At 32.6% G+C, this 72,089-nt stretch overlaps 5 protein-coding genes and 1 non-coding gene across 7 annotated transcripts; 3 read left to right on the forward strand and 3 right to left on the reverse strand.

The window, feature by feature from the left end:
* Positions 1-18,400: 18,400 nt before the first annotated feature.
* On the forward strand, positions 18,401-22,007 carry LOC110664652 (ACT domain-containing protein ACR4-like). 2 transcript variants are annotated; one of them, XM_058137008.1, is made up of 8 exons: positions 18,401-18,902; positions 19,380-19,452; positions 19,560-19,605; positions 19,759-19,873; positions 19,951-20,018; positions 20,148-20,738; positions 20,827-20,931; positions 21,349-22,007. In XM_058137008.1, the coding sequence occupies exons 1-8, from the start codon at positions 18,899-18,901 to the stop codon at positions 21,688-21,690; spliced, it is 1,344 nt and encodes a 447-aa protein (XP_057992991.1). In that variant the 5' UTR covers positions 18,401-18,898; the 3' UTR covers positions 21,691-22,007. The 2 variants fall into 2 exon arrangements, with proteins under 2 accessions (XP_057992991.1, XP_057992995.1); XM_058137012.1 differs by lacking the exon at positions 18,401-18,902 and adding an exon at positions 18,918-19,143.
* Positions 22,008-28,249: 6,242 nt separating this feature from the next.
* On the forward strand, positions 28,250-28,356 carry LOC131178156 (small nucleolar RNA R71). Its single transcript, XR_009147285.1, has one exon. It is a non-coding gene; the product is annotated as a small nucleolar RNA R71 (small nucleolar RNA).
* An 8,046-nt stretch (positions 28,357-36,402) lies between these two features.
* LOC110664651 (uncharacterized) lies at positions 36,403-37,121 on the forward strand. Its single transcript, XM_021824428.2, has one exon. It carries the CDS (start codon positions 36,666-36,668, stop codon positions 36,978-36,980), a length of 315 nt encoding a protein of 104 aa, XP_021680120.1. The 5' UTR covers positions 36,403-36,665; the 3' UTR covers positions 36,981-37,121.
* A 59-nt stretch (positions 37,122-37,180) lies between these two features.
* LOC110664650 (pentatricopeptide repeat-containing protein At5g66520) lies at positions 37,181-39,023 on the reverse strand. Its single transcript, XM_021824427.2, has one exon. It carries the CDS (start codon positions 38,833-38,835, stop codon positions 37,525-37,527), a length of 1,311 nt encoding a protein of 436 aa, XP_021680119.2. The 5' UTR covers positions 38,836-39,023; the 3' UTR covers positions 37,181-37,524.
* A 913-nt stretch (positions 39,024-39,936) lies between these two features.
* LOC110664649 (cytochrome P450 CYP749A22) lies at positions 39,937-43,413 on the reverse strand. Its single transcript, XM_021824426.2, has 6 exons — positions 43,267-43,413; positions 41,822-42,605; positions 41,495-41,715; positions 41,187-41,419; positions 40,639-41,017; positions 39,937-40,526 (listed from the first exon to the last, which is right to left on the reverse strand). The coding sequence occupies exons 2-6, from the start codon at positions 42,087-42,089 to the stop codon at positions 40,098-40,100; spliced, it is 1,530 nt and encodes a 509-aa protein (XP_021680118.1). The 5' UTR covers positions 42,090-42,605; positions 43,267-43,413; the 3' UTR covers positions 39,937-40,097.
* Positions 43,414-58,041: 14,628 nt separating this feature from the next.
* Positions 58,042-60,287, reverse strand: LOC110664646 (cytochrome P450 CYP749A22). Its single transcript, XM_021824424.2, has 5 exons — positions 59,957-60,287; positions 59,629-59,852; positions 59,293-59,525; positions 58,830-59,208; positions 58,042-58,757 (listed from the first exon to the last, which is right to left on the reverse strand). Exons 1-5 carry the CDS (start codon positions 60,240-60,242, stop codon positions 58,323-58,325), a joined length of 1,557 nt encoding a protein of 518 aa, XP_021680116.2. The 5' UTR covers positions 60,243-60,287; the 3' UTR covers positions 58,042-58,322.
* Positions 60,288-72,089: the final 11,802 nt, after the last annotated feature.

Here is a 72,089-nt window from a genome sequence, read left to right on the forward strand (position 1 = left end):
AGAATAAAAAGAGATATTCAAAATCACTATGTGATTAACTAATAAGGTGTTAAAGAGTAGATAGTATAAATCTTACTTAGTTTTAAACTAATCCATACTTCATTTAATATGCATTTCCTTATAATTACTACAACCATGAAATTATTACTTTTATTTGTATATTATATCTTCATTGCATTATTGCACCACTAAGCAGAAATGCTTAGCGTGTTGGTTTTTTCACACGTAAGTACTAAAGATAAAGCCCAATATACATCAGATTGGGATTTTGGAGTTCGGATCTATACTAGTGTCCAGTGTGTCACCTCACTTCAGCAGTGCCTTTTGGTAGGGCCCACGAGCCATATTAGTGTATTTTTGTACATTGTAATTAATCTTAAGGTTGTAATATAAATTATGAATTTGTGTAATTAATTTGTACATAATGTAAATTAATAAATTTGTAAATTCCATGTATGATGTGGGTTTGAAATTTGATATGGAATAAGATGGATATGGTATGAATAAAGATTATCAATGATTTGATATTATGGAATGGATGAAAATGGGATTGAGATTATATATTAATTATTTTAAGTAGGTAATTGATACAACAGGATAAATCTTAATAAAATAGGGAGACTCTGTCAATTTCTTCGCTTAAAATATAGTGATATAAAATTAAATGGAATGAAAATTAATAATAGATAAAATAAGATAAGATAAGGTGCTTCGGCATAGAATGTAGCACTCCTTACTCGGCTACGCGGTAGATCGGATAAAGGGGTGTTACACTTGTGCTCCAGAATATAACATATTCCGCTATAACATATTTTCTAAAATTTTGGGTTGTGATCTTGATCCAAAGTGTGCAAAAACTATAGGATGTTCTTCATAGTTGATCTGCATTCAGGTGCATATAGGAATCTTCTTTAGGTGCTCTTGTTTCCTTTTAATTCCCTTACATTTTATGCCTATTTAACCATCTCTGCTCGGATATACATATGAAAGGGTGTTTGGATATGTAAAACCAGAATTCAATTTTACAGTAAGTGTGGCTCAATTAGCACTATGCATATCAGTAACAGAAGCAGCAATATGCATAGCCTGGATATATTAATGAGTTGATATATATATATATTCAATTAACTATTAATAAATAAATAAATAAATAAATATATATATATATATATATATATATAAGTAGATGTATCATGTTTAAGTTTCATTCCTTCATAAAACATATTAAATGACATGTAATTGTATATTATATGTAATTATATATTTTTATTTTATAGGCAAGTTAATTTTTAAATTTCAAAGATGGCACAACAAGAAACAACAAATGATCCTCTTGTGGAACCCTCTGATCCACCTCTAGATGCTTCAAGCCAAACCGAAGTCGATGAAGCAACTTCTAAAATGAAGAGGAAGGGCATGAAGCCAAGATCAGCTATTTGGGATCACTTTTCAAAGTTTGTTGATGGTAGTGGCATGCAAAAAGGCAAGTGCAATTAGAATTTTTCTGTGACCCCAAAAAAAAAATGGCACTACTGCACTTAGAAATCACATGTTTGCATGCATAAAGAACCTATATAGTATGACTACTAGGCAATCACAATTGTCTTTACAACCATCTTTTAGTACACAAGAGGGAGGGGGAAGTCATTGTGGCATGCTAAATACTTGGAATTTTAACCAAGAAAGGTCGAGGCAGAACCTGGCTAAAATGATAATTGTTGATGAGCTCCCATTTATGTTTGTCGAAGGGGAAGGGTTTAAGGAATTTATGGAAGTTACACAACTTAGGTTTCGTTGGAAAGTTTTAAGGGATTGTTATGACTTGTACATGGAAGAGAGGAAAAAATTGAAGAATTACTTTCAAAATTCTAATCAAATGGTTTGCATTACCACAGATAAATGGAATTCATTGCAAAGAATCAATTATATGCGTATCACTATACATTATGTTGATGATAATTGGACATTGCATAAAAAAATTCTTAATTTTTATCCAATTACTAGTCACAAGAGTGATGATATTGGCATGACAGTTGAGAGTTATTTACTAAATTGGGGAATTAAGAGCGTGTTTACAGTAACTGTTGATAATGCAAGTTCAAATGATGTTGCTATTGCCTATTGGAAAAAAAAATAGTTGGTTGGGGTTTTAGCATTTTAAATTGCAAGTACCTTCACATGAGATGCATTGCACACATAATTAACTTGGTTGTTATAGATGGATTGAAGGAAACTAATGTTTTAGTGAAAAGGGTTAAGGAAGCAGTGAGATTTATTAGGCAATCTCCTGCTAGGTTGCAAATGTTTAAATCATGTTGTGAGATGGAGGGGATTGAAAGTAAAGTTCTTTATGCTTGGACGTGTACACCAGGTGGAATTCCATATATTTGATGTTAAATGCTGCACAAAAGTTTGAAAATGCATTTGATAGATATGCTACTATAGATCCATGCTTTAAACTTGATCTTCAGTCAAGTGATGATTTGCCAGATAGTTTGGATTGGGAAAATGTTAGGAGACTTGTAGATTTTTTGGGCCACCTTTATGATCTTACCTTGAGAATATCAGGATCTCGATATGTCACTTCTAATATATTTTTTAATGAGATCAATTCAGTTGATTGTTTATTGTAAGAGTGGCAAGGGAGTAATGACATAGAATTGGCATGTATGGATGATAGGATGAAGGTGAAATTTGATAAATATTGGGGGGATCCTGATAAGATGAATAAAATAATTTATATTGCAGTGGTGGTTGATCCTCGATATAAGTTGGAATTTATGGAATTTGCTCGTTCAACTGTGTATGAGAAAGAAAAGGGTATGGAATTGACAAAGAAAATTAAATTGGCTATATATGAGTTGTTTGATGAATACAAGAAAACATATCAAGCTGAACATAGATGTGGTAGCAATGTAGCTGGGAATACAAGTGAAAACAATGAAAGTGAAGGAGCAAAAAAGAAATAAAGGTTGAATTTGGGGAATTAATTCTTGAAGCATAAAATAGAGAATGAAGAAGCTAATTGTAACACCCCAAAATTTTAGATTTTATTATTTTATGAGTATTTTTGGTATTTTAATTTTATTTAAATTTTAAGAAATTATTTGAGATTTTTCGGATTTTAAAAATCGGGTTCGATTTTCCGAAAATATAAATTTTGATGATTTTTAAAAATTAATTTAAAGACCACGTGGCAAAACTAAAGATATATTTGGAGTCTATAAATTTTTATGAGTTTTCTGAAATTTTTTTCGAAATTTTTGGACCTTGTTTTCGGTCCCGAGGCAGAGTAAAAATTCAAAATTTTGTATTTTGAATCGAACCGGCCGAATCGAACCGGACCAGATTGGACCGGTCGAATCGGACCGGCTCCCTCCCCTTTTTCTTCCTCCCGCGCGCGTCCGACCTCCTCCCCTTCTCTCTCTCTTTTCTCTCTCCTCCCTCCTCCCCTTGCCGCGCGCCACCTCCTGCCTCCCCACTCGCGGCGCCACTTCACCCTCCCCACGGCCGGCCATCACTCGTAACGGAAACGCCTGTATAACGAGCAATGGCCATGACGTGGACTTCCCGGCCAAAATTCGGCCGATCCGGCCACCAATTGGACCGGGTCTTGTGTCTAAAATCATCTACTCGTCGAGAGCTTTTCATAGACACCAAGAACGCCGAAATCCATTGAGCGGTTTGTCAAATTTTTACCCGGAAAGTTTTAGCCCATTTTGACTTTTGGGCTAGATTTCTAGCAAACCGTGAATCCCACGAGAAAACCGAGAGTACCAGAGCGCTCCACTCGTCGAGAGCTTCGCGGCGACATAAATTTCGAATTTTTTCGACACCGTTTTTCGGTACGTCCCACGGAATTTCGCAGTGTTTTTCCGAACATTAAATGAGTTTAGAAAATTCTGAAAAATTTATGTACTAACCCCCGTGTTGTGGGCTTCGTGTAGGTATCCTCAATTCGTGGAAATTCGACAGTTGACCGGGTCTGTGAATTTCCGCCGATGCACTGCTACTAAAAGTCTCCGAATTGGACCAAGTTTTGGCTACCCCCATTGTCATTGTCGACATCCCGAGCGTTCAAGTCGGAATCGGCAAAGGTAAACCCAAATCTTGCTTTTCGTAATTTTCTAGTGCTTAAATAGGGTTAAAAATCCATAAAATATTCGTGGTAGCTCAGAAAATTATGATTCTTTTTGCAATAGCCTAGTAATATTGCTAAGGACCGCGGGGCAAAGTTTTAGAATTTTTAGAGCTTGTTTGGGCAATTTTTGCAAAAATGATCAATTATAAGGACTAAATTGAAATTTTACATATTGTGATGAATGATTGATTTGATGGGCCCAAGAGGGGCTGTGTGATGTGATTGAGTTGTGGATATATGGATTGTGAATATAGAAGTGTGTTTTGAGCCCTTTTGTAGGTTGGGTAGGTCCTAGGTATAGGGGAGACTCTGCCGGATTTTCGGCACGACTTAGGACGTATTTGGTCTTTTCTTGATTGTATTGAGTCATTTATATTAAAAATTGTAATGTAATTGTCAGGTGAGCCGGGACAGCCTTCTTCCTCCGCCCAGCCGCTACAGTGACCGTTGTCAAGTCTGTGAGTAAAATATTAATTTTAATTGTAATTTCACTATTATTATATGTTCAAGCATGCCCATGCATCACTTATATGCATATATTTATGTAGTTAAACTCTAGGCACGATTTATGTTGCATTAATAACTGTTAAAGTGCCATGGATTTTGTTGTGGTAATTTGGAGCAGTGTGCGTGCGTTGGCGTGTGTGTGATGTGGTGTGGACTATGGATAGGACGGTAGTCACGCTTGAGTTCTTATTTGGGACCCGATCCTTGGGGTAGTCACGGCTTGAGTTCTTCTGGGACCCCGATTTGGTTTATTAGCGAAAGTCCGGCTTGAGTTCTTGGCACGAGTTGGATTTAAGAGAGTCAGATAGGGATCACTCCCATATATTATGATTGATACTACAGGTGTGTGAGTGCTCCAAATTACCTTTTGATGTTATGATGTGAAAATATTATTGATGTTGCATTTCACTCTCTGAGGTGCATTAGTTTTAGATAGTTATAGAGATTATGGTTAAAATTGATATTTTACTCTCTCGAGTCGAACGCTCACTCCTGCTCAATATTTTTCCGTGCCACGGAGGATATTTTGAGGTTAACCTGCTTCCTTTCATCGCAGGTTGTTTATCAATGTTTGTGTAATTTTATTAACTCCTAGAATTTCCGCATGCGTTAGAAATATTTAAATGATTCGGGTCTGTAATATAATTGTTATGTGGACCTGTAAAAATAATGATATGCCTGTTTGATGGATTGGATGAGGGAGCTGAGCTCCCATTTATTTTTATGCTGATGAGTATGTGGAGGGTGAGTTGAGCTCCCCAATTGATGATATATGTTGTTTACAGGTCGGGTGAGCCAAAACTCCCGCTGAAAGGTCCACTTTATGGCGGACTCCGTCCGGTTGATTTCTTGATATTGGGCCCAAATGGGCCTTAGAGTTGGATTAATGAATAGTTAGGCTTACTACGGGCCGGGGCCTGTGTCCTAGTCTTGGTCCGGCCCATAGGTTGGGTCGTGACAAATGTGGTATCGAGCTTAGGCTCGATTCTTAGGGAATGTTCATCTAAAGTGTTGGGAAGAGTCTACTAGGAGTCACATGCGGAAAAAATAAGGTCCACATTCGTCTTGCATTGTCATCTTTGCTTTTAGTTTCTGCTTCATATATTGTGTGTAAATATGAGTCTATAGAGCTGTGTAATGAGTAATTTTGAATTTTGTGGGCTAATACTGCTGAATTTCACGAAAATGTGTAGAAGGTGAGAGCGCCACGCACTGTAACTGGATGTGCTCGACGAGGTGTCAAGACAGATGAAGCGCCGCCAGGAGGCGGGGTAGGAGGCTCAGAGTCGCCAAGTAGAAGAGCAACTACCAACAGTCAGATCGTTTTTATGGCACAGGGTCCCATGGACCCCATGGCAGCTACTCTAGCTGGTTTGCAGAGGACCATTGATATGATGGCGCAGTATATGGTCCACCCTCCACAGCAGCAGCAGTCCACCGCACCAAGAGGGGAACCTTACAAACAGATCATCAATTTTAAGAAATTAGTGCCTGGTATTTATGATGTGTCAGACGATGCATATCGGTTTTTGGATTCCTGCAGACAGGCAGGAACAGAATTGCAGTTGACTGATAGAAGACTAATAGAGTGTATACAGCATGTCATGGGGCCTATGCCTAGACAATGGATGAATGACTACATATTACCTCGGATGGAGGGTTTGTCGTGGACTCAGTTTGTGGAACTGTTCATCAATCGGTTTGTGCCAGAAAGCTTTAGATCGAAGCGGTGGGCCTTTGAGGCCTTAAGATGAATGGCAGGTGTAGATGAATATGCTCTGCATTTCTGGAATTGAGCAGATATGCCCCTACAGCAGTAGCTACAGAAACTATGAAGGTGAAGAGATTCCTAAAAGGGCTTGACAGGAGGTATGCGAACCTGGCCATGATGTCTGATCAGTCTTTTGATGTGGTGGTTGATCGAGCTAGACAGATCGAGATTAGCTATGCTGTGGATGACAGCGGAAGAGCAAAGAAAAATAGAGCAGAGGGTTCTACCGGTGTTCCCTAAATGGGTACTCATGGTGGTGGCCAGAGTAATTATAGAGGAAAAAGTAGGAACAAGAAGAGTGGTTTTAGACACAAACCTCGAGGGTTCAGACCTGGATACGGATCCAGCAGTGGTCACAGTTCAGGGTACAGTAGTTCTGGGTCTGGTTCAGGATCCTCTTTGGCACCTTGTGCACAGTGTGGAAGAGGACATTCAGGACCTTGTTTGATGGGTTCAGGAGTATGCTTCTGGTGTGGCCAACCTGGTCACTTTGCTAGGGAATGCCCCGTGTTCAAGTGAGCCACGATGGGGTCACAGAGGTTACATGCAAATGTTCCTCGCCATTGTATCCGGTGCTTCAAAGCATGGCGCGATCGATTTAGTGGCCAGCAGTGAGGACAAGGGGACGTGGATTTGGAGGCGATCAGAGGTAGAAGTCGGTATCGTGGTTACGCCACTCGTAGGGTCAAGCTCTGGTTTTCACCCCGACCCACCAGATGCTCAAGCTTCAAATGCAGTTGTGGCAGGTATTCTTCTGGTCTGTTCCTATGAGGCTCGTGTTTTGATAGATCCGAGTGCTACGCACTCATTTGACTCCCCTGTGTTTGCCATGAGGTTGGGTAGAAACCCTACAACCTTAGAATATCCTTTGTCGGTAGCTACCCCACTTAGTGAAAACATAGATGTAGATATAGTTTTTCTGGGTAGCCCAGTGGTAGTGGATGGAAAGATCCTCCCAGCAGACTTGGTTCCTCTACCAGTAATGGATTTCGATGTAATCTTGGGGATGGATTGGTTGGCAACTCATTATGCCACTTTAGACTGCAGGAACAAAAAGGTGTATTTCCACATACCCGGTGTGGAAGAGTTTAGCTTTGATGGTGACAGGAGCATGGCTCCATATAACTTGGTGTCAGCAATTAGTGCTAGAAAAATGTTAAGGCGTGGATGCCAAGGGTATTTGGCATTGGTGAGAGATACATCTGTAGAAGGTGTCAACATGGAAAATGTTCCTGTTGTCAGAGAATTCATGGATGTCTTCCCTGAAGAGCTTCCAGGGTTGCCACCAGAAAGGGGAATAGAGTTCTGCATTGATGTTGTTCCGGGTACAAACCCCATACCAATGCCACCTTACAGGATGGCCCCAACAGAATTGAAAGAGTTAAAAGAGCAACTACAGGAGCTGTTGGACAAAGGTTTCATACGTCCGAGTACTTCACCCTGGGGTGCTCCTGTTCTATTTGTGAGAAAGAAGGATAGGTCATTGAGGTTGTGCATTGACTATAGACAGCTGAACAAGGTGACTGTGAAGAACAAGTATCCACTTCCTCGGATCGACGATCTGTTTGATCAGCTCTAAGGGGCTAGATTCTTTTCCAAGATAGACCTGTGATCAGGCTACCATCGATTGAGAATTAGGAATGAGGACGTGTCCAAAAGATTCGTGACAAGATATGGTCATTTTGAGTTCTTGTTGATGTCTTTTGGACTCACTTATGCACCAGCATACTTAATTGACTTGATGAACAGGGTGTTCAATCCATTTTTGGACCGTTTTGTCATAGTTTTCATAGATGACATTTTGGTATACTCATCGAGGAAGAACACGTGTGGCACTTGAGGATGGTGTTGCAGGACTTTGAGGAGCACCACTATATGCCAAATTTTCAAAATGTGATTTTGGCTAGAAAGCATCTCATTCTTGGGACACGTGGTTTCAAGAGAAGGTATTCAAGTGGATCCCAAGAAAATTGAAGCTGTAACTGATTGGCTTAGGCCTACAACAGTCACTGAGGTGCGAAGTTTTCTGGGTCTAGTTGGCTACTATAGGCGTTTTGTACAGGATTTTTCCAGGATAGCAGCTCCCCTAACTAAGTTAACCCGGAAGAATGTTCCATTCATTTGGACAGATGACTGTGAGGAGCGTTTACAAAAGCTTAAGGAGTGTCTAACCACTGCCCCTGTGTTGACACTGCCTATGAGTGGTGAAGGATATACCGTGTATTGTGACGCCTCCAGAGTTGGCTTAGGGTGTGTTTTGATGCAGAATGGAAATGTAGTGGCTTATGCTTCAAGACAGCTGAAGAGGCATGAGCAGAACTAACCCACCCATGATTTGGAAATAGCTACTGTAATCTTTGCACTAAAAATGGAGACACTACTGTATGGTGAAGTGTGCGAGATATACACCGACCACAAGAGTTTGAAGTACATCTTCCAACAGAGGGATTTAAACTTGAGACAGAGGAGATGGATGGAGCTTCTAAAAGACTATGATTGCACCATCCAGTACCACCCTGGGAAAGCTAATGTAGTAGCAGATGCTTTGAGCGTAAAATCTTCCGCGCTTGGCGCACATTTCACAGAGAAGAGACCGTTGATTCAGAAATACATGAGTTGATGGATCAAGGTTTAATCCTAGATCTTTCAGATGAGCGGGTATTGCTGGCTCATTTTTCAGTGAGGCCAGACTTGAGAGACAGAGTTAGAGTTTCCCAGCACAGAGATCAACAATTGATGAAGATCATAGAAAGAGTACAGCAGGGTGAAGGTGGTGAGTTTGGATTTGCCAATGATGGCGCCCTAGTGCAAGGTTCTAGGATATGTGTGCCCGATGTGGACAACCTCAGGAATGAAATCATGCAAGAGGCACACTATACACAGTACAGTGTCCACCCAGGTTCCACCAAAATGTACCATGATGTGAAAGATAGCTACTGGTGGAATGGCATGAAGAGAGACATAGCAGACTTTGTGTCCAAGTGCTTGACTTGTCAGAAGGTGAAGTTTGAACACGAGACCGCAAGGAAGCTGCAAGAGCTCCCTATCCTAATGGAAGTGGGAAATGATCACTATAGATTTTGTGACTGGGTTACCTCGTACCACGCGAGGATATGATTCGATATGGGTAATTGTGGACCGTCTAACCAAATCAGCTCACTTCTTGCCTGTGAAGACTACATATTCTGTGGCACAGTACGCCCGACTCTACATTCGAGAAATAGTCAGATTGCATGGAGTTCCAGCTTCCATAATATCTGACAGAGGGCCCCAGTTCACTTCTCGGTTTTGGAGAAAGTTGCAGGAGGCACTTGGCACACGCTGAACTTTAGTACGACCTTCCACCTCGCATGCACGGACAAATTGAAGGACAATCCAAACACTAGAAGACATGCTTCGCATGAGTGTTTTGGATTTTGGAGGTCAATGGGATGATCAGCTAGCTTTGGTGGAGTTTGCCTACAACAACAGTTACCATTCCAGCATAGGGATGGCACCCTATGAGGCACTATATGGAAGAAAGTGCAGGTCTCCTCTGTGTTGGACGGAAATGGGAGAAGCGAAGGTGCATGATGTAGACCTAGTGCAGTACACTTCACAGATGGTTCCCTTAATCGAGAGCGATTGGCTTGACTTTTCAAGAGGCGTAAGAGTTATGCGGACCCAGACGGAGGGATGTGGAGTTTGCAGTAAGCGACTATGTATTCCTGAAGGTTTCTCCAATGAAGGGAGTCATGAGATTTGGAAAGAAGGGCAAGTTGGCACCTCGGTATATTGGACCTTTTGAGGTTACTGATAGAGTTGGAGCAGTTGCCTACCGATTGGAGCTACCACCCAACCTTTCTCACGTTCATCCCGTGTTTCACATCTCCATGCTCAGGAAATACATTCCCGATCCTTCTCATTTACTACATAGGATGTAATAGAACTAAAGTAGAACTTGACATTTGAGGAGCAACCTGTAGCCATAGTGGACTACCAAGTGAGACAGCTAAGATCAAAACAGATCCCTATGGTTAAGGTTTTGTGGAGGAGCCAGTCAGTGGAATAGTGCACCTGGGAGTCAAAACGGAACATGCGTAGCAAGTACCCTTATCAGTTCAATGTATAATCATGTGCTTTTATTCTGCCTTGTGTAAAAAAATTCGAGGACGAATTTTCTGTAAGGGGGGAAGAATGTAACACCCCAAAATTTTAGATTTTATTATTTTATGAGTATTTTTGGTATTTTAATTTTATTTAAATTTTAAGAAATTATTTGAGATTTTTCGGATTTTAAAAATCGGGTTCGATTTTCTGAAAATATAAACTTTGATGATTTTAAAAATTAATTTAAAGACCACGTGGCAAAACTAAAAATATATTTGGAGTCTACGAATTTTTCTGAGTTTTCTAGAATTTTTTCGAAATTTTTGGACCTCGTTTTCGGTCCCAAGGCAGAGTAAAATTCAAAATTTTGTATTTCGAATCGAACCGGACCGGATCGGACCAGACCGGCTCCCTACCCTTTTTCTTCCTCCTGCGCGCGTCCGACCTCCTCCCCTTCTCTCTATCTTTTCTCTCTCCTCCCTCCTCCCCTTGCCGCGCCGCCACCTCCTCTGCCTTCCCACCACGCCGGCGCCCACTTGACCCTCCCCACGGTACGCCATCACCGAACGCGAAACGGCCAAGCAACGCGCAGAGTGCGCGCGACGCCTGGACTTCCGGGCCAAAATCCGGCCGATCCGGCCACCAATTGGACCGGGTCTTGTGTCTAAAATCATCTACTCGTCGAGAGCTTTCCATAGACACCAAGAACGCCGAAATCCATCGAGCGGTTTGTCCAATTTTTATCCAGGAAGTTTTAGCCCATTTTGACTTTTGGGCTAGATTTCTAGCAAACCGTGAATCCCACGAGAAAACCGAGAGTACTAGAGCGCTCTACTCGTCGAGAGCTTCGCGGCGACATAAATTTCAAATTTTTCCGACACCATTTTTCGGTGGGTCCCACGAAACTTCGCAGTGTTTTTCCGAGCATTAAATGAGCTTAGAAAATTCTGAAAAATTTATGTACTAACCCCCGTGTTGTGGGCTTCGTGTAGGTATCCTCAATTTGCGGAAATTCGACAGTTGACCGAGTCTGTGAATTTCCTACGATGCACTACATCGGAAAAGTCTCCGAATTGAACCAAGTTTTGGCTACCCCAATTGTCGGACATCCCAGCGCTGCCTCAAGTCGAATCGCAAAGGTAAACCCGAACCTTGCTTTTTGTAATTTTCTAGTGCTTAAATAGGGTTAAAAATCCATGAAATATTCGTGGTAGCTCAGAAAATTATGATTCTTTTTGCAATAGCCTAGTAATATTGCTAAGGACCGTGGGGCAGAGTTTTAGAATTTTTAGAGCTTGTTTGGGCAATTTTTGCAAAAATGATCAATTATAAGGACTAAATTGAAATTTTACATATTGTGATGAATGATTGATTTGATGGGCCCAGGAGGGGCTGTGTGATGTGATTGAGTTGTGGATATATGGATTGTGAATATAGAAGTGTGTTTTGAGCCCTTTTGCAGGTTGGGTAGATCCTAGGTATAGGGGAGACTCTGCCGGATTTTTGGCACGACTTAGGACGTATTTGGTCTTTTCTTGATTGTATTGAGTCATTTATATTAAAAATTGTAATGTAATTGTCAGGTGAGCCGGGACAGCCTTCTTTCTCCGCCCAATTGCCACAGTGACCGTTGTCAAGTCTGTGAGTAAAATATTAATTTTAATTGTAATTTCACTATTATTATATGTTCAAGCATGCCCATGCATCACTTATATGCATATATTTATGTAGTTAAACTCTAGGCACGATTTATGTTGCATTGATAACTGTTAAAGTACCATGAATTTTGTTGTGGTAATTTGGAGCAGTGTGCGTGCGTTGGCGTGTGTGTGATGTGGTGTGGACTATGGATAGGACGGGTAGTCACGGCTTGAGTTCTTCGCTGGGACCCGATCCTTCGGGGGGTAGTCACGGCTTGAGTTCTTCGCTGGGACCCCCGATTTGGTTTATTAAGCGAAAGTTTGGCTTGAGTTCTTCGCTGGCACCAGGTTGGATTTAAGAGAGTCAGATAGGGATCAGCTCCCATATATTATGATTGATACTACAGGGTGTGTGAGTGCTCCAAATTACCTTTTTGATGTTATGATGTGAAAATATTGTTGATGTTGCATTTCACTCTACAGGGTGCATTAGTTTTAGATAGTTATAGAGATTATGGTTAAAATTGATATTTTACTCTCTGAGTCGAACGCTCACTCCTGTTCAATATTTTTCCAGGCCACAGGAGGATATTTTTGAGGTTAACCTGCTTCCTTTCATCGCAGGTTGTTTATCAATGTTTGTGTAATTTTATTAACTCCTAGAATTTCCGCATGCGTTAGAAATATTTAAATGATTCGGGTCTGTAATATAATTGTTATGTGGACCTGTAAAAATAATGATATGCCTGTTTGATGGATTGGATGAGGGAGCTGAGCTCCCATTTATTTTTATGCTGATGAGTATGTGGAGGGTGAGCTGAGCTCCCCAATTGATGATATATTTTGTTTACAGGTCGGGTGAGCCAAAAACTCCCCGTTGAAAGGTCCACTTTATGGCCGGACTCCGTCCGGTTGATTTCTTGATATTGGGCCCAAATAGGCCTTAGAGTTGGATTAATGAATAGTTAGACTTACTACGGGCCTCGGGGGCTTTAGGCTGGCCCAGGTCCTAGTGCTGGTCCGGCCCATAGGTTGGGTCGTGACACTAATAGCAAGTCTGACTTAGATTGCTATTTGAATGAGGGCATTAAAGTGGTGGATGAAAAATAAGAATTTGACATATTAAAGTGGTGGCAACTTAATTCTGCTAGGTTTCCCATCCTTTCAATTATGGTAAGAGATATATTGGCAATGCCTATATCTACAGTTGCTTCGGAATCAGCCTTTAGTATCGGAGGTAGGTAGAATACTTATCCTTTTAGGAGTTCTTTAACTCCTAAAATTGTTGAAGCCTTAATATGTGTACAAGATTGGTTGCGGAAGTCCCATTGCCGCAAATCTATTGAAGAGTAAATTGCTGACCTTGAAAGGTTTGAAGAGGGTATGTGTTAATCTCAATTAACTTGCTTTTATTTGTTTCTAATTTATTTGCTAAATTATTATTTATTTATTTTTCAGCATTTTCACTTTGTGAAATAAGTAACACCAACAATAACACTGTGAACCTGGATAGTTGATATTACAGGTAAATACTGCTATAACTGTTTAGAGTTATTATTGTTTATTTTGTTAATTTTTTTTTTTTACCAATTCTAATCCTTTTCATGTTTGCATATCCATCAACTGGTATTTGAAGCATTCAGGCTTGCTAGTTGGAGACAAAGTGGTGGAACTATTGTAATATTTTAATTTGTAATTATATGACTTTTTATATTGGACACTTGCTTATTTGCTTTTATGTTTGCTGAATTTTATGAAGTTTGTTTAATGTAGACTGTATAAGGACTTTTATTTTATTGGTTTGGATGACTTTCATTTTATGTATTTAGATTGTCAAGGACTTATTCATTTGCTTTACGATGAATTTTTTTTTTTCAAATTGTTTTATTTTTATAGGGATTTTGAGTACTATATATTTAATTTTATTGATTAATGTGAAATCAGGTCTGAATAGGGTAAAAATCAAATCAAAAAAGTAAAAATCAAGTTTAAGTAAGGTGAAATCAGGTCCAAAACATAAGCCCATTTAGAGCCCATATCGATTGAACAGAACCGAATTGAACCGAAATTGTTCAGTTTAATTTAGTTCGGTTTGTTATGTATTTCAGTTCGGTTTGATTCAAAATATTATGTAATTTGGTCTATTCGATTTTTTCGATTTGGTTCGATTTAATTTAAACTGAATGCTCAGCCCTACAAATAAGCCCTAAAAATACAAATGGAAAGACGTGGTTAGGTTGTGGGGGAAGAAGGGAAGTGAAGTGGGTATTAAAATTTCATAGAAATTGAGACAAGCCCTAAATCAGGGAACAGAGTGGGTTGCAGAGTTGCAGCAGATTAGATAGGAGGAGCTAGCACCATGTGCAAGAGGAAAATCAGCCCCCGCAACAACCGTAAGACACGCGTGTGTGCGCGCGCACCAAAACATTGACCCACATTACCCTGTTTTGGCCTGCCCATGTGCATGGTGAGGAGGAACACATTGTTAATCTTCTTTCATTTCTTTGTATAAATATTTTTGTTCAATAATAAAATTTTAACATTTTGAATACGTCTCTCTTTCTCTCTCTCTATATATATATGAGGAGATTATTAAATTATTGGTTTAATGAAAAATTTTAAATTTAATAAATATGATAAATTATTAATTTTACGGTGGCATGATTAATAATTAATTAATCTACCAACATAGTGATGAAAAAGATTTGAAATTTTAGGTGGGTAGTAGTCATGACTAGTGATGGAGTTGGCTTAGATATTACTCTATACAAGTGTAAATTTTGGTCCCGTTTCTTAGTGTAATTTCTACTCTTTAACGTACCAATATATGGGACTCTTACCATCTATATATTTATGTCAACTACGGCTACACAAAGCCAATTATTTAATTAATTCAACAACTATAGTTTTTCTTTTTTTTTTTTATAATACATGAATTAGAAAATTATTAACTTGACACCCATTAAATAAGTGATATGCCTTTAATAACTGAATCAAGCTAAATTAGGCGGTCACTCTTTTCTTAATTTACTTTTATATATATACATAAGTAGTAGGTTTTAAACCTTTTTTTAGTAAGAAAATTGGAGAAATAGGAATGTGAACCATAATTTATAAAGTGAGTGATATATTTTTAATTACTAAATAAAATAAGACTATCACAAATTTTTAAAGGATTGATTAAATTAATAAAAAATATATATTTTTTGGATATAAAAATATAAGGTGCAATTTTTCAAAAAGAGAATAAAAAAGGTAGAGCAATTAGTGGTTGGTTTTCAATCACAATCAATTATTTTAATTTCCATAAAAAGAAATGGTTATGCATTAATAATTAGATTTTGTCCCAATTTTGAGCAATAGTTAATTAATTAATTAATTAAATCAGCTCATTATTATTATTCCACATGTTTGTAATCGTCGTTTTCCTATTTCCTTTTATGTACCTAAAATTTCTGCTACAAAATACTATATCAAAAGCCAATTTAGACGACAACAAAACCCTAATACCTAAAAAAAATGCATGAAATAACAATGCAAACTATATATTATTCCTTATACTTTTTTATAATTGAGCCTTCTGAAGCTTAACAGGAGACCTCTAATTTTAAATATTATTTCAATATTATCGAGCTAAAGCCTCTTAATTATTCTTCGTAATTAAAAGTTTCACAAAACTACAAATTTTTATTTTACCTATTAAATATTTCAAATTTTATTTTTACATTCACTAAATATAAATTTATATGGTTAAAGGATGAAGTTACAAATAAAAACAAATAAAATATTTTTATAGCCATTTTAACAATACATAAGCAAAAATTATGATTTGAGAGTGAAAAATATGATAAAAACAATTAAAAAGTTGAAAATAATATCCATATTTTTGTTGCATTAACTTGTGTATGATAAATGGTTTAAAATTTTATTCAATAAATTAAAACTATAAAAAATAAATGGATGATAATGTAAATTGAATGTGCCATTGAACATTTCAGGGGTGTCATTTTATGTATTCAATAAAAAAAAATGCTACAAATTTAATTATTATTTTATCAAAGCTATTTTGGCATAGTTTTCATATTTTGAGATTAATTATATATCAAACATAGAGTGTATTTGATTTAACTTATAAATCGGTTAAATTTATTTATAAGTTGAAAGTCATAAATATATTAATATTTAATTTAATTTATAAATTAAAAAAATTATTTAAAATAAATTAAAAGTCATAAGTAAGATATCTTATGCTTTATATACTTATTTTTAAAACTACTATTTAACTAAGTAAGAGACTATATTATTTTAATAATTTTAAAAATATCAATACTATTCTCATTTTAATAATCCCAACACTAAATTATATATTATTTTTTAAAATTCGTTAAATTAATTTTTTAAGTATCTTTTAATCAAATATTTAAATTATTTAAAAGTTAATTTTAATTAATTTTATTAAATAATTAATTTTTAATTTTTAAATTAAATTATAAATTAAAAATATATATTTTAATTTAAAAATTAAAAAATAAGCGGCCAATATAACGCCCCATGATGCTAATAAATTTTTTTTTATCTATACTGAATTTATATAAATTTAATAAATAAAATATATAATAGAATTTACAAATTGATAAATTTTATATATTTATATATTAAATTTATAATTAATAATTTAATGTAATATATTTTTATATTATCTAATATATTAAGGATATTCAACGTAATCTTACTTAAGGCAGTCTTCTCTAGCTGTCGTGTAGAGGTTTGATTGGTACTCTATGAACAACATGATCTTTCAACACCTATACTATAATGTCTAAAAAAAATATTTAATATATAGGTTTAAATTAAATATTATAATAAACGTATAATTATTTTTATGGAATTTAAGCTTTGACCGATGTTGAAAAAGAAATAGGGAAAATGAAATTATTAAATTGATAAAGAAAAAAAATAAAAAAGGATCTTTTTGAACAATTTTTGAATATCTTTGAACGAAACTTTTAGACTGAGGGAATAAACTCTAATTATTATTATTATTATTATTATTATTATTATTATTATTATTATTATTATTTGATGTTGGATTATTTATACTTATTTACATAAATTCAAGATGCTTTTATTTTTTTTTTATTTTTGCTTCTTGCATTATTTTTTTTTAATTTAAGGTTTCATTTATTTTTACACAAAGCATTTAGAAAATAATCAATAGAAAATGCCTTTTTCTTTTCAAATAATGATTTTTTTTAAAATTTTAATAATTTTATTAAAATATAAAAATATTTATACATATATAATATAAACAAAACATTAATTTAATATTATAATTAAAATTTCATTTATTTAAAAAAAATTATTTATATATGAAAAATATTTTTTATGAAAAATATTTTTTAAAATAATATTTTTTATAAAAATATTTTTTATTATTTGATTGTAATATCACACTAATAATATATGTTTATATCATATGTAGAAATATTTTACATTTTAATAAAAATATTAAAGTCTAAAAAATAAAAATAACTTCTTTTATTAAAAAGATGAAGTGATTTTCTTTAAAAATAACTTAATTTTTTTTAATCAATAAAATATTTTTCCGTTAACTTATATTTTTAAATATCTCAAATTTTAAAAAATATAAAAAATATTTTTTATAAATAAATAAAATTTAAATAAAAATATTTTTTAATTATTTTTTATTAAATAAATAAAATTTTAATTGTAACAATTATGATTATATAAAAAATTAGCCTTCGATAAATTTAACACAAGAGTTCTCGATTATTTAATAAAAAAAAATTAATGGCAAGTTGACAACTTAAGCTTAGGTTCCTAAATAAAAAAAAAAATAATAATAAAAGGTAGCTAGAGCATCAATATTTAAATAATTTCTAAAATAAATTTTTATGATAATATTATTAAGAGTGTTTAAATCAAAGATGTTTATAATTTAAAATCATTACTTTAAAACCAAAATTTAAAAAGTCTTTAATTATATTAATATTTAATTGCTTATCAGTTACGACCAATCTTAAAAACCCTAAAATACCCATGGACCATAACTCAGACCCATAATGGTCCATCTCCACGAAGCTCGGAATATTATTACATTTTTACCATTTTCAGGCACATGGTTGAATTAATTTCCCCTATAATTAAAATTTTATTAATATATTATAATTTTTCTCCTATTTTTCCCGCAGCAGCGTGCTCTAGTATTTATACCCTTATACATACTAAAATGCGCAGGAACTAGTTAGCGCCCACAGGCTCTCCTCACCTCTCCTCTCCTCTCCTCTCCTCTCCTCGGTTTAGGAACTTTCTCTTTAAGTAGTGAATATATTAGTATTCTTGTACAGAAACTGGAGTGGGAAACAGAGCGGGGTAGAGAGAGAAAGAGGGTTTTATGGGTATTTGTCTTCTTGCTGAAGTTGCAGGTTTTTGGAGTATCGTGTCGGGGGTTGTCCCATTTCCATATAGAAGTGTGAATTTTTAGTTTTAGTGGGTTTGTTTCATTTTTTTTTTTTTTGGAAATAATTGAATATAATTATATAAAAATATTCTTGTTTCCTTTTGTGTGAGATAGAGAATGCTAAGAGATCTCTGGGGATACTCCTTTTCTTGTGTATGTTATATATATAGGTAGTTCAGTTCTTGTATGTGTACATATTATATACATACTCTGTATTGAGTTAATCAAGAGAGCTTGGGTTAGGAGATCCCAAATCATCAAGAACTGTAATGGGTAGGTGCTAAATTCTGTTCTCATTGAGTCTCGTTCTCTGTTTCTTTTCTGGATTTGAGTTTCTAGTACTGGTTACGGTGATTTTATTTGTTTGACTTTTCTCTTGGGCTTCTTTATTTATGGGTTTTTCCCATTCGACCTTTGTGATTTTCATTGAAACTTTTCCTTCTGTGCTCTGGTTTCTGTGCTTGATTTTACTCTCTCTCTCGCTGCTTTTGCTCGTGTTTCAATGGCGTTGTGGGTATGGTTTATTTTTTTTCCTCCTTTCTTTTAGGAATAAAATCTCTTTACCTGGTTGTTTGGAGATGTGTTTATACAGTCGTTAATGATTCAGTTATAATCGCTAGAATTTACTCTATGTTCTTTTTGGGTTTGGGTATCTGTTTTCTCATTGGTCATGTTTATTCCTTGTGTACCTCTACGTTTTTATTGGCTATTTTAATTCTCATAGCTTTTCATCTATTGTTCTTTCTACAGAGGTCAACTTGAGATTTTCACACGACATGGATGATGAATATGAGAAACTCTTTAGAAGATTGAATCCTCCCAGGTTTGCAATTTCTTTTCCTTTCCAATTCCATTGAAGGTTCCCTCAGTGTTTCAAACAAATCACTCGAGATTTACTCTTTCGTTTCTTCCCCTTATTTTTATTCTCAGGGTTGTGATTGATAATGAATCCTGCAAGAATGCAACAGTTGTAAGGGTATGCCTTGACTCTCTCTCTCTCTCTCTCTCTCTCTCTCTCTCTCTTCTCTGGGGTTTGTGGTTGTTCTCTTGACATTAATTGTTGGCTCCTATTTTCCTTTTTCTTTTATGCTTATTGACCCTTTTTTTGGTACTTGATTTTGTGATGCAGGTGGACAGTGCAAACAAACATGGAATACTTCTTGAAGTTGTACAAGTCCTTACTGATCTTAACCTTAACATAACTAAAGCTTACATATCTTCTGATGGTGGTTGGTTCATGGATGGTAAGATTTTTATTTTCTCTTCCTTCTAGCTTCTCTGTTTTTATTCCAAAATTGATTGAGTTTTTCTTTCTTGCCAGTTTTTAATGTTAGGGATCAAGATGGAAACAAGATTACTGATGAAGCAATCCTAGATTATATTCGAAAGGTGAGTTCTAAAGTTTGTAATTGATGCTATTTTCTTACCCTTCTTTTTCCTTCGTTTTTCACCCACCAGTCCATCACATTAGGACAGCACAGATCTTATTATTATTATTATTTTGGTTTTATATTGAAGTCTTTGGGGCCAGAGTCGTGCTTTATATCTTCTGTGAGATCTGTTGGGGTTAAACCATCTATGGACCATACTGCAATTGAGCTAACTGGAAGTGACAGGCCAGGGCTGCTGTCTGAAGTGAGTGCTGTGCTCACCCACCTAAAATGCAATGTGCTTAATGCAGAGGTCTGGACGCACAATACACGGGCTGCAGCTGTGATGCAAGTAACTGAGGAGGAAACTGGGTCTGCAATTACTGACCCAGAGAGGCTATCCAGGATTAAAGAACTTCTCTGTAATGTACTCAAGGGTAGTAACAAATCTAGGGGAGCTAAGACTGTGGTGTCTCATGGGGTCACCCATACTGAGAGAAGGCTTCACCAAATGATGTTTGCTGATAGGGATTATGAACGTTCTGACGATGAGGTCTTGGATGAGAATCAAAGGCCTAATGTGAGTGTGGTTAATTGGTATGACAAGGACTACTCGGTGGTAACCATAAGGAGCAAAGATAGGCCAAAACTTCTTTTTGATACAGTCTGCACTTTGACAGACATGGAATATGTAGTTTTTCATGCCAATATCGATGCTGAGGGGCAGGAGGCTTATCAGGTGTGACATTTATCTCCTATGTTAGTTGAAGGTGTCATGCGATTGATTATGAGTCTGAATTATAATTATTTTGTGGATGCTTTTTTAGGAATATTATATCAGACATATAGATGGATCCCCTGTGAAATCAGATGCTGAAAGACAGAGGGTTATACAATGTCTTGAAGCAGCTATTGAGAGAAGAGTATCTGAGGTGAGCGCTTTAACATATTTTTTGAGCAAGCGCTTATGTGCTTACAGCTTTACTCGGATAACGTATTTTTATCTTCTGCCAAGTGGTCATATTAAACATCGGCTTGCTTAAACCTTTCTGCTGAGAAACTACAGCTAACTCATGGTCCAATCATTCATAAGATTCTGTTTAGTTAGATATGCTCGTTTGTATGGGTAGATGACATTTCTAGATTCTGTTGGGAAATGTAAATTTTCACTTGTGCATTAATATGGGCTTTCATTTAACGAGTTCTTGATGCTCAATAATACGCTCATTAATAGCTGCAGAAAACAAATGCTCAAGACAAAAGCTTATGGAATATCTTGTCGTTTAGCTGTTCCTCTAGTGTTTGTCCTTTATTTTGATGATTGTATTTTTCCCACTTTTCTGATTCAGGGTTTGAAGCTAGAGCTATGCACAACTGACAGAATTGGGCTGCTATCTGATGTTACTCGCATCTTTCGAGAAAATAGCCTTACAGTGACCAGAGCAGAAGTGACAACTAGAGATGGCAAAGCTATCAATACATTTTATGTTCGTGATGCGTCAGGGTATCCTGTTGATGCTAAGACCATAGATTCCATCAGGCAAGTAATTGGCCAGACAATACTTAAGGTGAAGGGCAATCCTGATGAGCTGAAACCAGCATCTCAGGAATCACCCACTAGGTTTCTCTTTGGTGGTCTCTTCAAGTCAAGATCTTTTGTTAACTTTGGATTGGTTAGGTCCTATTCTTGAAAAGATTTTAGCTCACTCCCCCATGTACATTAAAACCCCTCATCCGCAAATTCTACTACAAAAACAAATCTCAGGCCTTTTAGCATATGTGAGACTTAAAAGTTTAGGAACAGCGCCATATGTCAAAATGAGGTAGTGAAAGCCATAGGGAGAAGTAGAAGCACTTGTATATTCGACCCTTTCCCTTTCATCAAGTTTCATTTGTTACCATTGGATCCAATCTAATGTTGGAGCCATGAAAAGGCAATAGAAGTTTACCATATTGAACTCAATTTCAACTTCTGTAAATAATTTTATTTTTATATGCTTCCAGCTAACATCCATGTTTCCATTTGACCATCTGACTATTATTTCGTTCAGTTTTCTTTGTACATGGTTTTCTGTAGATTCTTGAATTGTTTATTGTTGATTGAAAGACTATACATAATGTTTGACCCTAGTTTTGGATCTTTTGCCGCTAATTTGAATAATGGCTCTTAAGATACAAGGACTTTGAATGGAATAGGGCGGAAGAGGGTCAAATGCGAATTGGAAGTTGGAACCCATTTGGAAAAGGACCATTCCCTGATGTCATTGAATCTTTTTCTTTTTTCATTGGTGGCTGATGTTACCAAACTTGACAACAAACTCCCTCCATTTTTGGTTATTGAACAGGTGTTTGGTGGCTGCTAATGTGTTTGTAACCAAAACTTTTAAATTGTACCAAGATTTTAGATCTGAATATTTAACTCACTCTGATAGAGACTGCCAGATGGGTTTGGTTTGTGAGAGCTTCCTTCTTGTTTTTATAGGTGGAAAGTTAAGTGATACATTTCACATTTGGTAATGCTGAGATTTTTTCTATTAATTTGTCTTCCAATTAAGTACTCTTGACATATCAGGAAAGAAAATTAATTATACTATCCTATTCCCTCGGTTAAATAATTCAATATATATTATTGTTTCCATTAAGTTTTTGGTGCTTATTAGTACAGTAGCATCCTAAATACTCAATTGTATGAAATTTTAATTTAATGCAAATATTAGCTACGCAAAATGAATGTTATAAATTTTAAATTTAGCTCTAATTGTACTTGTAGTAAAATAAAAATCTATTATAATCATACTTTTTATTCAAATAACAGTTTATTCCATACTTATATGAGTTTAAGGCTTTATAGTCAAAAATGCTATTCTCTTTCCTCTCATACAAAAGAACCCATAAGATGCTATTTTTTTTATCTCGGAGGTTCATACCCATTAATTTCTTCCTTCTATGTTTGATGTAACGGTTCAGAAGTTCTTCACTCCTATTCTTGGTAGTTGACAAGGCCGTCACAAGCTGTTTCTTGCCCTATGAAGCTAACTAGTGTGAATCTGTACAGATACGTGTCAGAAACCTCAAAAATGCTTATTATATGGGCTTATGCGAACTTGCTAGATAAGAAGAAGCTGACCTGGGGCCCTGACCAAGGGGGACCTAAATGCTGCACGGGGCTAAAACTCCCGTCCCGTGACATTGGGCACGGTGCTGCTGTACTTGAATTTCTATTGGTTGCTATCTTTTGGTCCCGTCAAACTTGGAAATGAAAATGGACGAGTCTTCTTCTCCATTGGAGTGGTCCATTAAAATACTTATAATAATCCAATTGAAAGAGATTTGAATCTTCTTTTTTGACCAACATTTTCCGCAAAACAGTGTGTGAAAGGTTAAAAGCATACAATCCAGCAGTATTTGAAAAAAGACTGAAGAAGAAAGGTGGAAAGTAGAGAAATTGCGTTCCCTTTGTTGAATATCCTGTTTCGTATTTATTTGACGTGGCACTATATTATTGGTTTGGTGTGCAAATTGTTGCAGAGTACAGCCACGTGGCTGCTACACTCTTTTTGAGATGATGACACATCAGTAGGTCAGAATTGAGTGAATAGAACCCAATCTTGTTCTTAAGGCAGCCAATTGATTTGATTGCATAAAATGATTAGTCTGAGGTGGGCAATTTTTAGGTGCTTATCAAAACCTTTCATCTAGAGGATCCAATTCATTGAACTAAACTACTATTCATGCAAGTTGTGAAAGACAAATTGTCAACTCCAACCTAAAAGATTTACGGGAAGTTTGCTATTTAATTATTGAATTTTGATTAATATTATAATTTAATTTTTTATATTTAAAAATTAAATTATTTAATTTTTTATTTATATTTTTATTAAAATTATATATTTTTTATATAATATTATTATTAATTTAAATAAAAAAATAAATATATATTTTATTTAATTATGAAAGCCTTTAAGATTGGACGGATATTATAATTTAATTTATATATTTTAAAAATTAAATAATTTAATTCTTTATTTATATATACTTCAATTAAAATTAATTATTATCAAATCAATTAATTTTTTCTATTTTATAAAAAGAATTCAAGAAAAAATTTTAATAAAAATAAAGTTAATAAAAAATAAATTTTAATAATTTTAGTAATTATTAAATATAAAAATTAGATCGTCTAATTTTTAAAATATAAAAATCAAATTATAATATTAGTTAAAACTGAAGGATCAAATAATAAATTTTTCTTAATTAAATAAAGAGTATATTTTTTTTATTTAAATTAACAGTAATATTAAAAGAAAAAATTTCTAATTTTAACGGAAATATAAGTGGGGGGTTAAATTATTTAATTTTTTAAAATATAGATATTAAATTATAATATTAATAAAAAATTAGAGATTAAATAATAAATTATTCAAAATTTATTGAAAAATTGTAAGTGCATCTTGAAATGCTGAAATAAATTGATAAAATAATATGCAACTACAAATTGATATAAAATATTTTTTATATAACAACACTTTAATTAAATAATCCAAATAATCATATAAATCAAAATAATTTCAATCTAACACATTTCTCACATCTACTATATATTCTACCTAAAATTTGATGGTTACAGTGCAATTTGATGACTGAATTATTTAACACTATATTAATTATCGAATTAACGGTTAAATTTCTATCAATTTATAAAATAAATTCTTTTTTTTTAATGGGAAAATATATATAAAAAAATAGTAATTTTCATGTTATGATTTGATATGTAGAAGCACATAAGATGGTAGGCTTAAAGTCTAAAGAGCATCACTTTCAAGGCCGTTGCGAACCATCATCATCATCATCCATGGGTGTCCCTAAATCCGAGCGGCGAGCTATAGAAGACGCATGGGTGCCTCATTGAATGGTAACCATTGCCCACCTATTAAGACTTTGGTGTTTTATTCTGTGTATCAACTTCTTAGCTTGTGTTATATGCCGTAAGATTTGACCATTTGAATTGATAGCTTTGCAACAAATACAAGCGATGCATGCAGGACTTCCAATGGTTCTATAGCTTGATTTATTTTTTTTTTTTTTCATTTGTAAGAAGGAAAAACAAAAAAAAAAAACTCTGTCTAAATAGTTTATGCTTAGTCGGTCTCAAGCCTGGATAAAAGAGAAAGGTTACGGTAGATGATAATCAGGGTAAAAATTTCGTCAAACCTCATAATATGAATTCTTATGATATAAATGTTGGGGCGTCCTCTACTTACGACGCCCTACATCGGAGCCCAGGTATAGTGAGAAATATTGTAACACCCTCACTGTAGCAATTCCGTACATTCTACTGTTTCGGTGACTGGTGTTGGTCCGGACAGTTAGAACGTTTGGAAAAATATTTAGACTAAAGTAAGGAGTTATAAATAACTTAAATAATAATAAGAAAAATTTAGGAAAAATTTTAGAAATAAACTACAATCAAGTTAAATAAGTCGATACCCTAGCGATGGGTAACTCAGTGAGAAGTTGCGGTCCTCGCAGCTAGGAGACCTAAACCCAGGAGAAAATTCATGAAATAATTTTTGGGACTCCAGAGAAGAGTCATTGAGGTTTCAATGGCATTAGAATGCTAAGAAAATGCTTAGAAAAATTTTTAGATCGGTACAGATGATTTTGGCTCAATAAGCCAAATGGAGGGCATTTTAGTCATTTCGTATTCAGAGATAATTTTTGGCCAACTTGTCCAGTTAAGTAAATAATTATTATGACATAAAATATGAATAAATATTGCTAAAAATTTAATTGAAAATGAGCAGAAAAGAAAAGAAAAGAAAAATGAAGAAAATTAGAATTTTAACATCACATGATGTCATTTACAATTTGTCCACCAATCACCATTCAACAAATACACATAAAACCAATAAAAGGGGGCTGAAACAAAAGAAAAATAAACCATCTTCTTCCTTGAATCAGACCAGCCGAAACCTCACTTCTCTCTCCCTCCATTGATTCTTAACCAAAGCTTCATTTCCCTCTCCATTTCACCATAAAACCACTAGCTTACTTCACTAAAACTCATCTTCACACCCAGAGCAAGCTTTGGACAGCAAAAAAAAAAAAAAAAAAAAAAAAAGGAAGAAAGTGAAGTTTTGAAGTCTTGGAAAGTGACTAAGTCAAGGTTAGTGCCATATCACTTCCTTTTCTCTTTAAAATTGATGTTAGGAGTATGAAATGAGTTAGAAATTTAAAGAATTGAAAGAATATGTTGAGGAATTGAAAGCCATAAATTTTGCAGCCATGAGGAACCTTGAGGAAATTATGATTTTGATGGAATTAAATTTGATTAGCAATGTTCTTGATGAGTTGTATATGGTAGAAGTTGAATTATAAGGTCTTATGCATGAATTGAGTTATTGGAAATTAGGGTTTTGAGCTATATTAGGGTTTGGCCATATTGATGGTATATTGAAGTTCTAATGGTCAATTAGTGACCATTTGGCTATGTTTGATTAGTGAAACATCTTGAAAAGTGCTAGAGTAATTGTGAAAAGTTGATAAAAAAAAAAAATAGTCACAAAAATATCCCAAAGGTAATTTTGGGTGTGACGTGAAATAGGGACACATACAAAATAAAAAAATATATTATAAAAGTAGTCCCTTTATTGTGTTAGCACTTAAGATTCATTGTGAATTTCTTTCCTCTTGATAAAAAAATTACTATTATAAAAAAAAAAAAGAAAAAAGAAAAAAAAAATGGATGCACTTTGAGTTTCATGGTTAATATTATTCTCATATTTTGTTTACCTTATTCCCTTTCTTTGTTAACCACAATCTTACCCTATTTGACCCCATTACAACCCTTAAAAAGACCTAATGATTCTTTGAAAAATGCTTGTTACATTAGTAGAGTTAGATCTTTTATGTTTGCATATGGGTTTGGCAATATAATTTTCCATACATTACTCACCATCTATTTGAGACACATTGGCTATCTATTTCATTTAGGTTTGTTTTGGCACAATTGACTCTTGTAGCTGGTTGTTATTTGTTGCTTGGGTTGATTGGTTAATTCTTAGCTATTTTGTAATTGTTGAGAGTGATTGCTTCATTCTTTGTGCTTCGCTGGTGGGAATTTGGAATGTTGGTGGCTAGGGGTAAGTTGGTGGTTTGGATTTGTGATTTTTGTGTTTTCAAAGACTGATTCTATTCCCTTCCAAATGAGTTTTAATGAAATTTTTGCTTGAGGACAAGCAAGAGTTTGAGTATGGGGGAATTTGATGCATGCATTTTAGATCATCATTTAGATGTAATTTTTGCACATAATTTATCCTTGTTCATAGCCATTATTATAGATATTAACCCTTAACAAATCTTGTTTTCACTCTCTTGACCAACTTTCTTACCACTTCTCAAGGTCACAACCTTACATTGTTCATGAGGGTTTTGTGGTTGGCTAGGTAGTTTACCATAGGAGTTGCTTCCCGATGAGCTTGCTTGTTGAGCCAATTGAGTCTCCAACATGCGGTTGTGGACTTGTAATTGATCCATGGTTTGTCTCATGTGTTGCATTTCTTCCTCCAATTTGCTATTCATCTTGCTTTGTTCAGCAAAAAATTTCTCCATCATGCTTTCCAAGGTTGGCTTCGGTTCATGAGGTGGAAGGGATTGTTGTGCTCTTCTTGATATCCAGGTTGTGGCTGCCTTGTGGGCTGAAATTGAGGCTGAAATTGAGGCCTATTTTGCTGCATATACTGCTGGTTATGAGCATAATTTGAGCTTTGGCCTTGTTGAGCAAAAGTTGCTTGTGGTCTCCATGTTGAGTTGTTCACATTAGAATAAGAATTTCCCATAGGTTTCTGTTGATAACCTCCTGCATAAGCAGCTTGTTCTTGCAAATAATCATCACCATAAGAAGAGTAATCAACTCCACAACTTTGAGTTCCATCTGTGAAGGCAACTTGTTGCATAGTTGTAGGAGTTGAGGTTGTTGCCTTTGTGCAGAAATCACTAAGAAGCTGAGTCAACTGATCAAATCTTGCATTCATATAGCTAACTGAGTCAAGTTCATAAATCCCAGCCTTCTTTGGCTCAAGTGCTCTAGGATTTCCCCACAAATGGGTATTATGAGCAATCTTCTCTAATAAATCATAGCATTCTTCACTTGTCACTCTCATGAAATCTCCTCCTGCTTGTGAATCAATTATGTTTCTTATGGCTGGAGTAACTCTGGTGTAGAAATTCTGAACAATCATCCATTTGGGTATTTCATGATGAGGACATTGCCTTTCAAGCTCCTTAAATCTCATCCAAGACTCATACAAAGTTTCATCATCTCTTGGTTTAAAAGCTATCATCAAATTCCTCAAATGAGTGGTCTTCCCAGGTGGGAAAAATTGAGATAGAAAAGCTTGAGATAGCTGCTCCCAAGTAGCTATAATAGCTTGTGGAAGTGAGTCATACCACTCCAATCTTTGAATCCAGAGAGAATGGAAATAAGGTGAGCCGAATCACTTCATCTGAAACTCCAGGCTGCCTTTGTGTACCACATATCATAAAAAAATTTCTTCAAATGAGAATGAGGATTTTCAAGTGGGCTACCTCCAAATTGTGAATTCTGAACCATTTGAATGAGACCAGTCTTTAACTCAAATTGATTAGCTCCAATGATAGGTCTGTTATCTCTCACATCTGCACATCTAGGAAAAGCATAATCCAACATGGATCTTCTTTGAGGATCATTTTGATTAACCACTTCATTTTGCCTGTTTTGCTTATTTCCTCTATTGTCTCCACCAATAGCTCTATTTTGATTCTCCATATTTTCAATTGTCTCCTCTTGCTCAAATCTTTGTTGTTTTTCTTTTTCTGCTTCCTTTCTTCTCTTGTACTCCTTTTTGTTGGCTCGACAGAATTTTTCAATTTCTGGATTGAACAACAATTCAGTATCACTTGTGCTTTTCGATCGTCTCATAAACAAGAAAAGGACCTGAAAAACACAAGGAACAATAGTGAAAATAAAAGAAAATAAAAATTTTAATTAGCTTAAAACAATTAAAATCCAACTTAAAAACAAGCAATTCCCCGGCAACGGCGCCAAAAAGCTTGATACGGTGTGTCCGCAAGTACACGGGTCACAGTAGTATAGTTTTAAAAAATGATATCGATCCCACAGGGAATTGTGCTTAAATTGGAAATAAAAGTATAAGCTAATTAGAATGAAAAAATTTGAAGATATTAAAAATGAAATTTGAAATTAAAATTTGTATTTGAGGAATTTAAAATTAAATCAAACAATTAACTAAAATTAATTAAACTAGATTACCAAAAATTAATTTGAAATTTCTATTTATGAAATTTGAGAGTAATTAAATCTAAATTCAATAAAAAATAAAGTGATTCTAGAGATTGGATTTTTCAATATTGTTTGCATGTGGTTTATCCCTAATTTAGCTAAACACATGAGAATTGCAATTTTGAGGGAAATCAATTCTTAAATTTTTGAAACCTTTTTCAAGCATCTCAAAGTTGGTTTTCATTAAATCAAACCCTGTTTTTACGGTATTTCAAACCTAACAAAAACCCATTTAAAGCTTTAATTGATTTTTGGAAAGTTCCCCTTAATCTTCTTAGCTTATTTCTAACACCAAGAAAATAAAGTTTATTGCAAGATTATCTATCCCTAATATTCACTTTTCAGTCCATCTATTAAGGATTAAAGCTTAACTTAATGAGGGCCCATTCATCAAGCAAGGCAACAAGCTCACAAGCAATAAATCAAAATGTAACAAATCCCATTTAAATGGCTAAATCAGTTCAAAACCACAATACAAATCAATATTTACAAACCCATCTCTATAATCTCAATCAACTACTCACAAATCATTGTTTAAAGACAAACCCAAATGTATAAATGAAGAAATAATGGAAATGTAAGCTAAGGGGTAGAAAAACCCAGAAAAATGCAGAAGGATCTGCTGCAGAAAAGTGCAGAAACGTGATCCTTGCTGCTGCTGGAAAAATGCAGAACGAGCTCCTCTCTTTCTCTCTTTCTATCCTTCCAAAAATGCCTCCCTTGCTCTCTATGAAAAGAATATGATAAAATGAGACTTTATATAGGTGAGGGGACTGCCCTAGAATGGGTAAAAGGGGGAAGGTTCCAGAGAAAGTGAGGTAAAAAGCTGGAGTAACGGAAATGCCACGTCAACTATTTCCAGTAAAAATGACATAAGCCGAGTCAGTTGTGTCGTGGGTTGTGTCGCGGGTTGTGTAGCTCTCGGCCTGAATATCTGAAGATCGACACAACTTGCGACATAAGCTAATTCGGTTGTGCTGCAGGTTGTGTCGCTCTCGGCCATTTTTTACTCAACTTCAAAATTTTTGCAATTCGACTTTAATCTCCTCCAAATGGCTACTCTGATCAAAATACATCAAATTTCTCCAAATTTACCCTACAAAACAAATAAATTCCAAAAATTAAACTAAGAAAAGTGAAAATTGCAAAATTGACTAAATATATACTAATATCTATAATAATGGCTATGAACAAGGGTAAATTATGTGCAAAAATTACATCTAAATGATGATCTAAAATGCATGCATCAATTAGGAAATGAAGTGATTTGTGCCATGGGAATTGAGGTTGGGTGTGCTACCTTGAGTGACCTACAGGACTGGATGTGAGTCCAGTAAGTTTGGGCAGCTATAACTTGAGTTGTGTAGGTTCAATTGGTGCAAGGCCAATTGGACATGCAATTAGACACATAATGGCACAACTTTGATGAAGGAACCCTGTCTAGAAAACAAACTTAGGATGCCCTAAAAATTGACCAAATCCAGGTAGTACCAATTCTGCCTTGGCAAAATGACCAAATGAACAGTGTTTATTCATTTGGTCATAACTCAGTGTAGAAAGGTCCAATTGACCTGAAATTTATATTAATGGAAAGCTTAGGCAAATTAGAACAACTTTTATGTAGAACACAAACTCAAATTCTAGACTTTACTAAATGAAATTACTAGCTAAAGTTGAACTACCAAATCCGGCAGAACCAAAAATTGCCCATAAATTCTGGGTAAAGGCAATCTGATCAGTTATGGTGAAATAGCCATAACTTGAGCTAGAAAACTCCAAATGGGGTGATTTAAAAAGTGAAATGTAACTAGACACAATAAAGAACAACTTTGATTGAGAACACTTGGCCAAATTCTCACTGTAGAATGACCTAATGGAACAGTGAACTCTAGTACCCAAAAACTGAAATTTTGATTTATTCTCCATTGGTTAGAAGTATGGATTGGCAACTAATGCCAATACTTTTGGGAACCAAAATGTAGTAAATTTATGTGATTAGGAATCATGTAACTATTATGCATTGGAAAGTCAATAATTTGACCTAAATAGTAAAATGAATAGTAACCACTAAATTATGTGAAGTAAAAAACAAACTATAAGAATAATTGTAGTTGTTAATATAGGATGTGGTAGGTAAATTGTGAATGGTGAAATTGAGTGACCTCAATAATATAGAAAATGGTATAATAAATTAGAAAGTTATTGTAATGGTTAGATATATATAATGTAAATAGTTTATTTAAATTTTTGAATTTGAGTGACACTAAGATTTAAGGAAAATTTAGCTAAATTTGAAATCCATGAAATATTCATGGACTACTTGGAATATAAATAATAATTATTATAAATAGGGCAATGAATAAATGAATGTATAAATAAGACTTTAGTTCCCATTATTGGAGAAAGGATAAGAAAAAGTATTTTGAGTACAATGGTGCATGAGAACTATTATTTTGAATTGTGATCATTATGGATAACATAATGAATACATAAATTACGATGAATGCATAAATTATGTAAATGTTAGACTTAGAGATTTATATTTCTATTATAAAAAAGATTAAAATGCTAGAAATTATAATTAAAACCTATAATGAAATAATGAAACTTGTGAACACTTAATGGTACTATGTGCCTATGTATCGCCTAGACATGTGTGTCAGATTGGATAGACTGACATGCCAATAGGGTATTGTTTTAGCAGTACTGCGAAAGGCTTTATGCCTGTATTCATGACTTTATGCCTGCAATCATGGTTTTTATGCCCGATTATATGTTATCATGGTTTTTAGTCATACTAATATGTTATCATGACTCTTAGGCCATACTGATTGCACACGTGGTTGGCGTTTTGCGTCCCATGGTATGACGGCCCGAGGCACCACGGTGTCCAGTGCCAACGACCCGTTATCCAGTTTAGTCAGCCTGTCATAGGTTACTTGGGCAGTGAAATTTATTAAAATAAATTAAGAATATTAGCAACTGAAAACATTAGCAATTAAATAAATGAGTAAGAATATTTAAAATAAATTAGATTAGTTATTTAGCAGAAAGAATTGAAACGAATTGAAACAAATTGAAACGATATTAAAATTTAATTATTATGAAATAATTGAGGGCTTCTGAAGAGGAATAAATTAGAATAGTTAATAATAGAAGTATTATATGAAATTAGATTAAATTCTAGAGTATCCAAATTTTGATCCATTTCTTTTTTCTATTGTATATTGTTTTCTTGTTATATTATTACACCACTAAGCAGCAATGCTTAGCGCGATGGATTTGTTTCCTTCGCGCAGGTACTGAAGGCAAAACCCAGTGGATATTAGAATGGGATTTTAAAGTCCAGATTTGCAGAAGTGTCAGAAGGGTTCAAGGTTGTCACCTCCTTAGCAATGCATGTAGATAGGGCTCACATTAGTCATTTTATGTATTTTGTATAATATAAATATTTCTTATGTTGAAATGTAAACTAGAAAATTATAATTAATATTTATGTGTTATAAATTAATGGAGATAGAAAATTTTCACAAATGAGTTGAGCATGAATGGGAATGTATGGAAATGGAGATGAATGAAATTGTATGGATTTGAATATGGAATTGAAATATATAGATGATGCATGAAATGATGAGATTTTTATTTTAAAATATTATTGAAAATTTCACTTATAGAAAAATTAATGGAGCTTGTGGATACCTTGGGAAGGAGAAGGGTGAATATTGCTTGCATTCAGGAGACTAAATGGGTAGGAGAGAAAAGCAAGAAAGTGGATAATTCAGGATACAAACTGTAGTTGACCAGAAAGGAGAGGAACAAGAACGAAGTGGACAAGATCATAGACAGGACATTGAAAGATGCTGTAATAGCTGTGAAAAAAGTAGGAGATAGAATTATACTAGTAAAGCTAGTACTAGAAGGAGAAATAATAAATATAGTTAGTGCTTATGCCTCATAAATAGGACTAGATAATGAGAGTAAATAAATGTTTTGGGAAGATATGGATGATCTAATGCAAAGCATACCGAATGAAGAGAATGTTCTTATCGGTGGAGATTTGAATGGACATGTAGGAAGTGATAGGCAAGGTTATGAGAATGTTCATGGAGTTTTGGTTTTGTTAGCTAAAATAAAGAGGGGAAAAGTATTCTAGATTTTGCCATAGCGTATGACCTAATACTAGCAAATACTTACTTTATAAAAAAGGAGTCGCATTTAGCAACTTTCAAAAGTGGATAACATAGAAGTCAAATTAACTTTCTCTTAACCAGGAAGAAAAATAGAGCTCTATGCAAGAATTGTAAAGTTATTTTAGGAGAGGTTTTAACAAGTCAACATCGGTTAGTGGTCTTGGATGTTAAGTTTAGGAGCAATTCAAGTTAGGCTAGAAGAAATATTGTAGCTTGAACAAAGTGGTGGGAGTTCAAAGGAGTAAAGTAAGTGAAGTTCAAAAATGAGTTTCTCGAGTCCGAAGCATGGAAGCTGGATATGGAGGCCAATGGCATATGGATACAGATGGCATCAAATATTAGAGAAGTAGCTAGAAAAGTACTTAGGGAGTCTAGAGGATATGGACCACTCTCAAAAGAGAGATGATCGTGGAATGAGTAAGTACAAAAGGCAGTGAAGAGAAAGAGGAAATAGTATAAGAAATTACCTAAATGTGATAATAATGAGACTTATGAACAGTAGAAGATAGCAAACAAAGAGAAAAAAAATGCGATTAGTCAATCAAGAGTGCAGGCCTTTAAAAAGTTATATGAGAAATTTGGAACTAAAGAATGGGAGAAAGATATTTATAGGTTAGCAAGGAGGAGAGAAAAAAAATGTCAAGATCTCAATCAAGTTAGGTGCATTAAGGATAAAGAAGGAAAAGTGTTGGTGAAAGATGAGGACATTAAAGAAAAATAGAAAAATTATTTTGATAATCTCTTTAACAATAATTAAAGTAGTAATAGCGTGAATATAGACTACAAAGCAATAGAAAAGAATATAAATTATACTAGAATGATTAGATCTTCAGAAGTAAATGAAGCACTTAAGAGAATGAAAGTGGGTAAACCTTGTGGACCCAATGGAATACCAATTGAAGTGTGAAAGTATTTGGGAGATGTGGGAGTGGCATGGTTAACTAAATTGTTTAATGAGATTCTAAACTCAGAGAAAATGTCTGATGAATGGAGGATGAGTATTTTAGTACCTATTTTTAAAAATAAGAGAGACATAAAGAGTTGCTCAAACTATAGGGGAATTAAACTCATGAGCCATACTATGAAGTTGTGGGAGAGAGTTGTGGAACATCGACTACGTCATGACACTTCTATCTCTCCCAATTAATTTGGCTTCATGCTTGGTTGTTCAACTATGGAAGTGATCTTTCTCATTAGAAGCTTCATGGAGAAATATAAAGATGTGAATAAATATCTGCATATGGTTTTTATCGATTTGGATAAGGCTTATGATAGTGTTCCAAGAGATGTCTTATGGAGAGTGTTAGAACAAAGAGGGTATCTATTAGATACATACAAGTGTTGAAAGATATGTATGAATGAACAATTACTATTGTGAGAATAGTGGGAGGGGACACAAGAGAGTTTTCTATCTCAGTTGGATTACGCCAAGATTCAGCTGTGAGCCCTTGCCTTTTTACATTAATTCTAGATGAAGTGACAAAATATATATAAGAGAGTATCCCTTGGTAAATGGTGTTTACGGATGATATAGTTCTGATAGATGAGATACGAGAAGGAGTCAATAGAAAGCTAGAGCTTTGGAGAAGTATTCTAAAATCAAAGGGCTTTAAGTTAAGTAGACGAAGATAGAATACATACATTGCAAGTTCAGTGAAGGCCAAATTGGTGACAGGGAAGGAGTTAGCTTGGATGGAGTGGTATTGCCCCAAAGTAATCACTTTAAACATCTTGGCTTAATCCTTCAAGTAGATAGGAGATGTGAAGAGGACGTTAGTCATAGGATTAAAGCCAGATAGTTGAAATGGAGATGTGCTACATGAGTTTTATGTAATCACAAGATTCCTAATAAGTTGAAAGAAAAATTTTATCGTACAACCATATGACCGGCTATGTTATATGGTAGTGATGTTGGGCAATGAAGAAGTCGTATATGTCTAAGATGAGAGTTGCGAAAATGAGAATGTTAAGGTGGATGAGTAGCCATACTAAACTAGATAAAGTCTGTAATAAGAGTATTAGAGAAAAAGTAAGAGTGGTGTTAATTGAAGATAAGTTGAGAGAAGGGAGATTGAGGTGGTTTGGCCATGTAAAGCGTAGACATACGGAGACTCCAATTAGATAAGTAGAGCACATTGGGGTAGAAGATAGAAAGAAAAGAAGGGGTAGACCTAAACTGACTTAGAGGATAGTAGTACAACATGACCTAAAAGCATTACACATTTTCGATTATTTAACCTAAAATCGTTTAGAGTGGAGAAAGAGAATCCATATAACCGACCCTAATAAATTTTTGGAATAAAGACTTAGTTGAGTTGAGTTGAGTTGTAAGAAGGCCAGAAAAAAAAATTTCAAAAGATTTCAAGTTTAAGCCTATATTATTTACAGCATAGCCTACTAATTATCAACACTAAATAAAAAAATTTCATATTCAACATGAATGAATCTCGAAAAGATAAGAAAATCCCATAACAGAAAAGATAATACATATGTGTGAAACTGATAATATAGAAGATTAGTCAATAATCTTCAGTTTTTGTTCAATAATCTTCAGTTTTTGTTGTATAAAAATATCAGTAATAATCTTTATAAGATAATGGAGGAGTTGTTTTTCATGAAAGCCACACAGGCAAAGTTGACAAAGCAACTGGGTTGGCATTACAATCATAGAAAAATAATGAACATTAATCTCGAAATAAGAAACCTTCGATTCTGGTTAATAAATTGTCAGTTTGGTAAAATAAAAAAAGGCTGCATGGGGAAATCAATAAAGAGTCATGTGCTTCAACGTTCTCTATCACTGAAAACTTTGAGCTTTTAAATGTGTGCATTGATTCTTTCTTCACATGAAGGATGGATGAGTTTCTTCCATCGACAGCAAATGAGGCAGCCTTGTCTCCTCCAATGACTCTAATATTCTATTGCATGGTATAGTAATTATAAGGTGAATTCCAGTGCACAATCCACTTAAGACGTGGCATTCTGTGATGCGATTACGTGTCCTCATCAGATAATGGGAAGAAGCTTCTATGCGTATGATCCTTTGTTTATGGTCATAGAACTAGTTTTAAGGTGAACATTGAGAGCATGCGTAGATTAAGAAATCTAAAAGATCAAAGAGATAGAGCAAAACAAAATGGAGGATTCTGGTGATGATTTTCCTGGTTTCCAAACTTGTACTCACAAAGATGAATTTGAATACAGAAAGCCGTTGAGCCGTTTGCAGAGGCGAGCTCCTTGTCCTCTGCAGATTAAGCCAACTTCCATTGTTGAAACACAGGGTGCACTTCCAGCAATTGGGTGCAATATCAATTCATCATCACCGCCGGTGGTACCTCCTTCGTTTAATTCATTTTACTATAGTAAAGACCCTATTCCTCTACTTTCTCCGCTTGTTTTGCCTTCTTTGCTACAGTCTGCCTACGTTCAAGAAAGGAACACTGCAAAATAGCATCAAATTCTGTCCATGGTATATTTTGTTAATTTTATTTGCTATATTTTATGGCCATTGGCTTTGTATATTAAGTGGATTTGGTTCCATCATTATTGAAAACTTTACAGACTAATGTAGTGAAGCTGTTATATTTTTTCCTCCCTCCTTTTCTAAAGCTATACATCTGCAATAAGCTTTTCAGGAAGTCTCTCTAGGGATATCAAATGTAATATATAATGAATTATTAAACAAAATGAATGGTCCAGGAAATGAAACCCCAAAGTGCTCCAAATCCTTTTTTCTTTCCCGAAAATGTAGTTAGCAAATAGGACAAATGTTCATTTTAAACGTTGATACAGGGCATAAGCAATCTAAAATTCTTCTTTTTTGCTGTCTTCTTGCTGTACTGATCGAAGCGGTAAACACGGATTGATATGCCATAACCACTCATAGAAAGATCAACATTCAAAAGTCAAAACTATTGGAAGCTGAATAATCATTGATGAACTAGTTCTTCAGTCCTGGAAAGTTGCCTGAGAACAGATGAATGTACGCCCTATAATCAACTTCTGATAAAACTAGATCCTCTGGCTTTTCTCACATTTTGATCAAGCATTAATTTCCTCACCCTCTCTGCATCATCCCATTTCTCGTTTAAAGCATACAAATCACAAATAAGAGCATAAATGCCCCCATCATTCTCTGGATCTATTGCACTCAAGATCTGTTCAATCACGCTTTCAGCCATGTCAAACTGCTTGTGCTCCTTGCACGCTGACAAAAAGGAGCCCCAGATAACAACATTAGTCTCAAATTTCATTGTCTTAATAACCTCATAAGCTTCCTCTAACAACCCTGCCTTACCAAGCAGATCAACCATGCATCCATAATGCTGAATTCTGTGCTCCAAACCATACTCTTCAATCATCTTGAAATACTTTCGGCCTTCTTCAACCATCCCGGAATGAGTACATGCATTGAGAATACCTGTGAAAGTCAGTTCATTAGGTCTAACGTTTGTCTTTTGCATCATCTTAAACAAGATCAACGCTTCTTGACTAAAGCCATGTTGTGCTGCCCCACATATCAATGCAGTCCAACTCATGACATTCCTTTCTTGCATCAAATCAAAAACCCGGAAAGCATTCTTCATGTATCCACACTTTGCATACAAGTCAACCAGAATTGTGCCAATTTGCACATTCAGCTCCCACCCATTCTTCACTGTAAAGCCATGAACTGATTTCCCAACTAGCAGTGCAAGAGCACCCAAGTTTACGCAACTTGATAAAACAGTTCCCAAGGTCACTAGGTCTGGTTTTATTTCCCCACTCGATATCATTTCTCGAAATAACGATAACCCTTTACCCCAATAGCCATGGTCAAAGTAGGCCTTGATAATGGCAGACAAAGAAGCCACATCCCTCAATGCCATTTCCTCAAAAATGGCGCGTGCTTTATTGATATTCCCTGACCTTGAATACCCTGTAATCATTGTATTCCACGTAATAGTGTTTCTCTCAGGCATTTCATCGAACAATAGACACGCATTACTAAAGGATGTGACAACATAAGCATTAAGAAGAGAAGTGGCAACATAGACGTGAGTGATGAATCCCAATTTGATTATATGAGAATGCATATGACGAATAATGATAAGACTATGCAAACGGGTACATGATTTGAGCGTGAAAAGAACAGAGAAGCTATCAAAAGGGATGGAACGACGGTGCATTTGGAAGTAGAGGTCCAAAGCTTTGTACGGGGAGGAGGCATTCTTGATTTCTGAAGCCCATGAGTTAAAGCATTTTCTGAAGAAGCATGGACCAGGGTTTACTGTGGATTTGAGGAATCGCGAGAAAGGAACTAGCATTGTTCATAATTTTCAATGGAATCTCAAAAAAGAAAATTTAAATTCCCATTTGAAATTGCGGTAACCAATGGTCTGAAGAATGTGTTCATCTCAATGAGAATGATTTTGGAGTGTGGGAGAGAGACTCGTCCCTACAAGAAGCAAGACAGACATTTTATTCAGGGGAGTGAAAGAGAATTTGCTTAAATTTGTATTTATATTTGCAATATTTTATAATATTAATTTTCTGTTTCCTCTATCAAGAGTGTTTATTCAATTTTTATTTGTTTTAATTTATTTGTATTATTTTTTTTATAAAATTTGGGTGTAAAATATCAGTAGATCATTATGTTAGTGTGATTAGAGTTTACACTTAGTATTAAAAATATTTTAATTTCATATTTTATAAAAATTAAGAATTAAGGTACATTGTGAAACGTTTTAAAAATTTGAAGTGTTATAATTTTTTTTAATAAAATTTAAGTATAAAATAATTTATAAAAAATTCTCAATTGAGATTATGTTTTTTAAATCAAACAATTTCTTTCTTAAATTTTATAAAATAAATCATTAGTTGTTTTATAAGAATAAAATTTAAATATGTATAAATTAAATACTAGTCATTTGCATTTTGCAAAGACCTAATTGGTCATTTCCAATTTTTATATCTTATTATTTATATCATATTAAAATTATAAAATTTATACTAATTATAATTAATAAGAATTAATTTTATTATTTATTTTAAAAATTATTTGTCAACTTCATTTAAACATTTATTTTTATTTCATGACACTAAATATTCTAATAGCTTCTACCATTTTTATAGACTTAATTCTACATTTAATTACATGGATAAATCTTCACTCCACATTAAAAAAATATTTACTAGTAATGTTTTTGTTAATAAATATATAATAAATTATATTATTTATCAAATTTTTTAAAATATAAATTTTAAAACAAATTAAAACATGACCAATAATTATTTTATCTACTAGATTAATTAAAAGCCATGCTAGACGACTTTATTTGATTAGGAGTTTAGGACTTGGTTAATGCGTGAGAAAAAAAAATTGCCCAAAAGTCCAAGAATTTCTCATGTAATTATCACAATAATCAAATATTTTTGTCAAATTTGAAAGTAAGCCCTTCTTTTTATTTAATTTATATTTATGAGGAACACAAACATCCTAAATTCCTAACACTAATGAACACGTTTAACTGAGAAACTGAAATGATTATTCCATGCCAAATCAAGACAACCATCAGCAATTCAGGACTTACAAGGGCTGAAGAGTGATTTGAAGTCCACTTTGTGGGCAAACTGCGATAAGGACAATGGGTGAATGGACATAACTTGGTGACAAAGTAAACCTGTAACGTTGTAGGATCATTGAGAGTGCAATCTTTGTTTCTGTCATGGCAAAGTTCATGCCCACACAATTCCTTGGTCCCAAACCAAATGGGCAAAATGCTGCAATGTTATTCCTTGTAGCCTTAGCCACCCCTTCTGCAAATCTTTCCGGTTTGAAGAGATGAACATCTTCTCCCCATATTTCAGGATCATGATGCACTGCTAGAGTTGGAATCAGGACATCCATCCTAGCTGGAGCAATTAGCTTCCCCAATTTGGTTCCCTTCTGGACTTCTCTTATCAGAGTAGTAATAGGAGTGTATAACCTTAAAGTTTCATTGACAATCATATTCATCTGAACCACAAAAAAAAAAAAAAAAAAAGAAAGCAGCAGTAGCAAAGAGATTAGATTGAACTGAAAATAAAAACATCTCTTTAATTTATTAAAGTCTATAGCATCTACTTACGATCTTCAATCTTGATATTTCATCTGAAGTTGGATTTCTTTGGCCAAATAATTCCAGGACTTCCTTCCTAGCTTTTTCTTGCCAATCTCTGTGCATTGCTAGAAGAAGAACACTCCATGTGAGTGAACTAGTAGTTGTCTCATGTCCAGCAATATAAAATGTCTTGCACTCATCAACTAGGTCGTCTATGGATATTTGCTTGGTCTTATCCACATCCCTGTTTGCCTTTATCAATACTCCAAGATAATCACTTCCATAGCTATCCACTTCACGCATCTTTGCTTCCTCTTCCCTCTTCTTTATCATCTTTAAGATGGAGTCTCGCATGCCATGTTCCAGTCTATCTGCTTCGATATCATCCTTTGTCTTTATAATTTTTCTGCAGCAGAAGAAGTGGATACATTTAAGTAAAACTAATGTTTGTGTGTTTCTAACAATTGTGAAAATAACTATAACAAAACTTTAATCCAAATTAATTGTTCTATAATCAATCGAGTCTTGTGCTCAAGTGGAAAGAGGGAAAAAAAAAAAGAAAAAAGAAAACTTACTTTAGTCCAGGAATTCTGACTTGATAATTATTTCTGGAAAGTATAAGAATCAGCCTCGATAGCAAATCAAAAATATGCTTCCCTTCCAAGTAGCTGCTTCCAAAGGCTGTCCTGGAAATTATTTCAGATGTTAATAGCTTGAATTCTATGTATACATCAATCTCCTTGCTTTCATGCTGTCTCCATCTTTCAAGCATCATCTCTGCACTCGCGATCATTGCTGGAATCATAACCTATACATATTTTAAATTGTTAAAATAGAAGAAGCTCTGAATAGTTATAATGTAACAAGAAGATCAAGAATTTACTTTCAAGTTATCTCCATGAAATGTATGATTCGCCAGTTTACGCTGCCTAAACCATTTTTCACCTCTGGTTGTTACAAGTCCATCCCCAAAGAGGTTTTTCAAATAAGATTCAAACTCCGGTTTTGGATACAATTCATCTTTGTTCAGTATCTCTTTAACCAGATTAGGCTCCGTGACGATCAACTGAGGTCGAGGACCAAGCCAACTGACACAATTATTCCCTGCAACCATATTGTAGAAGAAACAGTCAATTAATTTGGAGGTTTTAATTCGAAAGCTTTCAATCAGGAAAATGTTTTTGAAATTTCAACACGAACAAAAAACTACCATATAGCTTGTTCCATAAATAATAGTGAGGCTGGATTCTAGGTAATATTTGATGTGATAATTCCATGGAACTGGTGAAGGATTCATTTTTCATTCTGATGATATCTTTTGCATTTCCATGGAAAAATCTGTAAGGGGGGCCTCTTATTCCCTGTGACCTCAGTGCAGATTGTACGTGAATTGGTTTCCACCATACTTCATATAAGAACTTGATGAGAAATAATATGACAAAGCACACTAACACACAACTCAAAACCAAAATCATCATAGTCCGTGCTGTTCTTGCAACCCTCTTTAATCAACCATAGACTTACAATTAAGCAATTCCTCTCTATAATATAAGAGGCCAAGGAATCTCGGGGATGTAGTTGATGACAGAAACTAAGTACCAAGCATTGGTCCCATCGCGGACACAATGACTTCTTCTTTGGTTAAAGCTTCTGAATTTGACAATTTCTTCTTATATTCTATCTCTCAAATATTTGGCATTTTCGCCAAAAGCTTCTGAATTTGAACTAATGTGTTGGTCCCCTTGACAAATGGTTGATGAAGAAAGCACAACGAAAGGATCAATTGATTATCCAGGCCATCAACTAAAAGTTGCATTCTATAATTTAATATTTTGTTTATTCTTTTCATTATTATTTGTCTGAGGCTCAATAAGTGTAATACAAGCAGACAAGTTTTCTTTCATTGTTTTTGCTAGCCTGTATCCGAACATCTGATTGGTACTCTCCTTATTCCCTGATTGAGACACGATCACATAAGCAATCCAGAAAATCGCCTGCAATGACAAATAAAGGGTAGGTTTATCAATATAAGCAACTTAATACACTGTCCAATTATATACTAGAGTATATGCAATGTGCAGCAATCTTTACTGGTCTCTCAACCCAAATTGAAGATGTGCAGCAATCTTATATTAACTATAAGATACTAATCTTACAAAATATAGAAAATGGACAATTTAATCCATCAAATTATCCTTACAATCCTACAAAATTACACATTTCAAATAAAAACCACTAGAAGCAACTTAATTTTATTGGATTATGATTTAATTGATGAATCTTAAACATTCTATACATTCAATTGAAAAAAAAATTAGAATTAAAAGATCAAATAAATTTTATTGTCCAAAAATTCAAGAATCTCACATGTAATTATCTCAAGAATTCAACAAATGTTCTTAAAATTCCAAAGAATTAAATACACAAATCCATAAATTCATAACCTAAACAATACTCCTAGAAAATGGGATAACAATAGTATATGCATCTATACCAAAATTCTATTTGAGCCATTGTTATTTAATCAATGGGTTACAATCCTACTTCTCAAAAAAAAAAAAAAAAAATCATACTTCCCTTTTTAAAATATATGAGGTTAAAGGATAAAAAAAAAAAATCATAAAAAGAGGAAGGAAGTCAAAACTTAGCAGTTACCTTCAAGAGCCACCAAGACTTCCCTTGAGATTTTGCTTCCAATGTTCTTTATATTTATGCTGGGCATTTGAGATTTCGGATGTCGAAGGATTAAGAGGTGACCTTCTTGCAGACAATGACCCATTTCAAATTTTGGGAGTCAGTAAGTTGTTGCTCTCTGTCAGAATATAAAAAAGAAAAACCTAGCCCTATAAATAAGGGAGAAGATATGACCTTGATAACCAAACAGAGCTCTTTTATCTCTCAGCCAGTACTAGACTAGGCTTTGCTAGCACCCTGTATCCTGGGTCAAATTTGGGGGCCCATCTCACCTCTAAGACTCTTCCTCCTTCAATGACCAAAACCAAGATAGCCCAGACCCACAAAGTACCAAGAGTAACTCAAACATTTTTTAGCCCTTGCTGGCCCACAAAGCCAAAATGAACCCATTGAGCAAATTAGTCCACTTAATCATATTGACTCCCCTAGATGGAAAGGAAAACAGAGGACTTGTATGTAAGCTAGAATGTAAAGATGGAACAACTGGGGACTCATCCAGTAGACACTATCTCCTTTGATGACTTGGTCTTAATGGCAGCGAAAATGTATAAAGCAAAAACTAAGGCCAAAGAATAGATAAAAATTCCTGTCTCAGAGGTAGGAGATCCTCCTATACCAGCTAAACAATTAGAGGATGATCACCAACCTTCTCAGCTCAAACGAAAATGGAAAAGATTAGCTCGATCACAAAGCACACAAGCAAGAGTGGTAATTCAATAAGTTGGTGATGGAAACACCATTTCCCCAACTGAAACCCTGTGTTACCCAAAGCAAGTGGAAGGTGGTAAGTGTAATAATGAACTAGAATCTGAGCCAAAATAAAGTAAAAAGCCTTACCCTCTGAACAAAAATCTATAATGGTGGAGGTTGCCAGCCATAAATGGGCCCATCCAGATAAATGAAGATTTTTAGTTGGAATTGCCAGGGTTTGAGAAACCCCCTGACTGTCCATCATTTAAAAGGGATATGTAAATCCAATTCACCTGACATAGTTTTCATTATGGAGACAAAAAATATTTCTTCTTTTGTGATAAAGCAGTGGCATAAATGTGGTTTTGTGGATTTCTCTTGTATTGGACCTAGAGATTTAGCTGGGGGTCTAAGCCTAGCTTGGAGAAAGGATTATGATGTTTCTATTATTCATGAGGAAGACTTCTTCTTCCATGTGTGTATTCATGATTATCTTATCAATGGAAAATGGGATATGGTCTTTGTCTATTTTAGTAGTGTGGAGGAAATTCACTTTTCTCAATTTCATGTGCTGGTTGACTATAAAACTCAGTTAAGCGATCATCATGTAATCATGGGTGATTTTAATTCTTTCTTGAAATCTTTGAAAAAAGTTAGTGGCAATATAAATTTCCAAACTCAAATTCTTCCTCTCTAGCATTTTGTGGATGACTTAGGTGTTATTGACTTGGTTTCAGGGATCCAGAGATAACATGGTGTAATAGATGAGATGGACCTTACCACATTAAGGAAAGACTTGACTATTGCTTTGCCTCTCCCCAGTGGTTACTTCTTTATACTAGTGTTGTGGTGTTCCACTTGGAAGACATTGGGTTTGATCACAGGCCTATCCTCCTTACAACTATGCCAACTTATAAGAGAGCCAAGAGACGATTTAGATTTGATGCAAGATGGGTAGAGAATGAAGAAGTGGAAAAAGTTATTTCATCTGTATGGAGCAATACAGTTCAAGGGCATAAATTATTTCAAGTTCAATCTTAAGAAAGGCGAGGATGACCTGGTGGATTGGAGTTACCGTTCAAATCTTAATTCTCAAAACAGAATTAACTATAACAAGGGTCTTCTGGAACAAGCTAAAAGTGATCCTTTGAAGTGGGATGGAGAACAAGTGAGACAACTGGAGAAAGACTTATCATCTGAAATTACCAGAGAAGAGAAATTTTAGGCTTGAAAATCTAGGCAAGATTGGCTTCACTTGGGAGATAGGAATACAACATTTTTTCGTGCTAAAAATATTTAGAAGAGGTGTAGGAATAATATATCCAACATTTAAGATCAAGCATTTTTTCACTGGAAGTTCTCCTTTGATGAGGTCTTAGAGGTAGCTCAATCTTATTTCTCCAATATCTATAATTCCTTTAATCTTATAAACTTTAATAATATTACTAATGGTTATGTTCCTAGAGTCTCTGACTATAGGAATGGTTGTCTTATAAGTCTGGTCTCAAAGGAAGAGATTTGGAAAGCTATCTTCTCTATACATCCCTCCAAAGCTCTAGGGGAGGATGATCTGACGGCTTTTTTTTTTTTTTCTAGAAATATTGGAGAATAGTAGGGGATGAGGTGTGTAATGCAGTTTTATAATTTTTTTCAAAATGGTAAGATGCTCTAAAGCCTAAATCACACTATTCTTACCCTTATCCCGAAGGTGAAAAATGTTCAAACGATGAAGGATTTGAGACCTATTGGTTTATGCAATGTGTTGTCCAAAGTCATCTAAAAAATTCTAACCTCTCGTTTACAACCTTTTATGAATTCTCTTATCAGTCATGGGCAAAGTGCTTTCACAAGAAGTAGATTGATCTCTAACAATATTCTTTTGTGTAATGAAATTTTGCATAATCTCAAGCATCGCAGGAAGAATCAAAATTATGGAATGGCTATGAAACTTGACATAAGCAAGGCTTATGATTGTGTTGAGTGAAGCTATCTTCATCATATGCTTAGGTGCTTTGGGTTTGACAATTTTTGGATTCAATGGGTTATGGAGTGCATAACTACTGTGTCTTACTCTATTTAGCTAAATGGTCACAAAGTGGGGCTCATGCATCCCTCCAATGGATTAAGAAAGGGGGACCCTCTCTCCCCTTATCTTTTTCTCTTCTGCATGGAAGGTCTATCTCATCAAATCAGAAATTCATCTTTGTAAGGCATTTCTATATCCAGGGGAAGACTGCGAGTGTCCCACCTTCTTTTTGCAGATGATTCTATCATGTTCTCCCTAGCTACTTCAAAGAATGTGGAGATGATCAAGCAAATTCTCCATGAGTTTGCCCAAGCTAGTGGGTTACATGTTAATTTCAATAAATCTTCACTCACTTTCAGTCCAAACACTCCTAGGACTACTCGTTCAGGCATCTCTACTATTCTTCATATTAGTAATCTTATGGGGCAAGATATATTTTTGGGGCTTCCTTCAGAATTTGTTAAGTCAAAGAAACAGATGTTTAGCCACATTCGAGATAAAATACATTACAAAAACTCAGGATGGAAAGAGCAGCTTTTATCCATAGGGGGAAAAGAGGTTCTCCTTAAGGCAATACCTATAGCAATCCCAGTTTATGCTATGGCTAGTTTCAGAATTTCGAATTCTTTATGCCAAAGCATTAATAATCTCATGGCTAGATTTTGGTGGGGTTAGAAAAAAGAGGAAAAGAGAATCCATTGGGTTGCTTAGAATTATTTATGTGATCCAAAAATCAATGGTGGTTTGGGCTTTAGAGACTTAGAAGTTTTCAACATGGTTCTCTTAGTAAAGCAAGGGTAGAGATTAACCTCCAATCCCCAGTCCTTATTGGCACGAGTCCTTAAAGGCAAATATTTTCTTTATACTTCTTTCATGAGTGCTCCCTTGAGGAGTAACCCATCTTAGGGTTGGAGAAGCTTACTTTGGGGTAGACAAGTCCTTTCTAAAGGGATGAGATGGCAAGTTAGTAATGGTTCTTCTGTCTTATGCAAGTCTGACCTTTGGATTCCTAAATCTTTCCTCACATCCCAAGAGTTAAAGACAACAATGATGCAAATGTGGTTTGGGTGTCTCATCTCTTTGATATTGGTGGCACTTCTTGGGACATTGCCAAACTGAGAAACAATTTCATAGAAGAGCAAGTACAAATTATCTGTGTTATTTCTATAGCTCTTTTCAAAAGGAAGATTGTCTTGTTAAGCACGACTCTAGGCAAGGGAATTATGTAGTAAAATCTAGATACCGAGTTGTTAGGGACTTGTTGAGGAATTTTGGGATCTCTAGAACCTTTGCTACTAGCACCTGAAACCAAAGGGGCCTGTAACACCCTCACTTTAGCTAGTCCGCGCATTCGACTGTTCCGGTAATCAATTTCTGTCCGTACAGCTAGAATGTCTGGAACTATTTGTAAAATAGAGTGAGGAGTCATAAATAACCCAAATAATGGTAAGAAAAAATTTAGAAAAATTTAAGAAATAAAATACAATGAAGTTAAATGAGCCGGTACCCTAGCGATGGGTGACCTTGACGGGAACTTGCTGTCTTCACAGCTAGAAGCCCTAAACCCAGGAGAAAATTCATGAAATAATTTTTGAGACTCCAGAGAAGAGTCATTGAGGTTTTGATGGCATTAGAATGCTATTAAAATGCTAAGAAAAATTTTTAGATCGGTACAGACGGTTTTGGCTCAATAAGCCAAATGGAGGGTATTTTGGTCATTTCATCTTCAGAGATGATTTTTGGCCAACTTGTCCAGTTAAATAAATAATTTATGTGACATAAAATATGAATAAATATTGCTAAAAATTTAATTGAAAATGAGTAGAAAAGAAAAGAAAAGAAAAAGAAAGAAAATTGGAAATTATGACATCACATGATGTCATTAGTGTGCCTCCACCCAATCACATTGTGACACCTCATTCTAAACCAAATTCAAGAAGTCAAATGGCCAGAAAATGAACCAAAATTTTCTGTCTTCCCTTACCTCTACCCCGTTGAACCAAGTCCCCAAACCCCTCTCCGCCATTAAAGCTTCCATAAGCTTTGAATCCCACTTCAATTCACCTCAAAACCTCATCCTCTCTTCACAAAAAATCTCCCTTACCACTAGAGCAAGACTTGGGTAGCAATTAGAAGAAGAGAAAGTAAAAGAAACTGAGGGGTGAACAAGCTAGAAAATCAGCCAAGAGGTTAGTGCCATAGTCCTTGTTCTTAATTCCTTCTAAACTTGAATTTAAGCTAAGTTAAGTTGAAAAATTGATAGAAATTGAAAGAAAAATGCATGATTATATCCCATGAAATTTCGGCAACCATAGGGTACATTAGGGTTTCATTGATTAGATTGAAATATAGTTGTTTATGGTTGCCATTGAACATGAATTTGATGTCTTAATTCATTGATTGCTTGTATATAGAGAATTAAAGTTGTTGGAGTTAGGGTTTGGGACACCAAATTTGGGATATTGCTCATGTATTGGTGAAAGAAAGTTCTAATGATCAATTAGTGACCATTTGGTTATGTTTGATTAGGAAATGAAGTGATTTGTGACATAAGAATTAAGGTTAGATGTGCTGCCTGGAGTGACCTGCAGAGCTGGATGTGAGTCTAGCAAGTTTGGGTAGTTATAACTGGAGTTGTGTAGGTTCAATTGGTGCAAGGCCAATTGGACATGAAATTAGATACATAATGGCACAACTTTGATGAAGAAAGCTTGCCCAAAAAACCAACTTAGGATGACCTAAAAATTTGCCAAATCCGAATAACCAATGCTGGACCTGAAAAAACTGACTAAATGAACAGTGTTTGTTCATTTGGCCCTAATTTTGTGTAGAGAGGTCCAAATGACCTGATTTTTGTGTCAATGGAAAGCTTAGAGAATTTAGAACAACTTTCATGAAGAATATCAACTCAAATTATGACCATAACCAATTCAAATTGCTAGTCCAAATTAGGACACCAAATCTGACAGAACTAAATTTGCCCAGAAAATCTGCGTAAAGACTAATCCAGCCAGTTATAGTAAATTGACCATAACTTGAGCTATAAAACTCCAAATGGAGTGATTCAAAAAGGAAATTAAAGAAGACATATAAATGAACAACTTTGATGAAGAGAATTTTATCAAATTTCCACTGTAACAATGACCAATGGAGCAATAAACTTAAGATATGAAATCTAGAATTTTAAAAAACATAAAACAAGCTTTGAAATGACATTGGAAATCAATGCCAACAAAAATAAAATGCAAAATATGGTATCTTGGTAAACTTAGGTTCAACAAATCTATTATGTATTAAAAAGTCAACTTTTGTATAGGAATAGTTAAGTGAATAGTAACCTCAATGAAATGAATGCAAATGACCAAAATTTAAATTGCTAATGATACCTCACTTAAATGATTTAAGGTTTATTTAAATCATGTAATTAGTTTGATGGGATTTGTAGGCTCATCACAAATAGAATTTAGGAGAAATAGTTGATATAGTTTGAAATGTAAATTGTAAATTACTATAAATGAAATATTAAAGGTATAAATGATGTGTAAATAATATTTGGGGACTTTCCCTTTTTATAGAATAAAAATGAATATTTACTTGAACCTAGGTACATGTGAATTGGTGTGATAGATTAGAGATGAAATTGTAAATGAACTATACAAATGAAATTTATGAATATATGTATTAGATAAAAATGAATTTGGACATTGTATTCCCACTAGGAAATAAAATAAAACATATTGACACTTAATGGTACATGAGTGAAATTAAGAGTAATTATAAAAACTTAGTAAGCAAAAACATTTGTTGAATTTCAAATGATAAATTATATAAATAGTGTAACAAATAAATAAACCATATTAATGTATGAATGACACATGAGTTCTCATTATTGTAAAAGGAAAAAAAATATTTTGAGTACAATGGTACATGAGAACCATTATTTTGAATTGTGATCGTTATGAATAACATAATGAATATATAAATTACGATAAATGCATAAATTATGTAAATATTAGACTTAGATATTTATGTTTCTATTATGAAAAAGATTAAAATGCTAGAAATTATAATTAGAACCTATAATGAAATAATGAAACTTATGAACACTTAATGGTACTATGTGCTCATGTATCGCCTATACATGTGTGTCAGATTGGATAGATTAGCATACCAATAGGGTATTGTTATGACAGTACTGCGTAAGGCTTATGTCTGTATTCATGGCTTTATATCTGTATTCATGGCTTTATGCCCACACTCATGGCTTTATGCCTGCACTCATGGCTTTTATGTCCGATTATGTGTTATCATGGCTTTTTAGCCATATTGACTGCATACGTAGTTGACATTCCGCGTCCCATGGTATGACGGCCCGAGCCACCGTGGTGTCCAGTGCCAACGACTCGTTATCCAGTTTAGTCAGTCTGTCATAGGTTACCTAGGCAGTGTAAATTATTGAAATTATTTAAGAACATAGTAATTAAAAACATTAGAAAGTATTGAAAAAAAAAAAAGATTAGCAATGGAAACATAACTGAATTAAGTAGTACAAATGAAATTTTCAGAATTGTAGGAACCGAAAATGCAATACTCCTAGAATTAAAATATATATTGAATATTATTACTGTAAGGCTATAAACTCAGTACTTCCAAAGATGAACGAATTAGCATATAAGATAATTAATACTAGAAATATCATTTTAATTCAAATTGATACTTGAATATTTAGAATGCTTAATTCTTTTTTTATTTGTATATATTATTTTCTTGTTATATTATTACACTACTAAACAGAAATGCTTAGTGCGATGGATTTATTTCCTTCGCGTAGGTACTGAAGGCAAAACTCAGTAGATACTAGACTGGGATTTTGAAGTCCAGATCTGCAGAAGTATCAGAAGGGTTCAAGGTTATCACCTCCTCAGCAATATATGTAGATAGAGCCCATATAAGTCATTTTATGTATTTTGTATATTATAAATATTCTGTATGTTGTAATATAAACTAAGAATTGTAAACTAAGAATTTGTAAATAATATTTATGTGATGTAAATTAATAAATTGATTAGTTCATATGTAATTAATTTGTATATCATATAAATTGTAAATTTATTCAATTAGTTTGCAAATTATGTAAATTAATGGAAATATGAGAATTTTGATATGTGAATGGAGTATGAGGGAAAGTGGATGGGAATGAATGTGAGAATTGAAATACTTGGATGATATTGAAATATGAGATGATTATGAGATTTTATTTTGAAAATATTATTGAAATTTCAAGCAGGTAAATAGTGAAATACGTCAAATGTTAATAGAAACAGGGGAAACTCCTCGGGTTTCTCCATAGAAAAATAATTGATATTAAAATATATTAAAAAAAATTTTTAAAGGAATAAAGTAAGATAAAATGAGATGCTCCGGTACCAAGTGTGACATGCTTTGCTTGGCTACACTGTAGTCGGGTGATGGGTGTTACAGGCCCTTAAAATTTCTAGAAGGAGATTTGGAATTTACATCTTCCAAAAAGGCTTGCCTTTTTTCTTTGGCGTTTACTTCAAGACAATCTTCCCACAAATGCAAAACTCCACAATAGGCTTCCTCATCTCCCTAAAGAATGTGCAGTATGTGGTGAAGTAGAATCAGCTAAACATCTTTTCTTTGGCTGCCATAAGGCTATCGAAGTATGGTCCAACTCTCCTCCCCAATTAAGAGCAAACCATTTACAAGGTTCTATGACCACGGACCTATGGAGAGAGATTTTAGCAATCTGAACCATCAATTGGATGATAACAAGTTGATTCAATTGTGCGTGTTTATACTCTAGTCAATTTGGAAGCACATAAACAGCTTTATCTTCAACCATAAAAATCTTTCTCACCAAGATGTGATAGCAGCAACTATTCACTACCTTGAAGAATTTAACAATGCCAATAATTCTCCTTTTGCAGGTCTAGCTGCTGAGAATCCTCCCACTGATACGATGGCCTTTTCTCCTCCCCCAATTAATGTCATGAAATTAAACTTTGACGCTGCCACAAATATGCGTGAATGTAGGGGATCAATTGCAGTAGTGGCCAGAGATCATTCAAGGGTTCCCCATGCTCGGAACTGCAAAAGAATTGACTCCATCTCTTCCCTATTAATTCTTGAATGCATGGCTTGTACGAAAGTTATCCAGTTAGCCCACTTAAAAGGTTTCCGGAGAGTGATAATAGAAGGGGATTCTCAAGTGGTTATCAACACCATTCAAGGATCCCAAGCTCCAGTTGAGATTTAGGCAATCATCGGAGATATTCAAATCCTCTCAAGATTGTTACAGTCGATTTCTTTCATTTTTGCTAGACGAAATGCTAATAGAGTTGCTTATGCTTTGGCTTCAAAGGCTCTTAGAGACTGTAACTTCTTTTATAATTTTTGGTTTTAGAATCAATTTGTACTTAATGATTTGCCTACTTAATGGCTTTCAATGAAGTTTTCTTACCTTTGCTAAAAAAAAAAAAAAAAAAAAGCATGTTGCCGCCAATGTCAAGGTGGAGCTTCTCTGCAATTCTCAAACTAGATTTTGCTGAAGAGTGGTGAGAGTGCCATTAGTTGATCATTTTTCCACCAAGCATTATTCCAGGTAGCACTCCACTGGTAAGCTTAATTGGCATCGTAAACCAATTAATATATTTTTTTATACTAAAACCAATTAAATTTTAGTAAGACTCAAGTGCAATAAGAGTTTAGTGTAGTAGTAAAAATATTGCGATCTCAGGAAAGAATTCATATTAAATTTTTTAAAAAATATATTTTTAAAGAATAATCCCAAATTTGCAGAAATTAATTTTATGTGAATATTAAATTGAAAATAAAAAATAACAAAATCTATACTATATATAAATGTGGGAAGGGGGGAATATTAACTTTTTCAAAAGTGCCCTTCCTTCTCTAGATTAATTACAAGTATATTTTTATGATTTAAATTAATTTTAAGGATTGCATAAATTTAAAATTCTTAATTTTAGAATTCATATAAATTTAAAATTTTTAATTCTATATATATATATTTAACTTCAATTAAATATAAAATTTTATAAAAAGTAATTAATTAAAATAAGAAATTAATAAGTGAGAAATAAAATAATATAAATAATCTATAATATCTATACTTACTATATATAAATGTGAGAACGGGGGAATATTGGATTTGCCAAATGCTTTCCATTTTTTAAAGTAACTATAATTATATTTTTAATATTTAAATTAATTTTAATATTTGTATAAATTTAAAATTTTTAATCTTACTTATATTTAACTTCAATTAAATATAAAATTTTATAAAAAGTAATTAATAAAAATAAAAAATTAATAAGTGAAAAATAAAAAATACAATTAATTGCTATCTATCTATCTATAATCTATATATAATTTATGTATGAAGGATGGAATATTGAGATTGCCCAAAACATTTTTAATTTTTTATATTATTTACAATTATATTTTTACTATTTAAATTAATTTTAGAGTTCATATAAATTTAAAATTCTTAATTTTACTTCTTTTACATTATGAAATGAAGGAGTAAATTTATAATTGGATACTTAAAAATGAATATATTTTAAGCAAAATAAGAAAACCCTAAAATTAAAAAAAAATAATAGATAGAAATTTATTTATAATATAATTCTATTAAAATATTAAAAGTAATATAAATATATTCTAAAATATTAAATTAAAAAAAGCTAATAGTTTTTGATAAACGGATATATAAATTTTTTTTCTTGAAATAGAAAAAATTTATTATTCTTTATAATATTTACAAATTTCTATTTGGATAGAAGTCTAAGTTTAAAATAAATTAAAAAAAAAGGAGTTAGAAAATAAAATAAAAATAGGTAGAAAATAAATATTTATTTTGCTTTCCTACTTTTCTTAGAAAATCTTTTGAACTTAAAATTGTTTAGAAAAAAAAAACTTAAAATAAATCCAAATCTAGGTTGAAAAACCGTACTATATTATTAAACAAAAATCATTTAAGTTTGGTTATTAAACGGATTTTTATTTTTTTTATTTAATATCATAATTAATATAAAATTGAAAGGGAAAAAAAAGTTTTTCCTACAAGTCTACAATATTATTTTAATCTTTAAAATTAATTATCGAAAAATTATTTTTTTTAGTAAAAGGTTGTCTACTGAGCCATTATTTATTACTATTGTTTAATATGAAAAATAAATTCTTATTATGTAATAATTAAAAATAATAAAAAATTAAATTTAATTGATTATTAAAATTTAATATATCTTAAATAAAATAAAAATATCATAAAATTAAAAAAATAAAGAAAACAATTTAAAAAACTCTATATAATTTTAGGTGTTCAACAGAATTCTCGTGTATATCAAATAAGATAATAGGTATTTGATGTTAGGTTTGTATGAGATTGTGACTAATAAAATTTAAAAAATATATAATAACATGCACCTTTATATGCTTTTTTTTCTGTTGCATATGATGATGACTTTAATTAAAGTTGGATGGAATGATTGGTATTCCTTTATGATTAAATAATAGAAGTTTATGAAACTATGCTTTTAATTCTTTCTCTTTCTCCACACCTATCTCTCCATTATCTATTTTATGTGTTTATAATCTTAACTTCACTGGTTAATAAATTACATTCTCTCATTAATGTAGCTTTTTATACGTAAAAATAATTTTTCGTTCTCTTATGATGTAAAAGACTAGAAGCGTTACACATTTTTAACAATTTAACTTAAAATCGTTTAGAGTGGAGAAAGCGATTCCATATAATTGATTTTAAATTTTTGAGATAAAAATTTAATTGAGTTGAGTTTATGATGTAAAGATGCATTATTTTTTAATGCGTTGAGCTGTAGTAAATGATTTCGGAAATCTAAATTGGCATCCCAGGTTACGAATTCTGGTTCCTCATGAACAGTTGAAACCTATCAAGGCCAGGGCATTTATGATTTTCTAATCTTGAACTTGAGGGCAATATATCCCATCTAATTTGGAATTTTCATTATGCTGTATTTAAGAAATATACATTAAACTGAATACTTGAGGGAAAAGTCAAAATCTCCGATTTTAATTTTGGTAATTAAATAAGATTTTTTTAATTGTAAAAATTTTAATTTAATTATCCAAAATTAAAAAATTTAGATAAAATGAACAATCAAAGATAAATATAAATGTTAAGATTTTTTTTCTCAAATATAAATTATACAAATGTTAAGATCCACGTTTGATAAAACTATAATAGATAAAATTATGAATGACTATATTCACTAGAGAGAATGCATGTACCATATATTAAGAATAAAATACGAGAGAGTCATTTAAAATGATTTGATCATATATAATGTAGATAATCAAATGTTCTAGTGCAATAACGTAACTAGTTAATAACAGAAAAATTGAAAAATAGAAAAGAAAGGTTTAGTATGATATAGAGGGATATAATATCAAAATATTTACATATTATTGATATTGATGCGGACCTATATATAATAAAGTTAGGATTTTTTTTATCTAACTCGGTCTATCATTAACTTAAGATACATATTTATGTTTTAAATATTAATAAAATAATAATTATAGATGAAATATTATTATAAAATCATATAACTAATAATTATAAATGATATATATATTAATTAATAAAAAATTTAATTATTTAAATTAATTCAAGCACTAAATTAAAATTCAACTAATAACTGAAAATTAAAAATTTTTATTATTACTAACTACAAACAGAATCGAATCAAACTTACTATTATTAAAATAATCAAATTTTATCAGTTCAATTTGATTATTTAATTATAACATAATAATGTGTACTTGTAACCAATACATAGTTTGGAATTAAGAATTATTTGTTGATTATAAAAAAAAAAGAGTTATTTGTTGTTGTTTTAATTAAAAACAAAAAACTCAAATTCAATAAAATGATAGAGAGACAGTTGATCTCTCTTCTTATTTTTTTATATATATATATATATATATAAATTGATTTTTTATAAATTTAATTATTAATTTTTTTGATAAAATTAAAAATTAAATAAGAGTATAATAATATTTTATATAACCTCATACACGATAAATGATTGTTTAATCACCTTTATAAAAAGAGATATATTTTATAATATTAATAATATTGTAACTTATTTTTTTTAATTATAAAAAAAATAAAAATTTTAAATATAATAATTATTAACTTTTAAATGTAAAATCATCTTTAATTTAACATAAGAAGAAACTCACCGCTAAATGTGAAGTAATATGCAATAAAATGAGCCATTAAAAAACTCACCATCATTTCTCATTATACTTTTAAATAAAAATAATATTTAATCATTATTCAGAGTTAATATTTTTTTAAAAAAAAATCTAGATCGCCGTGTGAGCCAGGCATGACCATTACAAATTTACAATACAATAATTTGGCAACATCTGTCTGACACATACTCATACGAAAGCAACCTGTTGAAACCTATTGCTGCCTCTGTAAAGGAAGATGACAAATCAATTAATAACAAAAAAATGAATTATATGTTAAAAAAATGCATCCCAGTACTGGACAATCACTTGTTCATGTCAGATTGCTAAAGCAAAGTTCATGGCTGAGTTTTACTTTCCGATAAACAAAAGATAAAGAAAATGTGGAATTATTATAAGAGAGCCTGTGTGTTGATCTGCTTTCCTTGTTGTTAGTTTTTGTGTGATGGCTCCTGCATGATGTTTTGGTGTTGCAGGTGTTTCTAGGGAGATTGTAGGTCATCGGCTTGAGCATCTGTTGTCGATGGGTGAGACGGTGTGTAATCTTAATGGTATTTTCTTGCGGGTCCCTGAGCCGATATTCAAATGGCAATCTGTAAGGTGCGAGGTAGCTCTGCCACGGCCATCCTCTGTCGACTTTTGTGATGATCTATTTTTCCTTTGTTCCAACCGTTGCTTGGGATGGTGCTGGTGTTTTAGAGCTCTCTGCTTGGCTTCAGACAGATTTGCATGTGACCGATAGAAAAAGGCTTCCCCGGACTTGAACTTCTTGGGTTGTAAAAAGCCATCTCCAGCAGCTGGGTGTCTCAATGAACCAGCGACGCTGCATAAGATCCGGGTTAGGATGACAATCAGGGACGGAGCCCAGGTGGACCACCCTTATATTTGGAAAGATTTTAAGGATCTAATGGTAATTTTTTAAAATAAATTTTTTTTATATTAAATTTCAATAAGCATAAAATCTTGAGTATTTTAAAAATTTTAAGTAAATTTAATAATAATTTTATATAAATTTTATTTTATAGTTGTAAAATAGTTATTATTATTAATTATTTAATTTTTTATTAATATTTAAATAATTTATTAATAAATTATATATTTTAATTGAGCCTCTTAAATTAAAATTTTGATTCTGAATAAGTATTTCTAAAAATCATCATAAAATCTTAATAATATTTTAAATACATAAAACCCAATTAAAATTTATCTTTTAACTATTTAAACCTATTTTAAATTCAATTATCTGAAAAATATTAAAATTTATATATATTTTAATTAAGAATCTAAGTTTTTTTTTATTAATAATTTATGTTTAAAAATTTAATAATTTTATAAAATATTTAAAATTTATTTATTTAAAATATAATATATAAAAATTTATAAATATATATATTTTATTTTTAATTAATTAAATATATATATAAATTTAATAATAAATATTTAATATATAAAATTTAAATTCATTATAAATATTATTTTATAAATTTAAATTTAATTATATATTATTTAAACTCCTATTATTAGAATTTGGTGGGATGGATACCCGACCCTTGCAATCACTTTTAGGACATCTATTCTAGGGGTTTGGGCCTATCTACTGAGTTTGGGTGATTTAGGTTAAGATAGATTTCTATTTGTGTTATGGGCCCTGGGTCGTTTTTATGTACGTAGCATTTCATCAATGCATTACTTCATCTTTCGGAAAAAAAAAAAAAGAATTTTGGGCCCAGGGCTCATTCCAACATAATTGCCACTACTATATAAAATGCCAGCCTTAGCCCTTGATGTTCCCAAAGGCAAGATGCCCAATGCCATTCTTAATTTCTCATAAGGCCCAGGTAATTTGCTGCAGAACATGAAGTAAAAGAGGCATTCATCTGTTTGCATATATACCCCAGATGACTGGAAGTTGACCATCAATGTAAGAGCAACTTCTTTTAATACATTACCAAATCATGGTTAAACCTATTGGAGCACTTTGCAAATGCTTATTTTACTGGAAACTCTCTAAACCTTAATTTTGCAATGGATTAAGCACCACCTGAATTCCATGTCGTGGGCGAATTGTAAGATTCTGAACTGGTGAGTGAACATAGGTGGGGGAATGAGTGATGGCGTAGCGCTGTAGAATCATTGACAGAGCTATCTTAGCTTCAGTAATTGCAAAGTTGAAGCCTATACAAGTTCGAGGACCCAGGCCAAAGGGTAAATATGCAGCCTTATTGTTGTTTGTAGCTTTAGCAAGTCCTTCTGAGAATCTTTCTGGTTTAAAAAGATGAACATCTTCACCCCAAGTAAGAGGATCATGGTGGACTAAAAGAGTTGAGATTTGCAGGTTTACATCAGCAGGCAGAGTGAGCTTCCCCAACCGAACTTTTCTGTCTACTTTTCTTACAAATCCAGTCACAGGAGGATATAATCTTAGTGTTTCATTGATGATCATTCCCATCTGCATTGAAAAGTCCAATTAGAACTTAATTGTAGTTGAATGTAACTTTAACTATAATTTGATTCAACTTACTATCTTCAGCTTTGCAATTCCATCTGCATTTGGAGATTGGTGACCCAAAATCTTGAAAACCTCATTTCTTGCTTCCTCTTGCCATTCTGAATGGATTGCTAGAAGTAGGACGGCCCATGAGAGCAATACATTAGTGGTTTCTTGTCCAGCGACATATAGTGTCCTGCATTCATCAATCACATCTTTTAATGAAATCCTCTTGGATTGATCATCATCATGATAAGCCTTTAGTAGAATTCCCAGAAAATCATCTCCATAGTTCTCTACATCTCCAGTCATCACTTCATCTTCTCTCTTTTTGATTATTTGTAAAATGGAGTTTTCTATTTGTTTCTCAAGCTTCTCTGCTTCAATTTCATCTCCAGTTTTCCAAATCTGACTGCAAAATGGATGCAAAATTGCATTATTTCGTCTGCAAATGAGCAGCATTACTAGATCATAAGGCAGAGGAAACTAACATTACCCGATACCAGGTAGCTTAATCTTGAAGGCATTTCTGCCTACTAACAAGGTTAACTTTGTTAACATGTCAAAAATCTTCTTTCCTTCTTCATAACTACTTCCAAAAGCTGCCCTAGAAATCGCATCAGATGTCAGTAATTTAAACTCTTCAACCACCTCAATCTCTTTGCCTTGATGATTTTTCCACCTTTCCAGCACCATCTGAGCGCTAGCAATCATTGCTGGAATCATGTTCTGCAAATAACCCCACTTTTGCAGTTTACGAAAAAGCAAATTACAAAAAATAAATTGCATAATTAAAATTGAAATACAACTTGATAATGGGGATCTTAATTACCTTTAAGGTCTCTACGTTGAAAGCATAGTTAGCCAATTTCCTCATCTTAGACCATTTTTCACCTTCAGATGCAGCGACCCCATCTCCTATTAGCTTTCTAATTAAAGCATGCACCTCTGCTTTTGGATAGAACTTATCTCTATTATTTAGAATCTCTCTTACCAGCTCTGGCTCTGAAATAAGCAACATAGCTCGAGTACCCAACCAATACAGAAAACTTGTCCCTATGAAGGGACACAGCAAAAACAAGAAAAACCCAGTAAATTTCATACTGGAACTGAGATTAAAACTAAATAAATGAAAAAAAGAAAGGTTAGCAGCTCATTACCATACATCTTGGTCCACGAGTGAATATGAGGTTGAATTCTGGAATACGTATCGTGCGAGAGATCCTTCATGGGTCTACTCATAGATAAATTTCTCATTTTGGTAATTTCTTTGGCGTTTCCATAAATGAATCTGTAGGAAGGGCCTCTGATTCCCTGTGAAGTCATAAGATGTTGAATGCGCGTGGGTGTCCACCAAACTCTGTGAAGGAACTTGAAGAGATTTGAGAGGAGGTAGAGACACAGAGAGCTTGAAAGAATGATTAAAAAAATTGCTAAAGCAGCCATTGTTCTTGCATCAAGCTGTAAGCTACAGTTCGCTAAAGTATGAGTTGGGGGTAAAGTCGGTGCTCCCCTGTTTTTATGAATATATTTTTTCCAATAGTTTTTTTTTTATTTTTTTTTTATTTTTTTTACACTAGAAAGAGTTATATCCAAACGGTTAATCAATTAGACTAATCATGAAACTAATCAATTAGATTAATCACCAACTCTCACAGTAACATTGAAACTATGAAAAGGAGATAATGGATTGTAAAATTTCGAATTAAATGTTATACTTATAATTTTCAGACTTAAACATAAAATTTCTCTTAAATTTATTTCATCGTTGATTATTGAATTAATAAATTATTAATTTTATTCTATCAATAAATATAAAGATTTTTTTATATTAAATCAAATTTAAAATATAATATATTATATAAAATATATTTATTAGATATGTAATATTTTAAATTAATAATAAATTAGATAAAAAATTTTCATTCATATTAATTAATTAATTAATTAATTAATTAATATTTTGTTCTGTAGAGGTTATATTCCACTAACCAACAACAAATGACATCATGGCTAGCAGCTAGAGATGATGGAAATCACAATTTGCCTTGAATTATTTAATGGGAAATCTGTCATAGTCTTGCTCCACCATCCCTTTTCTATCCAGTTTCCAAATAATCAGCCGGGTTTTCTAGACTCCTGATTTAACTCTACTCATGGAAAATATATGGAATTATTTTGCAGATTTACCTGTGTATATATATATATATATATATATATATATATATATATATATATATATATATATATAGTTGTCTCTATTTTCATTCCGCCAATCCCTATTTTTACAACAACATTTACTAAAACCACAATCAATATAATTGAAAAGCTAATTTATCCTTTTCATAATTGTTATTTATATCTTAATTTAATTAGCATTCTATATTTGTAGCTAATAACTTTCTTCTTTATACACCTTATGTAGTAAAAATTAAAAATAAATAATGAAAATTTTAATAATTCAAACTTAAAAAGGAAAAAAAAAGGTCTAACAGCCTTTGAAACGGAAGTAAAAATATATATTTACATCATTATAAGAGATTAAAATACTGAAAAAAATTTAGGCACCGAAGATTTTATTTTATTAATAATTTAATTTTTATATTTTTTAAAATGTAGGTCATTATAAGAAATTTTAAAAATAACTATAAAAATTATTGACTACAAAATTTAGTTGATAATTTACTGACAATTTATTAATGTTTTACCAATGAAAAAAAGAAATAAAATTTAAATCAATTTGTACCGAATGAATTTATTGACCGATTACTAACGAACCTTTTTATCGATGATGTAATTTCATAGGTAAAAGTGATACGTAATATTAACAGCAAAATTAGTGATCAAATAAAAAAAATACCAATAAAAAGATTCATTTGTAATTACCGACTAATTCGTATTTAGTCGGTAATATTAAAAAAAAAATTTTAAAAACTTAAAAAATTTTACCTACGAAAATTTTTTATCGATGATTATCAATGAACTCGTTTTTTGTAAGTAATATTAAGAAAAAAATAAAAAATAAAATTTTAAAATAAATACCTATGAAAATTTTTCTTCAATAAGTACTAACTAACCATATTTAGTTGGTAGTAATACTAAAAACAAAATAGAAAAGAAAAATTTTAAAAAGCTTAAAAAAATTGTACCTACGAAAATTTTTTATCTGTAATTACCAACGAAGCATATTTAGTCGGTAATACTGATAAGAAAATAGAAATGAAAAATTTTAAAAAGTTTAAAAAATTTTACCTATGAAAATTTTTTCATTAATAATTACCAACGAACTCATTTTTTGTAAGTAATATTAAGAAAAAAATAAAAAATAAAATTTTAAAATAAATACATATTAAAAGTTTTTATCGGTAATTATCAACGAACTATACTTAATCAGTAATACTAATAACAAAATAGAAAAGAAAAATTTTAAAAAGTTTAAAAAGTTTTACTTATGAAAAATGTTCATCGGTAATTACCAACGAAACATATTTAGTCAATAATATTAAGAAGAAAATAGAAACGAAAAATTTTAAAAGGTTTAAAAAATTTTACTTATGAAAATTTTCTATTGGTAATTACCAATAAACTCATTTTTTTATAGGTAATATTAAAAAGAAAATAAAAAATAAAATTTTAAATAAGTACCTACAAAAATTTTTTATCTTTAATCACCAACGAACCATATTTAGACGATAATACTAAAAAGGAATTAGAAAAGAAAAATTTTAAAAAGTTTAAAAAATTTTAATTACGACAATTTTTCATCGGTAGTGTCGGTAATTTATAAGTAAATCACAAAAAGTGTGAAAATTTCACATCGCTTGTGAATAAATAAGAGAGAAGTAAAAGTTTTTTTTTAAAAGAAAAGTCACTTCCCAATATAAAATAATTATGGCATAGCCACTATGTAGGGTATATTTTGCGGCCCACTATTAATTTTTTTAAATAATTTAAATCTTAAAAATTAAAAAATAATTTTATGTTTAAATTAAAATAATTAATATTTAATATTTAATTTAAAAATAATAAAAAAATTTTAAAAATTAAAAATAAATTAAAAATTAAATTAAAATTTTAAATTAAATTAAAGTTAAAAATTAATTTAAATTAAAAACTAAAAAATTAAATTAAAAAATATAAAATAAAAATTAGCAATGAAAATTTATTGTTGATAACAATAATTTGTTATCGTCAATAATTACCAACGAAAAATATTATCAATAAATAATTAGTAATTCATGAGTGTACAATCTTTCACGAAATTACCTAAAAAAGTCTTAATTTATCTATAAAATAATTCGTTGATAAATTTAACGATAATATTTTTTATCGGTAAAAATTACCTACGCTAGAATTTATGAAAAAAAATTTTTGTCTGTAATTCGTCAGTAATCCTAATTACCAATGAAATATAGACATATTTGGCCAATAATTTTCATAGCTATTTTTTAATTTCTTGTAGTGGGTCTCATTAAGTTAAAAAATTTAAATTATAATTATTAAAAATATGAATTAATTACTTTAAGGCCTTTAAAAATTTTAGTTAATTACAAATTATTCATATAATTTATAAATTAATTCTTAAATATTATAAATATTTTAAAATAAGCCCTATAATTTTGTAAAATTCTATTTATTTTATTATTATTTTAACAATTTATATATATATAAATTTATAATTTTTCATATATTATATTATATTGTTATATATAAAAAAAGAAAAAGAAAAGAAAATTTGAATCTAGATATAAATTGTTAACAAAATAAAATTTTAGGGACTAAATTATTTTCAGATTAAAAATATATTTAAGGACATTTTAGTAATTTTTATTAATTTTAATGAGAAATTAATTGTAATTTTAACTATAAGATCTATATTGTACCTTTATTAAAATGTCAAAAATTAAATTATTTAATTTTAAAACTATAAAAATTAAGTTATAGATGTAATCAAATCTTAGGGATTAAATTGTTAATAAAATAAAACTTTAAGAACTAAATTATTTTTAAATTAAAAATAGAGTTAAGGCATTTTAATCATTTTTACTAGAATTAAACGGCAACTAATTTAAATTTTAAAGGAACAAACTAATTTGTATAATTATTACAATATCAAAGATTAAATTGTTAGATTTTAAAATTATATAGATTATATTATAGTTTATCTATTCTATTAAGAAATAATAAATAAAGGTAAAACAATAATAGAGCGGAGAAAATGATCAATCCTCCAGCAGTACATAGCAATAAATTAATTGTGGCCTTAAGTGTAACTGTAAAAATAGGAATATATACTGCACATAATATTTATATATAGACTGATTTTTTTTTTTAATTTGATGATTTATTTATTTATTTTCCTTTTGAAAAAGGAAAGATGGTGACTGATAAAAGGGAAATTTTCTTTCAACCAAATGACACGGCCCTGCGTAGATCATAAAAGAAGAAGAAGAATAGTCTTGCAACTTGTTTGACATTGGGTCTTGAACGATTGAAATTGCTTTTTTTGAATAAACATATATTTTTAAATATTATTAAAAATAATATAATTTAAAAAATATTATTTTATTATTTTAATATTTTTATAATTAAAATTGATTAAATTTAATTTTTAATTATTTTTTAATATTATTTAATTAATATATTTAAAAAAATAATTTTTTAAATAATAATTTTAATAATAATACCAAATAAATCCTTATTTTCTTTAAAAAATAGTCTAATCAAGTGGAAAGATTACCCGGAATCAATGGGGTTGTTCCCTTTTCAAACTAGTAGATCGTGGAATTTGAAAAAGATCGATCTTCTAGAAGATATGGAAATTTTTAAGCAGGTATGGTTCCTTTTCAGTGCGGATTAGGTTTCATAATTTTCCACTTATGCTTGTTGAACAATCCAATCACGTGGAAAACAAAAAATTATTTCTTCCAGTACTAGTTGATTTCAGTTTGCCATTTATTTTTAATTTTGGAGAACTATTGATTTTGTGGCAAAACAATGCAATTTTTGCTTTTAATTATCAAAAGTACCATCCTAATATCGTCTGATAACGCAGGCAAAACAGAATGGGGATCTTCAAGGTCTTCGACTGGCAAGGAACACACCAGTCATAACCAATGCCTCTATGCGGATGACACTCTCTTACTTGGGAAAACTTCCCGATTAGAGGTTGTAGTTATCCAGAGTATATGGATGCTACTGGGCGATGGGTTGTATTTTCAAAAGTCAAGATTTTTTTTTTATTAACTCCTTGTTTGGAATATAAAATTTTATAAAAATTTAATTTCATTAATTTTTTTTAAATTTTTATATTTGGTATAAAACAATTTATTTTTTTTAGATGACTTATTTAAAATGAAGCCTAAAATTAAATATGAAATGTGTTGTGTACCGCAGAAGCGTGTAAATTATAAAAAAAATAAAAAAATATAAAATATTAATATTTATGTAGTTCACTCTCTCTATATAGGCTTACATCTATAGGCATGTAATATTCTATTATTAATAATAATAAATCATCAATTACAAGTTTCACCTAAGAGAATGTTACAACAACTGTTCATTGTAAATATATTAGTTAGTCTTCGCAGTCTCCTCTAAATATAACTCAATATATTTATTACTTTAAATATTACACCGTTTTCAACTACAATGGCCTATAATCTCTTCCTCTTGGATTATGCTTTTTCTCCATCTTAGACCAAAGTCTCCATGCTTTATAGGCTAAGCCAAATAATCATCTCACAATACTCCTATTTATAGTGTTAGTCACTCCAATCATAATCTAATTAAAAATCACACTTAGTTTAGGAATAATATTAAAATATGAGTTCTGCTCTATATAGGAAATATACCTCGAGAAATATTTCTCTCACTTAAATTAAGAAAAGAGTCTTTCAAATCAACTAGAATTTTGAATCATAAATCTAAACTCATACTAAAAATCCCTTTTATTGTTAGTATTTGTCATGATGGTTGGATGTGGATTTGGGATAGGAAGGGTGTAGGAGGGGGCCTGAGGCAAAATATCATCCACTAGAATTATATAAAATGCACCGGGTAATGCCCAAGAAAGATGGTGGAGTCACAATGGTCTCACTTAAGTACCACCTCCTTAGACAGCATTTCCTAGACATGAACTTCATACAATCCTAATAGAATCAAACCACTGGTAAGTACCATCTTCCCATAACACTACCACGGCACTAAGAATTTATGCCACGAAGGCATAGATAGACACCTTGCAGAGTTTCTTCCGAGGGTCATGGATGACAATTTACTCATTGCAGAACCGTCATTACCATAGCCCAATGTCTAGGTTCGGGATAGTAGGTAAGTAAGGGGAAGGTGTTAGATACCCCTTATACCTGGTCTAACCTCATTAATTCGAGTGTCAGTCCTCTACTAATATTTCTAGAAGTCTTGTTTATTATTCCTTTATTAAACCTTATCGTAAAAATGCAATTCTAATCCTACACACGCAAGTAATTCACAAAAGGGTTGTTGTTTACAAACAATTTTCATGCACAAGTAATTCCTATCTATGGGATTGCTAATTATTTAAATGATATTTACCTGATGACTAAAATTAATATATTATTTAGAATTTAATTTACAAACAAATTCAATTTTAAATTCAATTCTAAATAACCATAAGTTTCTATTTAACTTAATTAATTAATCTTTCACCAAGTTACCCTAAGGATAATTAAACTAAATTAATTATGTACATGTGTAATTTATTCTAATATCACATAAGGCCCAACCAATCACAACCTAATAAAGATTTCTAACATGTAAATTTATTTTACAATTACCAAGTATTAAATTAAATTTATTTTACATGCCAAGGTTAGTTTAATTTACAAACAAAATTAATTTTAATTTATAAAATATTTATTTAAATTAATTACATGTAAAAGTCAATTAAATTAAAAACTAAGACAATTTTAATTTACCAAATAAAAATCCTATTATTACTATAATTTCATGCCAATAGCTATTTTAGGAATTTAGGATTACTCATTTATTAGTAATTGCAGTTGCCATTGGAGCAAGCTACCCTTAAAAAAGGGTATTCTCTTCTAGTATGACAATGATATCCCTGGCTTACTCCTGTTTAGCTCCATTTAAGCTCCACGCAAATGTCATCTTTGATAGGCTACTTACCAATTTTGTTTGTAATAAAAATAAAGAAACTAAAAAATAAAGAAACTAAAGGAAATAAGAAAATACTAATAACAATTAATGTTGGATTCTAACTCTAATATCCTAAGGGGTTAAAATTCTTAATTAGTTAAAACTACTTAAGGGTCCAGGTCTTCTAACATCATACAGACACTTCATAATATTTCTTAAATTAAGAGAACTCAAAAAAATAAATTAAATATCAATTAGAACTCAAGAACACACAAGAACATACATAAATATACAATTATCAGATTCTAGTAGATTACAGTAGCAAGAAATTTGATTTTTAAAAAATAGTTAGACATGCCTAAAAATCATGCAAAAATTACAGAAGACAGCCAAAACATCATACAACATCATAAAATTCATAGATTAAACAAAACCTTACCCAAATAATCTACACAAATCGTAAATTTTCCTAATTTGTAAAATTCATAACTCACCAACCATAATAGATATGAAAGCGAAACTAATGGGAAAAGATTCACAAGATTCCAAACTTAATTTTAGACACCAGATTTACGCAAAAATATTAAGAAACAAGGGAGATATGGGCTCTACAAATCAGGTATCTTGCAAATCGGATTTTACAGGAATCCTAATTTTAAACATCCATAACTTACAAAATATTAAAGCTTTTTTAGTGATTCTTGAGTCTAAAATTAAAAGAATTTTGTGTAAAATATGAATATAATTTTTTCAAATTTTTTACAGATTTAGAAATAACAGAAAATAATAAAAATATGAGAGACAGAACACTGAATATGTGCAGAGTTGTGTATCTCATCAAATTAAACATAATTACATGATCTATATGAACATACAAAATAAATTAAAAACAAGGAATATAGAATTAAATATTACATAACATAGATCTTGAAAAGAAAACAAAAGAACTAACCTTCAAGAAATATCGCAAGAAAGAAAGAAGAACTAAAAGAAATTTTGATTATGTCTCTCTTTAAATTTTTTTTCCTTTTTTTTTTTTTTGTCTTCTCCTCCTCCTCCTTTCTTCCCTTCTCTAGTAGGGTATTTATAGGGTTTTGGGAGAGAGGTGTGATAGGGTTTGGAGTCCTAAGGTGATAAAGTTTAGATAACTTAAACAACTAGGATTGCAGAATTTGGGTGAGACTGAGATATGGATGAGGCGTTTCAACCAATAGGTAGAGAGGGGAAAGGGAAGGCACCAATAGGGAGCGAGGAAGAGGTATGGTAGGGTTTGAAGTCCTAGTGTGATAAGGTTCAGATAACTTAAACAATTGGGATTGAGAAATTTGGATGAGAATAAGATATGAGTGAGGTGTTCCAACCAATAGGAAGAAAGGGAAAGGGGGTGGCACCAATAGGGAGTGAGGAAGAGAGTGGGGCCAAAGGGGGAGAGAGAGTTTGTATGGGAGAGGGATAGAGAAAAAAGATATTTTCTTATTTCAAATTTCAAAAAATAAATTAAATGGGTCTTATTTAAAATTCATAACTAGGCTTTCTTAGGCCCATGGGGCCTAATTAAACTTAATTAGGTACATTTAAAAACTACCCATATTAAATTCAAACAAATCAAAATTTTATTTAAATTTAATTAAATTCATTTCCCAAAAAAAACATATTATTATTTTTTTTTTCAAGATCATGCCACATAATTAATAATTCAGCTCCATGCCTCCAATTACATCTTATAATCATGTAATTTTTTATCATTGGGTTTCCCACAGTCTCAATGCACATACTCATCACAAAATAAGAGTCTACAGTTTGCCTCCCACTTTGGCAAAAGTTGAAATCAATGCGAAAGCATTGCTCAAGTTTCGTCAAAGTGAAACTCAATCTTCTAATAACTATGAAATATTGGCTATAAGGATCGAGTACATCTTGCTCAGTCGATATACTCTATGTTATGAGACTAGCTACGGTCTCATAACCATGATAACTATGTCATGTGAAAATCGAGTGCATCTTGCTCTATCGATACACTCTGCGTCATGAGATTAGCTATGGTCTCATGACAATGGCAACTGTGTGGTTTGAAATATTGTGGATTCGTATTTAGGACCGCGGTCCCAAACTACCTACATATCCTCCTCGCTATCCTGAGGAAGAATCAAACCCACTCGTAGTTCGACACTTGAAATTGTAGTGATGTATGTTCTTCTATGCCTTACACACTTAGAGGTGACATGTTGATGCATGTTCTTCTACACCTTACACAACTATGCCATATGCCCTAAACAACGTCTAAGGACTTACCAAAAAACATCTGTTATGAAATGTTGTGGGTTCGTATTTAGGACCACGGTCCTAAACTACCTACGTATCCCCCTCGCTATCCTGAGGAAGAATCAGACCCCCTCGTAGTTCGACACTTGAAACTATGGTAATATATGTTCTTCTACGCCTTACACACCTACAGGTGACATGTTAATGCATGTTCTTCTATCTCTTACACAACTATGTCGTGTGCCTTAAACAATGTTTAAGGACTTACCAAAAACATCTAATTCCTAATTTGAAAAAATTGGGATGACTAGGTCTCAAAACTCTCTTTGTGATTTTTGTGCTTCCTGTATGCTGCTTCCTATCAAGGGCATGCAAATTTTACTGGAGATTTTATAAAAAAACATAGTCCTCTAAGGGACCTCTTTTGCAAAAACTTTCTTTTAGCCTCAAAATTTTCGAGGAAAACCGTTTACTAAAAAGACTTTCTTAAGGTCACAATACAATTTCCCTCTGATTTTTCTTTTTCTTCTCTTCCCCATGCTTTATTATTCTACAGCTATTTCAAAACCTTGTTCTGCCTTGACTCTTTTCTCTTCCATGAACTCAATTCTTTGTGCTCTAACTTTTACCTGAAATGCTCTTTCGAGTTTTCATTTCAGTGGGCTTACTTTAACTTTTGCCTAAGCAGCCCTTTCGGGTTTTCTACTTAGTGAGCTCTTTTTTTTTCTTTTCTTGTTCTTGTTCTTTTTATCTTTTTTTTTTTTTGAAATTAGACAATCACCAAGGCATTCATGTCAAGCACATATTCTGTCATGCTCACAAGATAATAGGTTAAATAAAAAAATATACAGTTAAATTACTTAATCTTTTGATGTATCCCTCAATACACAAACATTCACAATCATAATTAAATAAAACCTATTCCTGGTTAATGCAATAAAAGCTTCTTTATTTATTTAGGTATACCATTACTCCCTCTTACATTTGGTTTTGCCAAATTTCCAATCTTTCAAAGTTAGAAATAACCTTTATAACCTGCTGAATAGCCTTTGCAGGTTTTCCATCCAGATCTTCTCTCATCTCTCCTTTTGCCTAGACCACCTTTTGCAAATTTTCAATCTAGCATTTTTTTTTCTTTTCTTCTTTTTTTTTTTTTTTTCCTTTGACCCTTACTTTTGCCTAGATCGCCTTTTGTAGGTTTTCAGCTTAGCGGGCCTATCTCACACAAAAAACCATTTGAGCCTGTCTAAATTGACTGGTTTTTGAAATTCATTCCCATCCAGGTCTAATATTCTTACTATGGAAAAATCTTTTTGACTATGTATGGACCATCCTTGCTTGGGTTAAACTTTCCTCTTAAATCAAAAGGGATGGGCGGAGCTTGTTTCAAAACCATGTCTCCCTCTTTGATTTTTCTTGGCTTCACCTTCTTATTAAAGGCCTTAGTTATCTTCCTCTAATAAGCCTGTATGTGATACAAGGCTCACATTCTCTTTTCATCAATCAAAGCCAGTTCTTCATATCCCTTCTAATCCCACTAATTTTTTAGAATCTTAACTTCTAGCATCAGTCTTAAGGATCTGACCTCTTACTTAATGGATACCATTGCTTTAGTCCCAGACACTAAAGAGAATAGGGTTGCCCTTGTGTATGTCCTTGTAGTATTACGATAACCTTAAAGAATATAAGGAAGTTTTTCAGGCCAATCCTTATATGTTTCAAACATTTTTTCCCAACTAGAACCTTTCCATTCATATGGGGACCACACATTCCTGCATGTATTTCTTTTATTATTTACTCAGCCTATTTTTCTATCACACGTAAGAGTTTGTAGAATTGCCTGCCAACTAAAGTAAGTTGAGTGGCTAATCTATGAATTGTTGCTCTATCTCTTTTGTTGGCTTAGTGCGAGTATTCTCTCACTTCCAGAGACTTTCTTAAGTCTTCATACCACTTTCCTTCTCCTTTTAGGTCCACATGTGCTACTACTAATCCTTCATAGCATGAAATTTTACTCCTCATTAGGATAACTAGCTAAGTCAACTTTTGATTACTCTTTTCCTATGGGGACACCAGCGTGGCTTAGGAATCGGCCATCTAATTTTAAGCTCGAGGCATGTGCTTCTTGGTACTTTGTTGACGAGGCTATGAATTTATCTCTTTCTTCTTGGGTTAAATCTTCAGCTAACTTAATGTCTTTAGGATTATTTAGTGTACCTAAATTAATGGAGATTGATTTTGATGCATTAACAGAAATAGATTCTAAATGATTATAAATGCTATGCATATGCCCATTAGAATAAACATCAAACAAGTAAGCAAAAGGACTGGTCATGTTATTGATCTTTGCCTAAAAATCTTTATCAAGTATATCAGAATTGGAAACATCAGTATCACTACTGTGAGCATTACAAAAGACAAACTCAAACTTAGGAGTGCAGCTTTAGGTTCTTGGCTTCCATGGAGTCTTTAGATCAATGGTGTTGATTTTCTTCTCTAACTCTTTCACATGTGGTAACCCCTAATCATATGTCTAGGTAATTACCCCCCTCTTTCAAGAATTCAGGAGGCTTTGGCTCTTCTTCCTCTTCAGTTGGCTCATAGCCCAAAGCATAACTAGTGATCTACCCCTTCATCTTAAGAAAAGTCACCAGGCCATTTATACTTTTTCCTAGACCTATACTAGGAAAAAACTTCATCCCTTTCTTCATAGTAGCCACTTTTGGATCCATCTAGTTTTCATAGATCCCAGCAACTTGAAAACCAGACATTAGTCAAACTGAACTATCTAGTTACAATGCAACTATCTCCTCATCAGAATCAGTCCAGACATCCGAAAGACCCTCAACATAGCTAAAATTATCACAAATGTCAATAACCATTATAAACTAA

This window comes from Hevea brasiliensis, chromosome 2 (genome assembly GCF_030052815.1).
Source record: "Hevea brasiliensis isolate MT/VB/25A 57/8 chromosome 2, ASM3005281v1, whole genome shotgun sequence".
Classification (NCBI taxonomy): Eukaryota; Viridiplantae; Streptophyta; class Magnoliopsida; order Malpighiales; family Euphorbiaceae; genus Hevea; species Hevea brasiliensis.

Coding starts and splice junctions, on each gene's coding strand:
- LOC110664652 (XM_058137008.1), top strand. Junction 19,606..19,758: donor AGAATGCAACAGTTGTAAGG/GTATGCCTTGAC, acceptor TTTGTGATGCAG/GTGGACAGTGCAAACAAACA. Junction 20,019..20,147: donor TCCTAGATTATATTCGAAAG/GTGAGTTCTAAA, acceptor TTTATATTGAAG/TCTTTGGGGCCAGAGTCGTG.
- LOC110664650 (XM_021824427.2), bottom strand. CDS start 38,835: ATGCTAGTTCCTTTCTCGCGATTCCTCAAATCCACAGTAAACCCTGGT.
- LOC110664651 (XM_021824428.2), top strand. CDS start 36,666: ATGGAGGATTCTGGTGATGATTTTCCTGGTTTCCAAACTTGTACTCAC.
- LOC110664649 (XM_021824426.2), bottom strand. CDS start 42,089: ATGATGATTTTGGTTTTGAGTTGTGTGTTAGTGTGCTTTGTCATATTA. Junction 41,716..41,821: donor TTTATGGAACAAGCTATATG/GTAGTTTTTTGT, acceptor ATATGGTTGCAG/GGAATAATTGTGTCAGTTGG. Junction 41,018..41,186: donor GTCAGAATTCCTGGACTAAA/GTAAGTTTTCTT, acceptor CTTCTGCTGCAG/AAAAATTATAAAGACAAAGG.
- LOC110664646 (XM_021824424.2), bottom strand. CDS start 60,242: ATGGCTGCTTTAGCAATTTTTTTAATCATTCTTTCAAGCTCTCTGTGT. Junction 59,853..59,956: donor CTCGTGGACCAAGATGTATG/GTAATGAGCTGC, acceptor GTCCCTTCATAG/GGACAAGTTTTCTGTATTGG. Junction 59,526..59,628: donor TCAACGTAGAGACCTTAAAG/GTAATTAAGATC, acceptor GGTTATTTGCAG/AACATGATTCCAGCAATGAT.